General features: G+C 48.8%; 2 protein-coding genes across 2 annotated transcripts; both read right to left on the bottom strand.

The window, feature by feature from the left end:
- Window positions 1-2854: 2854 nt before the first annotated feature.
- PAQR4 (progestin and adipoQ receptor family member 4) lies at window positions 2855-23597 on the bottom strand. The gene is given in 4 exon segments (XM_035135692.2): window positions 2855-5184; window positions 6106-6324; window positions 23289-23373; window positions 23375-23597. Coding segments are annotated over 4 exon segments (819 nt in total). The 5' UTR covers window positions 23456-23597; the 3' UTR covers window positions 2855-4750.
- A 3460-nt stretch (window positions 23598-27057) lies between these two features.
- Window positions 27058-54836, bottom strand: KREMEN2 (kringle containing transmembrane protein 2). Its single transcript, XM_035135658.2, has 8 exons — window positions 53514-54836; window positions 39369-39635; window positions 38298-38422; window positions 36610-36763; window positions 33766-34098; window positions 31738-31866; window positions 28992-29064; window positions 27058-28491 (listed from the first exon to the last, which is right to left on the bottom strand). The coding sequence occupies exons 1-8, from the start codon at window positions 53578-53580 to the stop codon at window positions 28197-28199; spliced, it is 1443 nt and encodes a 480-aa protein (XP_034991549.1). The 5' UTR covers window positions 53581-54836; the 3' UTR covers window positions 27058-28196.
- Window positions 54837-71401: the final 16565 nt, after the last annotated feature.

Consider the following 71401-nt stretch of genomic DNA (forward strand, 5'->3'; position numbering starts at 1 on the left):
TTTTGGGACTGCAGGGGCATTTGGAATGAGACTGCTGCAGACACTACCCCCCACCAAAGTCATCTGTGAAAGTTGGATCCAATAATAATAAAACAGATCCCTGCAAAAACCAATATTGAATTAGAGGAGTAAAAACACACAGATCCAGTGCCTGCCAGCACCATAAGAACATTGATCCAAGGCAGGAATCCTCAAATTGCTTTTGTAAATAGGATGACAACAAAACCAACCAAGCACTCAAACACACTTAGAGGAGACCTGTGATTTGATCATGGTTTTGAGGGAATTGTTCCTTGTTAAATGGTATGTTTGCCTCAACTCCCATGTTTTTGTGCCAGGGTACCACTGGAAAGCACTTGATTTGGTGGTGGATCTGTGTAAAAATTAAGAGTTTCAAGAAGATTTGCTGGATACAACTTGTGTATGTGTGCCTTCTCCTTCTGGCAGTCTGTTATTTTCAGCTCTGTGTACTTTTTTGAGGGGGGGGGCGGGCAAGATAATGTAATCTACCTTGTTGCCACATTATGGAGGCAGTGAGGGGCCTTACAGAGGCTTAACACATGCCAAGGGAAGTTCTCAAGGCTGCCCTGCCATGTTGGCAACCCTGGAGCTGCATCGCAATTGCCTTCCATATTTTGCAGTGTAACGTAATATTGCAGTAGCTTCAGCGGGGTGGGGGTGGTGAGAGAATTTTTAAAATAAGGAAAGGAGCTTGTCTTTAAGATAGTCAATTTAGATTTAAAAAATAAACATGTCTGGAAGCTTGTGTAACTTATTCTACTTGTCCTTTAGATTGAAGTGAAAAACTGCAGCCCTGTCTTCCTGGGAGTGAAACTGACTGAACTCAGTGAGGCAATGCTTAGGTAGAAGCATGCATAGATTGGGCTGTATGTATTCCCCACTCCTTTTTCTTAAAGGCTAGAGTAGCAAGCAATTCTGTTTAATTTTAAAATTTGTGTGTGCTAAAAACACACATAATGACTTGCTTATGTGGCTTACTTCCTTGCTGTATTTGAATTCATGTAGGCAAAGAGGTTCAACCTTCTTGAATAATATGGTTTACCTCAGAATAGATGGTCCTACCTCCATTCCACAGTCCAGAAGATGAGAACGACCTTCAAGCACCATAGTTAATTCAGTCCTTACTGTTTTGGTTCCTGTGCTATAGCAGAAAATAAAATAAATATAATAGCAGGGAAGGGAGTGTTAAATTTCAACCCAGGCCTAAGTGTCTGGATGTTGAATAATGGCTCAAGGCACTTTCAACCTTATTAAAGAAGTGTGATCTCTGTATGTCAAGTGGCAGGCAAGTGGTCTAGGCAGAATAAAGAAATCAAACCATTTGCTACCATCCAGCAAATGCAGGGAACAATCAAACACTAGTTAGTCATACTAAAGTTCCATTGAAAGTGATTTAAAATATTGAAGGGTACAGTTAGATGATTGACTGTATACAATTTTGTTGCTTTTGATATATTTAATCACTTGATGTCGAACTGTAATTTCATTTTTCTGCACTAGGAGATGAAAGCTCTTCTAAAGTCACGTGAAAAATACACCTGACATATCAGCAGGAGAGCCATATTCCAGGACCTACATGAGCATCTGTGTAGCATCTCTAAGATAACTGGAGGGTGCTTCTGGATTGAAACCTGGATGAGTTATCTCTTCCTACATGGAAAACTCATCCTAGAGGAAGAGGTTGCAACCATCAGGAACCTTTTGCAACACTTTGAAAGAATAAGTACCACTTATGACAGGCCAGGAAAAATATGAGTCTTCCTTAGACAGCTCTCTTTATTAGAAGCCCAGACCTGCCATCTGCCCAATGAGGTTCTGGACCATAAAGCACCTACAGTTCCCTTCTCTCCCTCCCTGCTGCATGGAGTGCATTTTTTAAAAATTTGGTGCCTTGCTCTTATATTTTAAGATGATATGTAGCTTCAGCCCAAAGAAGCTGCGAACATTAACCATGTCCGTCTACCCTGAGATAGCAAGAGACAAGACTAGGCCGCTGGCAGCAAGTGAAACCCCAGCCCATAACAGTTGAGAGCAGAAAAACACAAGACACTTCCCGCCCTACTGTGGAAGGCTTAATTCAGCCATAATGAAGACCGGGTCACACTACTGATACATCTTTCTGCATTTGCAGACGACAACATGTGACACACAACAAACAGAAGGCTCAAACTCACTGCCCCTCCCTGAGCACTCACACACACACATGTGCACACACACGCCCCGTAAGATCTGCCCTACTTGTGATCATTTCAGATCCTCAAATCAGTTGTACCTGACCTCCAGCAGCTGAGTTATCTTCTAAAGTTGACTGAGTTTCAAACCAATATGACACATATTTATCTTTCCCTGACATAACAAAAAAAGCAAAAAAAAATCTGCCTCAGGCACCTGCAAGTTTAAACAGAAGAGGTAGGGGGGCATGCTGATCCCTTTACAATCTGTCTCTTGGTTGTTTTTCTGCTCAAAGTCACAGGGCCTCCCCTCCAAAATGGGGAACGTTCCAGAGTTAACGCTTTCATTTCTCTACCCACTCACATTCACAGAAAGACACATCAACATACCTTGTTTGGCCCTAAATCAGAATGAAATCCAGACGAACTTGCGTCCTCCACTGAAAAACTAGCTATCCATCTGGATCACCAGAATAGGTTTGAACTATTTGCAGACATGCTCCACTATTCAGCCCCTTATACAGTACAGATTTCAGATTAAGGTGGTGCTGCTGCATAGAAAATATAGAAACCCCATCTTCTGTTAATATGTGACTTTTTAAAAAGCGGCACAATTATAACCTAGGTAAATACATTTGATAAATGTATAATTAAAATATTTCTTTATTCATAAGGGCTACCCAACATGGATTGGGATGCTGATTTCCGTGAACTAGTTTGGGTGTGTTCCATTGAGGCCAAACAAAAGACATGGGGACTTAAAAACTTCTGCCATAAAAATTAGAATGAACTCTAGCTGAAGAACCATTCACCTTATCATTTAGAGCCCAAATGTGAAAGTGTGTTTTATGGGCCCAGTACATCAAGAAACAAGTTTAAAAACTGCTGTGGGTTGAGTTATTTTCCCCACTTGCAATGGCTGAGTACCTATATCAGCCTTCCCCAGCCTGTTGCCCTCTATATATCTTGGAGTACAAATCTTATCAGCTGCAGCCAGCACACAGTTGCACTTGCGTTGCAGACTAAAACCTCTGGAGGGTAGCTAGCTGGAAAAGGGTGGCCTAAATTATGGCTCAGGTCCCTGGGCCAAACAGACGGCCACAGCGTTGCTAGAAGGCCACGGGGGTGCAGCCTTTTGTCCCCATGCTTGCAAAATGGACCACTCAGAAATCTAGTTGCTGACCACAGCCCTAAGTTAAAAATGTAGCTATTTCTTCTCATAACTGACCAGGTAGGCCAGCTGGACTAATTCTGCAGCCTGTGAAGGAAGTGAACTGGAATTTGGAAATATGGGTAGGTGGCCTTCTGTCCAACCGTGAATAGGAAGACAGAGGAAGAAGACAGCAGCAACTGACTTTAGGTTAACAGCAGCTGCAGTCATCTCTATCTAGAAATGGAGAAATCCCTTTTCCCATTTTATGCTGAACTAAGCGCTGGAAAGTACCCACTCTGGCTAATAGGTATAGCTGTGAAAGCAGTAGGTGGGGTTCAACAGGAAAACAGACATTGCAAGGTGATTCCCAAATCCCCCCCCCCAGAGAAAGGGGAAGCTGAAGCATGTTGCAAGTCAGCCATAGACCCAGATTTGATGAGAAGAACCAGAAGTGGAAATCTGGACTAGACCTTCCTTCCACCCAATCTAGTATCAAGGCCGCTAATTACCCCTCCGGAGGAGTGAGGGGGGGAGCTGGTTCAGTGCTTCAAGTTATTTCAGAGCAAATGAATGTATACAGAGCATCTTCCATAACAGACTAGCTGTATCCCACCCATTCCTTTCCTCAAGGTCCTTACCAACACTCAGTGCAGCAGACCTCAATACCCAGGCATCTAACCAGCCCTTAAAAAAATAAAATAAAAGTATTGCATGGTGTCTGAAAGATACCTGGATAAAAAGTCTATTTAAATAACTGGTCTCTATAAAGCAGAGAGGCTGTACTCAGAACAAGTGTATTCCATTGAATTCCTATTCGCCCAGTGCATATGTCACCCTCAAAACAGGTGAAAAAGATGTCCAAAACAATGGTGTTCTTCCTTGACCACCACCAAAGCTAAGGAAGTCTAGCTCTGATGCAGAAAAGCCTGCAGCCAGCAAGAATTGATGCAAGTGGCTTCAGGTACGGATAACTTTTGCTAGCGCCATCAATAGCTTCTCACAAGTTACAAGGCTACAGGTCAGCAATTTAGAATTCTTCTTAACCCAAGAATGCTTACAAGGCCACCCACCCTGGATGGCATTTTGGAAGAACAGCTGAACACCACAATCTAGAAGCACCTCAACCAATGGAAATCCATTGCTGTAGACCCCAAGGTTTCCAAATCCTATATATGGTATGTTTATCCACAGATACTCAAAGCAATGGGAAACCATAACCCCAAGAACGAAAAAACAACACCACCCTGTTCTAAGTGAGTTGTATAAAAAAGAAAAGAAAAAGTCCTTCCTTGTCTGTCAGCCCTTGTCAAAGACTTTGATTGACGGGAACTTGTGGCCTACCCCACATCTTAAATCTGTGGGGCTCTTCAATGGGAAGGGTGGGACCCGGACATGATGCAGTCATTCATTCCATGGGGCAGGCGTGGTTGCCAATCCACTGCAGATCAGCCACTACTCCCCAGTGGAGATAAAGGATGCTGACCACCACCAGCACGTGCATTATCTGATGGCTGTTGAACCAGTAGTCAAAGCGGCCCGGCTTCCAGCGCTCAGGCACCCGCGAGATGTTGATGACGCCCCCGAGAAAGGCCAAGCCGTCCATTATGAGGTATGAGCGCAGAGAGGAAGGGTGGCCGGTGCCCAGTCCCACCCATCGCAGGTAGAAGAAGAAGAAGCGGAAGAGGGCTTGCCAGGCAAAAGCCCGCAGGCGGCGGACGCTGGAGCTGGCAGTCACCGCGCAGAAGATGCCGTAGCTCGACAAGCCCGTGTAGGCCAGCAGGGCAGCCGTGCGGGGAATCGGGGTGCAGGCCAGCGTGCAATAGATGATGGGGAGAGCACCTGCAGGGAAGAGAGAAACACAGTCCGCCCATCAGGAAGTTAAGGACAGGGTAGGGTGAGAGGGAAGCTGGTAATTATAATTGTCATTTGGTCATGCTGCTGTCCCCACACTGCACATTATTATTATTATTAATTGAATCTACATACCCGATTCAGTTTGGGTCACACATCCCACACACTAGCTCGATTCTGCCTTCCAGGCACTTGTCTTGTTGCTCTGCACTTTGTTCAGGCCTTCAGGAAGTGCTCTCCCTTCTCTGCCACTCCCCTTTTGCTGTGTCTCTTGTCTTTTTCGTTTGTAAGCTTGGATTCCGCTTCCCCCTCCCCACCCCACCCCAACTTCTTAAACATTATTGATGTGAGCCACTTTGAGAGGCAATAGATTTTCTGGCTATTTGGGGGTAAGTAAGGCTTCCCAAGTTCTATTCCTGGTATCTACAGTTAAAAAGGTCAGGTAGGCTCTGGGATGGGCCTCTACCCGAGACCTGCTGCCAGTCAGCCTGGGCAGGACTGGGCTAAACTGGACCAATCGTCTGATCTGGTATATAAGCTTCCTAAACATCATCCACCAGGAACATTTTGGGCTCTTATCAGGGTCTGCCTCGCTGGCCAATTTTGACAGGCAAGCAGAACAGGTACACAGTTCACACAGGATTTGGCCAACCCTCCCACCCACCAGGTGACAGGTGGGAGGTTATGGTTTGGGAAAAAGAGCCTCATGGGCAAAGAGGGTCGCCATGCCTGCACCATCAAATTTTGTCTCATTCTAGGATTCGCCCTCTATGATGCCTGTCAATACCTATGTGCTGTTGTCCCCATCAACAGTAGGCATTATATGGCTCTCCAGCTTCTCACATCTCTGTGCCAGAGTTTGGTCACTACCCGCATCCTAATAAACCGGGGAGAGCACTCTTAACTCACCCAAGGTGTTGACCATGCATACCCCGCACATATCAAGGGTGAGCAAGGTATGGTAGACAGCGGGGCCTCCCTCGTGGTTCATGAAGAGGTGGTAGAGCACACTGCCAAGCTGTGGGAAGACGCAAGCCAGGTAGTGCGCTATTCCTAACCATGAGACTGAGAGTCGGGTCCACGGAATGGTCAAGGGCAACACAAAGAGACACCCCAGCAGAGGGATACCTGAGAGAGAGAGAAGAAGAGAGCTGGCTTAGTATCCCATCTCCAACCAGGGACAGCCCTGGGACCCCACAACACTTCCCACAGAGTGTACACTCTAAATGTTAGCACCAGGTGTATCTCCTCCAGTTTTCAGGCCCTTGGCGTCTCTCTCCCCCTCCCCACCCACACCCTCTGCTCCTGCCATCCCATTTGTCATGTCAGAACACTGTTGGAAGAAAAATCGTGGAGCATCAAAGCAGCATTGGGGAAGCCACCATTAAAGCATTTTTGGACAGGGGAAGCCTGCTCATCTCAAGCAATGGACACCCTTTGACACGGTTTATCCATGCTACTCTTGCAAAGCATCTTTGATAAGAGCCTCAAGGCCACCTGGTCTAGTCCTCTACCAGGTACAGAAGCATGGATTGAGCTCGCTCACTCTCGCTCTGTGTGTAAACATTAAAGCAACAGCCCTTTCCCACTCCCCCTGAAATTTTGTTTCTGACAGTGAAAAAAGTCTGACTCAAATGGTGTGTGCTTGTAATTTCCCCAGCATCACCTGTTCATTGTGTACTATGGAAACTTTTGCAGCATCGAAAAACATTTTTCAGCATCGAAAAACATTTTAATGAGCTAAAGCTTCCTCAATAATTACAACCGGGGAGGGGGGTGGGGGTGGAGCAGACCAATGCCATGTTCCTCCCAATTCGGCAGGGACTGGATTTCTTTTCTCTCCACCACCAAAATGCAGTAGCCTGGTAGATTCTTGACCTGTGTATCCAACCTGCCCTACCCTCACTCTTCCTTATCCCCGCTGAGCCTCAACTCTCCCCTCTCTCACCCTCCATTTCCTCCAGAGGCTGCAGCTTTACACAAACAGATTAGGTCTCCCTGAACCCAATTACTGTGCTAATTGAGGCTGCCCAAAGCCAGATCTCAATTAGGAACATGATAAACATTCATTAAGAGGCCAGAAATACTCCTTTAGAGAGATGCAGGGGAGAAACCGAAGAGAATCTCTCAGGGAGACTGAGTCAGCCCCCAGCCCCAAGGGGCCTGTCACCTAGCCCACAGCTCGGGAGAGAAGAGTTGCGGCTACTAACTTTTTTTCTTCCCTTCTAGCAGGTCAGTGCCCTTTGTTTCCCCATTACGGCAATCTCACTTGCCAGGAAAAGCTGCACCTCTTCTCAGTTTATGCCTGAAAAAACAGTCGCTTCAGTCGGGAATCGGGATACACACACTGAAGCGGAGGGGGGAGTCTTAGGCTGAATATACACCATACATTTTGAACATATGACTTCCCCCAGAGAATCCTGGGAAGTGTAGTTTACCCCTCACAGACCCACAATTCTCAACACCCTCCTTTCCCAGGATTCTTTGGGTTAGAACCATCCCAAGTGGTCACTCCCCCGCCATGCGAAATTATCTGCTTCTCTAACACATACAAGGGACAGAGAAATGCAACAGATGCCTCTTATTTGCACAATGAAGCTCCAAAATACAAAACACATGCAACCCTACTCTTTTATGCAAATGGCGAACATGCAAGCTTGGGCCATGGCAAGGGAACCTGTGTGTTCCCCTTGCCCAGGTGTTGCTGCTGGACTTCAACTTCCATCATGGGCATAGCCAAGGGGGGGGCGGAGGGGCAGCTGTCCCCCCCCTCCAACAAAAGTCCTGGCTACACCCAAGACTCCCATCACCCCCAGCCAATTTGACCAATGACCAGGGATGATGGGAAGCGGAGTTCCAAAGGTATCAAAGACCATGAGTTCCCAAGCCTTAGAATCCCTTTTGCCAGCCTGCCGCTGGACACAGAATCTGAGTTTTTCAGCACTCACATGAGCAGTGGTGAGGCGGAAGTGGGACATAATGAAGCTGCCTTATCTAGTCTAGTATTGCCTGCTCTCACTGATATCGGGTCTCAAAGTTCTCAAGCACAGCCCTTTTGCAGACTTTACCCTTTCCTTTTAAACAAATAATAAGTATACCGTAATTATTATTTTTTAATCCAGTGGAGATGCAACAGATGGTATCAGGAGCAAGTGCCAGGTGAGCCATAAATCACACGGCATCTGTGAAGTTAATTGTTTATTCAAGAAAACAAGGTTGACATGTTAGGCCAGGCCTAGTGACAAGAGCAACTCACCTTGCCCCTATGAGGCAGTTCCCTAAGTCTCCTACACTCCCAAGTCCTTCTCAAGCAATCTGAGACTCAGTCTGTGCCTGTCTTTGCTCTGCTCTCTTCATACCTCTTCTGGTTCTGTGAGACCAGGGGGAGGGGAGCTTGCCAGAGCAGGAGAGGGAGATCCCCTGGCTTCTTCACCAGCCTGACTCACCTCTGCCTCTTGGCCCCTTCCTGTCCAGCCTCTACTTCTGATTCTGATTCTAGACTGCACTCTGCCACTGCCCCTTCCTACTCACTAAACCCTGTTACTGCTTCAGCTTCTGGCACCTCCTCCTCCCAGCCTGCTCTCTCTTCTCCCTCTGACCACTCATTGTCATCCCACCACCAATCCCCTGGCTCTGAACCTTCTTCCCCTGGGGGTTCCCCAGCTGGGGCCTCCCACCACTCCTCTGCACTCAGACATCTGGGGCCTAGGCTCGGGGGGCAGCGGCGCTCTCCTACTCCTCCTGCCACAACTACCCTGGAGAGTATGTGACTGGGCCCAAGGTCACCCAGCAAATGTCATGGCTGGGGAGGGCAGGGAGCATTTGAAGTCAGGTCTCCCCAGTCCGAGTCAGATTCCCTTGAATGGTATATGAACAGCAGCTGTTTCCCCAAACTATGGCAAGAGGGTGGTCCATGGCAACACAATGAGTAAACCCATTGCTCCCCATGTTGTTGGTAGTGCAGTAGTTAGGGTGATTGACTAGGACCCAGGAGCCCAGGGTTCAAATCCCCCCTCGGCCATGAAGCTCCCTGAGTGACCTTGCATCAGTGCCTCTCAGTTTAACTAACTTGCAGGGTTGTTGTGAAGATAAAAATGGAGGGCAGGGAAGAATTATATGTGCTACCTTGAGAAAGATAAACATTCTAAATAAAATTGGCAAACGGGTTAGGCAGCTGGGGGCAGGGTTATAACCTCAGTAACATAGGAAGCTTCCTTATACAGAGTCAGGCCATTAGTCTGTCTAAGTCAGTATCACCCACCCTGACTGGCAATGCCTCTCTAGGCTCTGGGCATCCTTACCTGGAGATGTGGCGATTGCATTGCTCTACGGCTGTGAGCCAAAGTCAAGATGAGCTAGGATGACTTTCATCTCTTGCACAGCAGGGACTACGAGGATTTAATCTAAGCTTTTGGGCTACAGAGCAGGAAGCAATGGCCGCCACAGGGCATAAGCCGAGCGCACCTGCCCCGCACCACCCCAAAGCCAAAGTTTTGGTAAAAAGCCAGGCTGTTTTCTACACCCACCCCCGATGGCTCCCAGCATCCCCACCTGATGGGACGACAGTCCCAAGGACAGCGAGGAGGGCTGTGTCAGCAAATAACTTGCAAGCCTGCATTTTGCTGATGGCGGGGATTGTGGTACCCACGCGCCAGCTGCACAACCGCAAAATGCCTCCAAAATGCAGCCAGGCCATTTAAAGAAGCCACGCAGCAGCAACTTGGCACCCAGGGGCTGGGAAGGTACATTTTAACTCACAGTGCCACCTGAAGAGGGAGAGGCTGTTCTGCCGCACACATCCCAAGACGCAAGATGGCAGAGGAGAACCACTCTCTCCAAGCCCCAAGGAAGGGAACGGCCTTGGGAACAAAACGGGAAACACAATCCTCTCTTTATTTGCCAATCAGATGTTTTCTACGCAAAAAAGGGGTGGCAAACAGAGGTATGAAAAGGAGTAGGGGAATAATTGTCAAGGTCAGGTGGCTCCACTACCACACGGGGTTGGATACAGAATTCAGCAAGCTAAGAACTCCCAGTTGCTTTTTTTTAAAAAAAATAGTTTCTACCCCTCAAGACTGAAAGTGTAATGCTGTGACTACTAAGAACCTGAAAGGTTTCTTGATTGGCCACAAAGCACAGAAAGAAATATTGGATAAGCCCTCTCTATCACCTATGCCTACCTCATAAGGTTATTGTGATCTTTTATTCTGATTCTGTTTATTTATTGTGCAGATTTGTTATTTTATTTCTATCGTAAAAGTTATTGTTGTTAGCAGTCTTGGACATTTTAATGGAAGGATTAGGGTATAAATCTAATGAACAGCAATGAGAAAAAATGAATACATATTCTGCCCCCGAATTCCTTCCAGCGGGGCGACAGGGAAGGAAATATGATAAGTACATACCGACCTGAGGGTCTACATAGAAATGATAGCAAGATCTCAGAAGCCAGGGTTTGGAGAAGCGGGGCAGGACTTGTGTGCCTCCTCATGATTGGCAGGAGGAAAAGGGTTTGCAAGATTCACACAAATTCACTTAACACCGTTTGCAGAATTCAGCCATCCTTGGCACAACATTTAGTGTTCTGTTCCCCCCCCCCCAGCGCACACATACACAAAATCCTTACAGCTGTCCCCTGCAGTGTTATCAAGGCTCGGCCATTGAACTCTGCCACTGAAGTGGCAGGAGCCTTGCAGTAAGATCTGGCATACTTCCCAGAGGATATCTTGCTTCAGGGCAGATGCTTGTATTGGTTGCCCAAAAGCAGACTTCAGGCCACACTTCAAAAAATAAAAATCGGGACACGGTGGAGGGGAGGGGGGCAGCGTTGTTGTTTTCCCACATGAATAAAGCAAATTACACCTGAAATATTCTTACTCTCTGTCCTTGTCTCCAGGCCCTAGCACCAGCATCAGGGACATCCAAGTTTATTCTCATTTTCCCACCCCTGCACACCCAACTCTGCCTTTCCTGTTCTCAGTTTCTGCAACCGCTGCTACAGACCTGTCACAGAAGCACAATCCCGGCCTTGCTCTCCTCCCCAGGGACATGTTAGGGATCGGATAACAGCCGGAAGCGTCAGGACTGTGTAACATTAAACAGTCATGATTTCACGGTCTGAGCCAAAGACTCGGGGCAGGGGAATATACACCGTGAAGCACTGACGTGTGATTCTGGCTCTACACACACAAACCCATTCTCAGAGCCAGGGATGCTCCCTTCTCACTCTCTCTCCTTTTATTACATTTCACTGTCATTTCCAGAGGCTTAATCAAGGGTAACCTCATTTTTCGGAGAGCTGAACCAATCCGCCCTGTTACAGCTATAATTCATAAAGCCCAATCAATGCAGCTTTCACACACACACACACACACACACCTTTTTTTTATTACAAGAGTCCCAGACCCAGGTACCCTGTTTCTCATATTTTAAGACATACCCATAAAATAAGCCATAGCAGGATTTTTAAGCATTCAAGGAATATAAGCCATACCCCGAAAATAAGACATAGTGATAGGCACAGCAGCAATGCCAGCCGCGGCAGGAGGAGGAGGAAAAAAATAAGACATCCCTTGAAAATAAGCCATAGTGTTTTTTTTTGAGGAAAAAATAAATATAAGACATGTCTTATGAGAAACACGGTAGATGCCAATCCAGACCTTAATGGAGGGGTGGGCAAGAGGAGGAGGAAAGGGGCACAGATCAGGAGGAAGGATTCGTGTGTACTGTATGCAGAAATGCGGGTGCATATGAGTCTCTCACGCTTTTGTGTTAAACCTCAAAGGCCCACCTACTGCCAGAGTTCAGTCCGGGCTCCGCTTGCCACCTCTGAGGTCAGCTGCTCAAGTGTAAGCCACTTATCCCAGGAACTGCTATTTCAGCATCTGGGACAGGATACCTCCTGGCACTTGTATGTGGGGGGGAGGATGCATGACGTCGGACCCCCTGGGCAGGATGGAAGGGGCGGAGAAGAGAACAAACACTGAGCCTATAATTGGATCATCATTAACTACCTGGAAGGAGCTATATAAATACAGTTCCTGAAGACGGATAGAAAGTGGGAGGCTGCAAGGCTGTCTCTGTAGGAAAAGAGGGGCAAATGGTATCAGGAAGTGGCACTATCTCCTCTTAGTGCCAGGGTTGGTCCTTGGCCATAGCAGTGAAGAGTTGAAGGGCGAGGATGTGTGCCCCCCCCCAGGGCCAGAAGGTGCAAACAAGGTGAATTTCCTCCTCATGCACAATTTCCACAAAATGCAGCAAAGTCCACTCATTTACCAGCAGTTGGTTTTTTTTAATGGATTTGAGCCAACAAATCCATAGCAGATTTGCCCATCAATGGTGTTTGAACCCAACCAGCAGGCCCTGCAACAAAATGTTGCAGCGTGGAGTGCTCCTGTTCACTGAGCCAGCCTTGCCCTCTGTGAAGCTCCATTTTATTCCCTCTTCCTTCCCACCCAATTTTTCCATTTGCTCTCCCACAAGACGGTCAGTCAGCATTCAGTGGCCAGTGAGCATGCTCAGTTCTCACTGGGCTATTTGGGGGGGGGATCTTCCCTCACTTTTCTCTCATGAAGGCTTTTTGGGGGGTATTTCTGTAAACCTTGGGGTATCCTTGAACTTGTCAATCCCTCTCTCTTATATGTATGTGGTGCCATTTTGGCTATACAGTGGTACCTCGGGTTAAGAAGTTAATTCGTTCTGGAGGTCCGTTCTTAACCTGAAACTGTTCTTAACCTGAGGTACCACTTTAGCTAATGGGGCCTCCCGCTGCCGCCGTGCAATTTCTTAACCTGAGGTACTATTTCTGGGTTAGCGGAGTCTGTAACCTGAAGCGTTTGTAACCCGAGGTACCACTGTATAAGCACTCACTCCTGAACACAAGAAATAGACGGAATTTGTTTTAAAAAAAATCCTCCATGTTCAGGAGGAGTATACCACCCATTAACAGATACTGGGGCCAAACAACAAAGGATGCCCATCTCCATGACCTACTTTGAGATCTTTCTAGTAACATCTGGGCTGGCCACTGTTGCACAGGTAAGCCAGATAAGGTGAATTTTGGCTTGAGCCAGAAAGGCAGTTGCAAGGTGCTTCTATGGGTGTCTTCACCTTCAGAGATTAGGCTGTACCTGATATACAACACACACACACACACACACACACACACACACACACACACACACACACCCAACCAACCAACCACATTTGCCTGGCACCATCATCTTTCAGACAAGAAACCAGGCTAAATCAGTCCTGTTTTTCATGAGCCTCCAACAGCAATTAATATTCTCCAAGCCACCGTCTACCTCTTTATTCGTTTTAGACTCTAAAATTTAATTTGTCAGGTTGCTTATTCAATTTGTTTTACTGCCGACACTTGATACCATTTAAATTGTAAATTATCTCAAGGATGCAAACAACGGAAAGTGGGGACAAAAACACTTCTCTTAAAAAAAATGAAATCAATCTGCCTTGTGTGGTGCTGGCTGAAGCAGCAGCCTCAGTTCCCCCATCTGTGAAAAGGGAAGGGAAAGCTTCGCTCAACTCACTAAGTGACACAAGCTGAAGAAGAAAACCGGGATCACTTTATAAAAAGGATTAGTAGCCGGAGCAGGATGCTGCAATGGTATTGAATCTCTCACGCTATTTGAATGACATCCTGCGAGCCAAAAGGGGTGTGTGTTAAGTCCAGTCTTACTTTCGGCCAAATGCAGGGGGTAGCATTTAGGGGTGGGCGAAATTCGGCCCAGTGTCCTCATCCTACCTCTTGGCTGCACAATGTCACTGAGGTCAAGAGAATCCGGAACATCTCACATTACCCACACAGCTGCCTCCCTCCCAGAAGAGTATGGGTATTGCCCGCCACATCCTCTCAGCAATACAAAAACCTCCCAGATTCCCAGCCCGCTGCAACACCTCCTTTCCTGCTGGATCCACTACGATATCTCCAGGGCCCTTGCGGTCCCCTCACTCTCTGCACAGCATCAATGCCCACCAGCCAGTAGAGCTAACCTGAAATCCCACTCATCCATTTATCAAACGCCTACCTGTATTTCTGCACCACCATCCGCCCCAGATAAACTGCCGTTCCTATCCAGGTTTCTGTTTCCCATGCACCTGTCAAGAGCCAGCAAGGTGTAGGTAGAGTCATAGAATTGTAGCGCTGGGAGGGACACCCCAAGGGTCATCTAGTCCAACCCCCTGCAATGCAGGAAGCTCAACACATGGTCTCCTCCATCCTATCTGAAAACATACCAGCCCCTGATTAATTTGCAAACCTGCTAGCAGGTAGGTAGTTATCAGGTGTTGAAATAGGACGGGGAAGATCCAGGTTCAAATCCCGACTTATCCAGGAAGCTTATTGTGGGCAAAGAGAAGGCCATGTATGGCATATTGAGTATTGTACACACATACACAAACAATGCGGTTTTGTGTGTGGCAGTATTGACTGGTACAGAGTACAAGGGCCTGTTTTTCTCTGCCAATGGCGGACGGCACTCTCCTCAGAGGCCGGATCTGTCACTTGAGGCGACTACCTCGCCTCATGGATAGGCCAGCCACGCCAAGATTCCTGGATTTTATCCCTCACCACTCTCTTCTTCTCGCCTGTGGACCATTCTAACGTCTTTTGTCCTTCAGAGTAGGAGGGTGTTGAATATATAGATCTATTTTTTTATAAAAAATATTATTTCCAGGGCAGCTGAAAAGCAGGCCCTTCTAATCCCCTGGGAACCGTGACTCCATAGCTGCTCCCTGCCTCCAGGTCTTAAATGTTGGGCCAGGAGAGCAGAGCGGACTCAATCTCTCTGTTGCCTGGATTAGCCAGGATCAACGGCTGCTTAGCCCCCAGAGGGCTGGAAAGGTAATTCCCAGCAGGGCTCCTGGGTTCCGTGAGGGGAGAAAATGAGCAAGAATTAACCAGAGAAAGGTGCTCTCCCCAGGGCCCGTGCAAGATATTGGGCTGCCTGAGGCAAAGGACACAATGGGGCATCCCTTCCACAATAGACAGAAGCCGATATGAGCAGCAGTCACCTCTGGGGATGGGATAGAATGGGATAACAATCTCTACTGCACCTGAGAGTACCAGGCTTTTTTAAAGAGTGAACGAAAGGCCATGTAGAATATGCAGCTCTTTTCCCCGAAAGGAGGAGGCCACATCTGCACTAGAAATTTAAAGCACCAACATGCCACAGTCATGGCTTCCCCCAAGCAATTCTGAGAACTGTAGTTTATTAAGGGTGCCAAGAGTTGTTGGAGACCCCCCCCCGAATCCCCTCACAGTGCTCCCAGTTCCCAGAGTGGTTTGACAGTCCATCCTTCTTCTTGAGGAACTCCGGGAATTGTACCTCTGTGAAAGGAATAGGGGTATCTTAACAGCTCTCAGGCTGTCTCAAGTGGGATGATAGTGCTTTAAATGTCTGGGGCAGATGTGGTGTGAATGGCCAGGGGGCTTGGGAGAATCAGCCACCACTGCCCCATAAGTATCTGCCACCTGAGGCTATAGTCACGCTATGCCTAATGACAGGGTGGGCCTTGAGCCTCTCACAGGCATATGAGGCTGGATTACACCAAGTCAGGCTACTGGTTTATCTAGATCAGGCATCCCCAAACTTCGGCCCTCCAGATGTTCTGGACTACAATTCCCATCATCCCTGACCACTGGCCCTCTTAGCTAGGGATCATGGGAGTTGTAGGCCAAAACATCTGGAGGGCCGCAGTTTGGGGATGCCTGATCTAGATTCTAGAACGACATGGTTTTACTCTTAACAGGCAGTGGCTTTCCAAAAACTTGAGTTCTTTCATAGAACCCTAGAGCTGGAAGAGACCACAAGAGTCATCTAGTCCAAACCTCCGCAATGCGGAAATCATTTGCCCAAAGTGGGACTCGAACCCATGCCTTTGAAATTAAGAGTCTCACGCTCTACTGACTGAGCTATGCTTCAGCTATCCTTTCACTAGGCATTGAACCAGGGACATTTTGAACAGAAGACTCTGCCCTCAAACTGTGGACCCAACAAATCAATAGAAACCGAGCTGAACCTCCATATGCAGGTACAGTATACCCCTCCCAAAAAACCCAGATCAATCATGGCTGCCATCATTTTCATGCACAGTTTTTGAGTCTCCCCAAGGCTATTGATAACACAATGTTGGACGAGTTCAACCTTTGGCCTCTTCTAGTGAAGATGTACTTATGTTCCGACTCCTGCCTGATTTGTTCCCTGTGATTTATTGGAAGCTGGCCATGGGCACCGATGCTGCCAAGCAGTTCCCAGGTGCCGGTACATGCCGCTCCCTGGAGATTCCCCACCCTGACGATGCTGCCAAACTGACAGCATGGTATCCGCGAGGCAATTCCCCTGGGAAGCTGGTATAAGCAAGTTTACACATATACAAAAGTTCCACTTGCCTCAGCGGAACAGAAACAAAACAACTTTTCTGGCCCTGCTGGCTTCTTCTAAGAAAACGCCTACAACCGTTTTGGGCAAAATAGCCCTGGCTCATATGCACACAACGCACGGAAATCCCTTTTAAAACCAGGGCAGCTTCCCCAAACTATTTCCCATAATTCCTTGAGGAGAAGGATGGGAAATAATGGACAAGATGTTCAAAAGACCACCTGCCCACCATTTGGTCCCATTCAGAGAAACAGCCACAGGAGAGGGTTGGATATGTACAAGTATGCTCAGTCTATTTGGGACAGCAACTCAGCTTAAAATAGACCTGGCCTCACACAAAAACAGGCCTTGCACATCCCAGAATCCTTTGCAGCACGCAAAGATTCCATGGCAGGCAAAGAGGGATTGCCTTGAGAGAGAAAGCAACAATTCCTTTAGAGTAGGAATTTGAAACCTCATGCTCTTAGCCAGGACCCACTCCCTTCTAACACCAATACAAGGAAAGAAACCGCAAATTCAGTCTTTCTTTAGGATATTGATCCATTAAACACCCACACCCCATCAGGTGCATCAAATCTCAAGATGACGTGGCTCAGGCTACTTTATTATAACCTTTGAAGCCTGTTAGCTATCTGTCGAAGCTGGCAAACAGCTTTACTGGTCCCCTAGAAGTGCCCTTCAACGCTTCAGCACACCCATAATTGCTCCACATTGCTCTTTGCCCTCATTTGACACCGGCAGTTGGAGAACAATTCCCTTCCTCAAGTCAGGCTCTTGCCACAACATGTGTGTAGGAGCAAAGACTTAAAAAGTCAGATATTTGAGCAGGAAATCACCGGGGGATGGGGGGGGGCTACGTGTGTATTGTACCACAATTCTGCAGGAATGCAGGGGGGAAGGTGCAGAATGCAACATGAGGACTATTCTGAGAATCTCGGCCTTCACAAAAAAAAAAGAAAAGGGGTGGGGAGGAAAGAGGAGCAATCCAGCCCATATGGTTGCAAATAAACACTGGAGAGCATGTGGGCAAAATAGTGCTTACTGTAGCACAATGAGATTTGCCCGCTTTAAAAAAAAAACAGATCTTCACCAGAAGACACAACACACAAACACACAGTAAGGGGTAAGCAGTGAGGTGGTGAAATTTGCTGATAGTACTGTTCAGGGTCATTAAAAGAAAAAGAGATTGTGAAGTGTTCCAAAAGAACCTCTCCAAACTGAGTGAAATAAGTAGTTAAAAAGCAAATGCAACTCAATGTAAACAAGTGTAAAGTGATGCATGTTGAGGCAAAAAAATATTAATTTCACATATTTGCTTATGGGGTCTGAACTTGGGGTGACTGACCAGGAGCGTGACCTTGGGATCACAGTGGATAGCTTGCTGAAGACGTTGATCCAGTGTGCGGCAGCAGTGAAAAAAGCAAATTTCATGTTAAGGATCGTTAGGAAAGGAATTGAAAATAAAACTGCTGATACCATAATGCTGTGATACAGGTCTATGGTGTGACAGCATTTGGAATACAGTGTGTTAGGTCTGGCCACTTTGGCTCAAAAAGGACATTGTAGAGTTGGGAAAGTTTCAGAAAATGGCAAGTGTAATGATCAAAGGGATGGAGCAACATTCCTATGCAGCAAAGGTTGCAGCACTGGGGACTTTTTAGTTTAGAGAAATAGTGAGGAAGAGGTGACGTGACAGAAATTATGCACAGAATGGAGAGAGTGGATGGAGAGAAGTTTTTCTCCTTCTCATATAACACTAGATCTTGTGGACATTCAATGAAGCTGAATGCTGAAAGATTCAGAACAGACAAAAGAAAGTACTTCCTACAGCGCATAGTTAAAACTATGGAAGGCAGTGACGTGCCGATGCCCCAACATGGAGGACTTTAAAAAGAGGATTGGACCATTTCGTGGACAACAAGGCTATCAATAGAACCAGCCACAACGGCTACGTTCTACCTCCACTGTTGGAGGCAGTGAATACTTCTGAAAACCATTTGCAGGGAATTACAAGACAGGAGAGTGCTGTTATCCTCATGTCTCGCTTGCAAGCTTCCCTGGGGCACTTGGTTGGCCACTGTGAGAACAGGATGCTGGACTAGATGGGCCATTGGCAGGCTCTTCTCATGTTCCCAATAATGGACTACAGAGAAAGCACGGCAGCTTTGGGTGTCCTTGAAGTAATGTGAACACTCAGAAAGCTCTGCCCGAGACAAGGAAGAGGAAGCTTCGGCCCTGCAGAGCTCACAGGACTACATCTCTCCATTCCTGACCCCTGGCCACATTGGCTAGGCCAGATAGGAGTTGGAGGCAGAGAGTTGGACTCTCTGCTTCTATGTTAGATATTCAATAAGGGAAGACAAGTGTTCAGGTGAGACACGTCAACAGCCACAGAAGCCAAGCAAACGCCTTTCCTTCGCTGCAGTTCTCAGGGAATCCATTTCAAGAATATCCCGCTTGTTAACTGACCCCACCCTACTCCACCCAGTGAGCTGGGGCAGGCTGAAGCCATTCCCCCAAAGATGCTTTCGTTTGGGCTTGCTGCTGCCCGCTCCCTCCCTCATCCATGGTGAGTAACAGCACACAGCTTGTACAATATGCTGAGCCTCTGCTTGTAACACATGAAAGGGGTCCTGTGGGCAGGAGAGCTCATAAAAGGGCAGTTTGCCCTTACAGGGGAGACTGGATTATTTCATGAGCTCACGAGAACAGTGAGGAGGAGGAAATCCTGCAACCTCAACTCTGCGGCTCGCTCAATTGCCCAACTGGTCCTGCTCTCCGCTCTCATTACCCAGGCAAGTTCATTTCTCTGGCTGTGTGAGCATTTTCCTTCCTTATTCCCCCAACACAGGGCAGTGGGAGAGCAGAGTGATTCGCTTCTTAAGAGGCGCTGGGAAACTGTACCCCAGTTATTCATCACTGGGATGGGGGGAATGGCTGCAGCAGCTCAGTGCCAGGGGTGGGGAGGGAACACTCTCTGCATGTGGTCAAAAGCTACTTGCTCTTATTTATTATTTCATATTCACATCCCGCCTTTCATTCACAAAAGACGATGTACATGGGATTCCCAGGAAGTCACCTATCCACCCAGGCACTATTCATTCAGTGCTCTGAATGCTCAAAGACTATCTGTAGCCAAGGGGGCTGCAATAGATGCCCACAGATCATACCTGGGATGGTGTGTTGTTAGGAGGAGGTCAGGGGTCCAGGCCCAAGGTCTTTTTGTACCAGACCCAATATCTTCTAGCCCTCCCCTTCTTCCTTACTTTCTGTAAACTTAAAGCACTTATTTAAAAAAATGATTACAAGGCACATTTCCTCTAGAGGCTATGGGACCATGATGTTCATCGACTCCAACTACTTGCAGTGCAGGAATTTTTCACCTAACACCCACGACCCTGAGATTAAGTGTCTCATAAATGGCATGCAAATTTCTGTCACAGGGCTGTGCTCCAAGCCCTTTAAGGTTCTAGCAACACACCTGGCCTGGGACATAACATGTTTATTACTTTCCCAAGTTTCACAGGTGGCATAAAAACAGGTTCTGGGTGAGAAAATTTGCAATAAGGAGGCCTAAGGGGTAGGAAAGAATTGCAGAACCACCAACATACTTGCACAATAGGTTTACGCATTACTTTCAGTGAGCACAAGGATATGATCCTGCCTGCATGGTTTTTGTTATAGCTCTACAAGTTAAAGGGTTAGAAGCCTTTTCCAAAATTAATCTTTTTATATAAATAAAGCACACACATGCTGTTCAGGAATGGGGAGCAGAATATTTCAAAGGTTTCAAAGGCTGTTTGTGGTTACAGCTCTGGACTGAACTCTGACAACAATGATCTTCTTCATACTTTTATCACAGCCTCTCCCAACCTGGTGCCCTCTAGATGTTTTGGAGCACAATGTCCACTCCACTTGGGGCCAATATGAGCAAAACATATGCAGGGCAACAGATTAGAGCAGGCATCCCCAAACTTCGGCCCTCCAGATGTTTTGGACTACAATTCCCATCTTCCCCGACCACTGGTCCTGTTAGTGTTAGCTAGGGATCATGGGAGTTGTAGGCCAAAACATCTGGAGGGCCGCAGTTTGGGGATGCCTGGATTAGAGGAAAGCTGATTTATGACATCCCTTCCAATAGGAGAGCTAGGGAAGGGCAGTCACTAGGAAGCCTAGAGATGATGCTGGCTATTGAACCACAGGCCTATTGCATGCAATCTGAGCAACTAGGAAGTGTTCTGAATGCTACCGGTATATATCGGGCATGTCTAACAGGTAGATCACTGGATGTCTGCGGCAGATCACTGGTAGACCATTGCCCCCCCCCAAGAAGCTGAACAACTGTGGCTCCCCTAAAAAAAGCTCAACGTTTTACCTCCTCCCTGAAAAAAACTCAACTTTGACCTGAACCCCAAAAGGGGGGGGTAGATCACTGCCACTTTTTAAACTCTGAGTAGATCAGTCTCTTGGGAGTTGGCCACCCCTGCTATATATTCATGCTTACTGTTTCTCTTTCATCTGGATAAAGCAGGCTGGCTCAATGTAAGAACTTAAGAAGAGTCCTGCTAGATCAGGCCAATGGCTCATCTATCCTGCTCTCACAGTCTCCAACCAGATGCCTATAGGAAACTAGAAGGAGAAACTGAGCACAACAGTACTCTCCCCCCCCCCTTGTCATTCTCAGCAAGCCCTCATGGCTTGTAGCCTAGGATAGCCTGACCCTCCATGAATTAGTCTAATCCTATTTTGATGCCATCCAGGTTGGAGGCCATCGCTACAACTTGTCACCACCACCCCAAGCCAAACACAGCCCACCAGCCAGATGGTGTGGTCTGCCAGGTGTTGAGTAACATCCTCATTTTTTGTATTCCCAGGTGGGCGGCAAAGGCGTAACAAACCAGTGGGTTCCAAGGCCTTACGAGCAAGCTACTTTTTCAGATACAGTACAGAATTTATCTTTCCTGATCTGTTGTTGCTGCTGTTGTACCTCTTTTTGTGTTACATTCCTATTTTCTACAGAGTTCCTAGGCAACCTCCCATCCAGGCACTGACTAGACTCAGGTCCGCCTAGGTTCAGCAGGTTTGCAGCAGTAGCAGACTTCAAACCATCCCCTAAGTACTAAAGGTGCAACCAATTGATCGTGTTGCTATGTTAAGTGGAGGAATGGGCTCGTGAAACAATGAGGTGAGAGTCGCTTTTGTGGATGTGGTTTGCACAACTGTACTCTTGCAATAAGAAGCTTCCAGAAGAGAAGTCTTGACAGGCCGCATTGCCTCCCCTTACTCTCCCCATACAGAAAGGTTTCTGGCTGTGTGAATATGAGCCTATAATTTCTGCCCAAACCCCGCAGAATGGAGCTTTTCAGCTCAACCTCCTCTAGCATAGCTACAGGTGCTTGTGTCCAGAACAATCCTCATTGAAACCAATGACAAAAGCACATTGTGTGTTTTGCCCAAACTCAGCTTTGCAATGAATGGGAAGCGGGAGGAGAATTCTAAAACATTCCATCCCCCATTGCCATAAATCAGACAACAACAAAATAAAGCTGAACAAGTGAAGGGGTGACAGGGAGTCATAGCTGGGACCTTGATGCTCCAGCCTAACATGCCTCATAACAACAAGGTGCTTGAAATTCCTCTTTGATTTTCACAAACCTTTGGGTCCATCTAACCCAGACTCCTCCTGCTCCACCACCTGAGAGGATTCTTTCAATCTGGAGGCATCCAAGACTGAACTTGGCTTTCGGCATGCAAAACATGCCCTCAGCGGCTAAGCCTCTCTTTCACAGGAAGTCAGCTGCTCTCCCACAAACCCACACAGGGTAATACAAAGTTAAGGCTGCCATAGAAACCCTACCAGGAAACAGGGCACACAGCTAATAAATGAAACTCCCATGGCCAATGTTAGCTCAGCAACTTTGCTCCGACTCCGGCAAACAGTCACCTAAGCCCAGAAAAATAAACTTTTAATTATTCACCATTTGAAGGGGTGGCTCGTTGGAAACGGAAAAGGAAAGCAGAATGAATGAGCACTGGCATCCGAGGGGGCACGAAAGCCAGGGTTGGGGGAGGAGGGGGAGAAAAAATATGCAGGGCGTGGGGACAGGCATCTAAGTTGCCCACGGAGAGCTAGCTAGGTTGCAGCGGGGCTGTCGCGTGCGTGACACTGAGGTTGTCCATGAACCCTCCCGCGGCCAGGATGCTGCCAGTCTGTCTGGGGATCAGTGCGCAATGGAACTGGAGGACAGAGATTGGCGGCTTGGGGAGAGGGATGAGAAGGGGCGCGCGGCTCTCAAAGCCCGTCGGGTGGGGTGGGGGAGAGCCAGGCCCTGTGAAAAGGGTCCACGCCGACGCTCTGGGACCCGGGCAAGAAAAACGGAAGCAGCAGCAGAGGGATGCCGAAATGCACCAGGAACAGACCAGAGCAAGGTACAAGAGCTGTGGTCAGCCGGGCGGAGGTAGGGGTGTCACCATGTCTCCGGATGCCCGCTGTACGCCTAGGGCTGGAGGGCTGGCGGCCGGTGCAGTCGCGGGGAGGGCCCTGCAGGAGAGCAAGCACGGAGATCGGAGGGCATCGGAGCCCGGCGGGAGAAAGGGCGGCCGACGGCGACGGCGACGGGGTTGGGGTGGTGGAGAGGCCAGTGTTAGACACGGGCTGCGGGGAGCAAGGAAGGAAAGGCTGCGGGGACTCACCATGGGTGTAGATGTTGCCCAATTCGTTGTGCAGGTAGAAGAGGCTGCGGAGGCAGCCGGATCCGGTGCTGATCGGTCGGTAGCCCCGTCAGCACGAAGCGGTTGAATTGCAGGTGAGGGGGGGAGCTGGCCCAGTCCAGGAGCCGGGGCCCCCCCAGGAAGGCCATGGCCGGGCTCCCCCCCCGGGGTCAGCTGCTGGCCGGGCTCTGCATCCTTTTCCCTCCTCCTCCTCCTCCTCCTTCCTCCTGCTGCTGCTGCCGCCGCTGCAACGAGCAGCTCCTCCCTTGGGCTTCCCCCTCGCTTCGCTCCCCTCCTCGGGCTGAGCTCACAATCCGGCCCCGCCCACCGCCCTCATTAACATAATACATGCGGGTACCACTGCTCCCCTCCTCCTCCTCCCCTGCCGCCTTTTCTCACGCGGGCCGATCCCCTGTACAGTATCTGCAAGGCTGCCGCGCAAGCCCCGCCCACGATCCCGCCGCTCATTTGCATAATCTCTGCACCGCAGTCGCTCTGACTCGCACATGGCTGCCCGGAACAGGGTTCTGCACTCTGCATAAAAATGACAATATATGCAAGCCACGCCCTTCCTCTCCGGGGCCTACCAACCGCCCGAGCTTGACTAAGAACTGTCGTTCCATTATTAGCATAACGGACGCCCCGCCCTCCCCTGCGGTGGGTGATAATAGGGCGTTCCGAGTCCTTGAAATTCGATTATTTGCATAACCCACTGAACCACGCCCCCAGCAGCTTGTCAGCGATGTCCGTGATTGGACGCGCGGAAGATTGGCCCAATTGTAAACCCCAGAGCAGACAAAAGACGCCCCCGAAAGGCAGGAGGGTGTATAGGTTTGACGCGGTTATGAAATTAATTCCTAAATCCTAGAAAGTCACGCCCCTGGCTAAACTGCGTGGTGGCCCGTCACATAATAGGACACCTCTTGATTTTTTTTTTAAGTAATCCCCAAAGCGCTATTGCAATAACGTTGTTTGTGCAAGGAGATCTCATATTATTATTAGTATTTGCATGTGTTTCATAATGCAGTGATTTCCTACGCATTTATAGCGCCTTGTGAGTTTCAGCTTTCAGACACATAACGTGATCATCCTTGTATGGAAGGCCAGCCTTATCCCCATATTGCAGAAGCGGGACAGGCTGAGAGAGCGGTTTGCCTATAACCGCGAGGTGGGTGTCTCGCAGGAGGAGTGAGGTTTGATTGAGAGACTGCAGGTTCCTAGTTCAGTCTGCGGGTTGGCAGCCACTAAGCTACACAGCAGTTTTATTAATAGAAATATAACTCACGCGGGTGATCCTCCTCTTTATTAAAGCAATAAGTAACTGGGAGGAAGGCTGACGGAGGGGTGGGAACGCTGTAACAATATTTGCACAATGTAGGATACAGCTTTCCTTTTACCTCTTGATTACCGTAGTAATAATTTGGGTTCGTTATTGTCATGTTCATCTCAGACTACTTGCACATTCCAGATTACTGCATTAAACTCGTCCTGCCCAGGCAGAACATAAGGAAAGCTAGTGGAACAGACACGAATTACAATAATTAATTACTCTCTCAGCATTGCCTCATTAATCCAACTGCTTTGGGTGTCTCCCTTTCCTCAGGTGCTCCTGGCAGGTGGAGGGTAACAAAGTTTTCCCCTCCAAAATGGAAGACAATTAACATTATACATGTACAATATGAAAAAAATATGAGGCGAGGGGAGTTACAGCACAACCCTATGCATGCTTAATCAATGGTTCAGTGGGACTTCTTTTATTTATTTTTACATTTTTATCCCACCTTTCCTCCAAGGATCTCAAGCACGCACTTTCCTCCATTTTATCTTCACAACAACCCTGTGAGGTAGGTTTGGCTGAGAGACAGTTCCTTCCAAGGCAGTGTGTATAAGATTGCAGCTGCAATTCCTTTTGTTTTGTTTTGAAATGCAAAACTCAACATAACATTTGAATGTGTATTTAATTAAATATGTAAACTCACAACCTTGGCCCACATCTAAATTTGACTTCCCTCAAATTTGCATGCAAATTAAACATGAATCTTCTGCTTGCTGCATTTCCATTTGTTTCCATTTGGAATTATTATTTAATATGAATGGGAATAATTCATATTAAATGAGTTTGGGTGCTCACTGTGATTGGATGTTCATTACTGTATATTTACGGCTGTTTAAATTTTTGTGGTCAGGTATGGCATGCTGTAAATCCAAAACAACCGCTGGATTACAGTCAAGATTTTGAACTCATACCTGATTTGGGCCTGTTCATTAAAACTTCAGAACAAACATGAGGGAAAACACATTTTTAAATGTAGGTTAGGTTGTGGACATTGCTAAAATAAGGTACTGTTCCTCTGGTGTCTCAATCTAGAAATTACACCTGTGTTCTTGGAAACCCTTACTTGTGAAAGCACAAAATCTGTGTGGCCGGTGACAGCTAGTTAGGCCCAGCACCGGCACCCAGTACCTTTGGGCAGTTGCTGGTGTTGCGCTCATGCCTCATGTAGGGTGGCTGGGCCTTCAAGCTGTCATTAAAAAATATCCCAAAATGCAAAGTATTTTGGGAGTTACTGTGGGAAATTCACACATGCTCAGAGCACCCTCTTTGTATTGTTTCACATATGGGCCCAAGAGCTGAAAAGAAACTATAAAAGTTATTGCCCCATAATTTAGTTTAGCGCTGGCAAAAGAAATATGTGAGGGGATTTGGAGGGGGCAGGTTGGAGGGGGAGGGTTCACTTCGGGGCGGTGGGAGTGGAAACTTTTGGGCTCCACAGACTTGATCCTTACCAGGATTGGCTTTGCAAGTAAAACCATCTAACTAGCAATCGCCTAACATCACAATGAGGCAGCGGTCAGTAAGGCGCTGCTGCTAAAATGGAGAAAACAAACATCATTTTAGCAGGGGCTTCAGTAAAGGGGTTTGCATTGAATTCTGTCAAGATGAGCAGGATTTAATGCCCCCTCCCATCAACAGCTGGTGAGCTGGAGGGTCAAATTCTGCCACAATGGCTGCAGGCACAGGCAGAACAGAATTGAACCCTGCCCATCAGCTGGTATCACCCACCTATTGGAGTGGTGTCAGGTGGTTGATAGGCATGTGTGGTTTGGGGGGGGTGGCTTGATGGGCCAGGTTGGCCGACGGGTCGGAGGTGCCCCATCCTTGCTTCAAGGCATGGAAAATTTAAATGGTAGCTCCCCTACTGATCCAAACTTCCCCAGGGCTGATCAAAACTTTGGGAGATAATTAACATTGTGTCCAGGGCAGGTCAGTGGTAAGCTTTGTCAGGGCCCAAGATCTTCAGCAGCTGCTCAAGGATAATAGAATCATATATACCGGTAGTCGTACCTTGGATCCCGAACGCCTTGGTACTCGGACATTTTGGCTCCCGGACGCCGCAAACCCAGAAGTGGGGGTTCCAGTTTGCGAACTTTCTTTGGAACCTGAATGTCTGACAGGGCTTCCGCGGCTTCCTGCAGCCAATCGGAAGCCGTGCTTTGGTTTCCAAACGTTTTGGAAGTCAAACGGACTTTCAGAACAGATTCCGTTCGACTTCCAAGGTATGACTGTAACTGTAGAGATGGAAGGAACCATGAGGGTCATCTAATCCAATCCCCTGCAGTGTAGTAATCTTCTGCCCACCATGGGGGATTGAACCCACAACCCTGAGATTAAGAGTCTCGTGCTCTGACTGAGCTATCCCAGTTTTTGACGCCAGGAGGCCCGCAGACAGAAACACAACCAGCAGCCTCCTTTGGACTCACAGGAGCCTTTAATGAATTATTGCTTTTTCACGACAAGATAGGGATCATCTCATGTTCTGTGTCCTGTCACAAATTTGGGAATTGTTGCTGTTACCGAAGGAAATCTGATCAAAACCTCTAGGTACGTGTGTTAGAATTATTCCCTGCTCTTGTGCCTTCAACAGCCACCCCTGTATATCCAAACCAGGAACAGTAAGAAACATTCAGACTTTCAGTTCCCCGCTTTCAGCCCCAGCCCAACATTGCTGATCAGCACAGTGAAGAACATAGAAGCATTGTTACCGATATGAAAATAATTTAATGAAGGTTTTATGTTCCAAAATCCATCGTGCGGCTCTGGGACGCAATAGGCAAGGGGGCTGGTTTTAATCTCCCCTCTTCTTTTTTGGTGTGTCTTTGCACCCCCATGCAGTCAAGTGAGAAGTCTTTCAAGTGCCTCATGGCCTCTGTGTGTACCCAAATGTCCCCAAAGTGACACCAGTAATGGGATCTGCACACAAATACCACCATTCCCTGCCCCCCGCCCCAATTCAGCATCCACGGATGAACTGCCCTCCCTGTGAAACTGAAGCTTTTCCCCGCTCCAACCACTTTGAGGATGCAGCCAGGATCTCACCATTCCCAGGCCTTGGCGACTCACAAAATGTGAACCTGCGAGATGCCTGAACTTCCATGTGTTATAGAGAACGCACCTCTCCTGTCACACAGTCCTAAATTCCATGCAGGTATGAATCCAGCCATGATGGGAGACTTCCACCAAAACTCTTTGTCCCACAGGCAAGATTTATAAAACCCCAGCTTCAAAGAAGGCACAAATGTCTCCCCCAAAGGGACGTGGCAATAGGAGTCTCGCCACCTCAGTACTCTCCTGACCCAGAAAAGGTTGTTTAGGCAATGTTGCTACACAAGTTCCTGCTGTCAAAACAACTTTCAGTTTTCCCGGAATCTTCTTATCTCTGCCAAACGGTGCATTGGCTTCCATTAAATTCCGGCTCCCCACCCAGAGAGCATATGCTTATAAGGTTGGTCTCTTGGTTCCTAGCAAACTGAGGAAGTTCTGCTTCAGGGGTCTGGCAGTAGAAAGGGAGCTGGTCCTGACAGGGGTGAAGTTATAAGGTTTGCATGGCCTCAGATGGTGGAGATGAGGGATTTGAGAGAGGACTGGTTGGTGGACGAAAGGTTCTCGTAACTGTGGCACAGGCATGAGCAGTCTGAGGAGGCCTCGTCGTCCCCGGCAACCCCGCCCCCGTTGCGCAAGGGGCGGTGGTGCGGGGCTCCGCGCGTGGTGCAGATCACGACTCGGGTGTGGCGGTAGGCCACGGCCCACGCCTCGCCCCCAAGGCATTGGCAGCGACTTCGTGGGCCTTTGGAGGAGAAAGGGCCCAGAGAGCTGCCAGTCTTCTTCTGCACAAAAAGGCAGGTCCTGGAGATAAGAAAACCAAACAAACAGTGCAATCAGGTGAGTCAAAGATTGACGCCACCCCTAGCAATGGCCCAGCATCCAGAGCACGTATCTAATGTTCAACACGTACAAGACTCTCTAGATCAGGCACCCCCAAACTTCGGCCCTCCACATGTTTTGGACTACAATTCCCATCTTCCCCGACCACTGGTCCTGCTAGCTAGGGATCATGGGAGTTGTAGGCCAAAACAAATGGAGGGCCGCAGTTTGGGGGTGCCTGCTCTAGATTAAGGGTAGTCACTGTGGGGATCTCTGTAGGTTTTTGGACTACAGTTCCCAGCATCCTCTGCCAACATGGCCAAAGTGACTCACTTCCTCTTATCTCCTTGTAAATCCACAAAAAGGGGGCAGAATCTAGGACTCTTTGCTCCCTACAATACACACACACACACATCAAAAGATGGGAATGAAATGCAAGACCTCTGACTCACTCCCATCATCCAGTTGAAACCCCAGCCTACCTCTTGCGTAGATGGTACGAGATGATGAGGATGGCTAAGATGAAGGTCCCTGTGGCTGTGTACATCACCCAAGCTGTGTTAACAAAAGAACAGAAGACACTATTTATGTCCAACCTTTCACCGAGATCTAGAAAGCTACAGGGCAGGGTTGATTAATCACCATGCTGAGTCCCCTACAGAATTAAGTCTCTTTCTAGCTCTCACAACGAAAAGGAAATTACTTTCAGACATTGCAAATATGATAAGAGGATGCTATACTGGTCAGCTTACATTTCTGTGTAAAAAGCTGGCCAATACCTGCTCGGTAAAGAGAGACATCCTGTGCCTTTCATATAAATTTATAATGTCTGCTGCGTCACGCAGATCCAAAAAGCCAAAAGGTCAGCCATTTCCAATCTGTTTATTGAGCCAAGGTAGGAAGCTGGTTGAGATCTGTGATCAGACCTACCATCTATTTTTTAAAAGCAGTTCTTTTTAAAGACAGCAGCTTTGATCACAGAGCTGCAAGTCTGGTTTATGTTTGTCAAGAGTGGTGATTTAAAACAGGGACATGGAATCGGTGGCCTTCCAAATGTTATTGGACAAGAAGTCCCGTTCTCCCTGACCACTGGCCATGCTGGCTGGGGCTGATGGGATCCAGCACCACTTGGAGAGCTTTGAGCTCCCCTACCCTGGTTTAAAGCACCTTCTAGTCCCTCTGACATTGCACAGCCTCCTTACTACCAGGCCTTTGGCAGATTGACATCTGATGTAAGCGGGGATTATTGGGTTGTATTTGTTTTTGTTTTTATTATGTATTTCGTGTGTGTGTTTTTTATTGTGGTTTTATGTTGTGAACTGTCCTGAGATCTACAAGTTTGGATGGCGTACATGTTTAATAAATAAATAAAAAACAAAATTGGCACCAGGTTGTGCCAAATGTTCTATATAACCCTCAACACAACAAAACAGAGGTTGGGAGGTGGGTGTTGTACATCAAAATACACCTAGACTACGGTCTTGTGAGCCACTTTAGGAACAAAAGGGGCACACAGATTAAAATAATGGTAGTAATAGTATCAATAACAATAATAAGACTATTTGGAGAAGAGAGAAGACCCATGAGAAAGCAGAAGTTGGCTCCCATCCACATTTTTGTTTGTCCCATGATTTCAAGTCATGGGTCCGAGAGGAGGTTTTTTTTGGGGGGGGGGGTGGTCCTGCTGCTTTCCCTGGGAAAACCGTCTGTTTACTGCAGAAATGGAACAAACAAAAAAATCCTCTTGGACAAGGAGCTGTTTATTTTCGGGGGGGAAAGTTATAACATGGTGCAAATCCATGTAAAGGTGTTCTCTGTATAACTCTCTCTCTCTCTCTCTCTCTCTCTCTCTGTGTGTGTGTGTGTGTGTGTGTGTGAGAGAGAGAGAGAGAGAGAGAGCATGTTGGCATACAGAGACTTGGGGGGGGGGTGTTTTTTCATGCTCCTAGTCCCCTGTAGATATACAGATGTGAAAGTGCATGGGCAATGCTGCAGAAACCAGGTGGGGTGACAGCCAAGCAGGGTTTTTGGCAAAAGCAAAATAGGGATGAGGCTGCCCTGCCCAGCTCTCTTCCATTCCCCATGGCTAGTAAGGGTTGTGCAAAATAAGATATGAAATAATTGTGCTTAATAAAACTTAGGTCACAGAATCCAGTTTTTACTGCATGCTGAGTTCTGATTTTTCTTTCATTCATTCTATTTAAGTGCAAGGTGTGCAAAGCTTTGTCCAGAATAAGAGAGAGTTCAGGATAACCCACCGCTGTGCATTACGTTGCAATGGTAAAGACTATGACCCCTGGTGGCTGGATTGCACCACAGCAAATTTTACACAGTGTGGGAACCAAAGGTCAACTAGCTGCACTTTGGAGATGGGCAAATCAGTTTACTTCAAATCTGTGCCCTTTTTGCTTGTGGTCACCCATAAATTCATTCTGTGCCATTTCCACATGAATCTACATTTTTTTTTAAAGCAGATTAATTTCTATCAAAACATGCATTTCCAAACCTATCTTTCTATCAAAATATGCATTTCAAAGTATTTTGATACGTTTTTTGAGCCGAGATTTGCATCGGAACATTCAGAGAGCCTGGACATTTGTGGGTGACAAAATCCCAATTCACACATTAGTACAGGAAGAGCAGATCAGTTCATATTGGAATATGCAAAGATCCAATTCTTCAAGCATCCCTATTAAATTATATGTGAATGTGTATTATTAGGGAATGTTAGTATTTTGGGGTTGTTGTTGATTTTTTAAGAAGCTGCTTTAAGAGAGGGAGATGTAGACTGTAGAATGGAGAGAGTTCTTTACCCCTTCCCTCCCCATTTCTCAGCTCCAAATGGCACCCACAGTGAGTGCCCCCCCCCGCACTGCTCTGATACCACTTACATGCTTATCCTTGAAAACATGCAACTGTTACCTGTGCTTGGGATTTGGAAGCTGTTATAGGAAGGGGTTTAGAATTGTGAAATGGTGGGTAGAGAAAGGACTAAGCACATATAGGTTGCCTTTCTCTAATCTGTACTCTCCTTTGCAAAAGTTACCTTCTCGTTTTCTAAAAAAAAGGGGGTCATCTGGCAGGCACATGTGTACAATGAGTTGTTAGCCCCACATTTCCTGCAGGGAATGTCCTCATCAGAGACTGTTTTGATTGAGCCAGCCAATCGGGTTATAGCACAAGCTGCAGCATCGAGGGCCAATCCCTGCCACAAGTCTAGTTCTTTACCTCCTACCCCAATGGCAGAGTCATTGGCGCTGTAGTTCCAGGTGGAGTTCAACCAATCGGAGGAGGTTGGGATGAGACGGGATCCGTCACCCGGTAGGGTTTGTAAATCAGACCGGGCTCCTTTCACTCCTGCAGGGAAATCAAAACAGTTTATTTGACTTCACAGTGGATTTTTAGCCCACCCTGTTTCCAAAGTCTGGAATCCAAGCCTTATGAGGAACGGTTGAGGGAGGTGGGTATGTTTAGCCTGCGAAAGAGGAGACTGAGAAAAGATATGATAGCCATCTTCAAATATCTTAAGAGCTGTCACATGGAAGATCTCAAACCAATGGCTTCAAATTGCAAGAAAGGAGATTCTGACTAAACCTTTCTAACAGTAAGAGCTGTTCAACAGTGGAGCGGTCTCCCCTTGGGAGGTGGTGGACTTTCCTTCGTTGGAGGTTTTTAAGCAGAGGTTGGATGGTCATCTGTCATGGATGGCTTAGCTGAGTTTCCTGCATTGCAGGGGGTTGGAGTAGATGACCCTCGGCTTACTGTGTCACAATTGTGAGGCAAGAGCCCCAGGGCACTTCAAGACTGTCACAAGTGATGCCGATTTGGAGCTCTTGCAAAACAAACCTGCTTCCCAGAAAGATAGGTGACCCAGAAATGAACTGCAAAGTGTGGGGTGGTGATGTAAATTATGAAATTTATAGCTGTGAGGGTGTGCAATTGCTCTTAAATGGTTTTTAAAATTCTAAGTGTTTTAAAGTTCTCAGCTTTTGACGTTCTCTGCTTTTAAAAAGCTTTTTAGGTGGTTTTTGATTGTGTTTAAATAGGTTTTCACTTGCATTTTAAATCCTGCTTTTCTAACATGTTGACCTTTTCTGCCCTGAGCAATTCTGGCAGGATTTGGCAGGATCCAAATTTAACAAGCAAAGTCCACCAGCAGGTATTTTGCCTGACGATCAATAAGATGGTACCTTTCCTGTTTCCTGGCCAATGGACACAGAGGCCCAGGGACAAGCAAGACAGCCATTGTATTAATTGTTGTTGTTTAGTCATTAGTCGTGTCTGACTCTTCGTGACCCCATGGACCAGAGCACGCCAGGCACTCCTGTCTTCCACTGTCTCCTGCAGTTTGGTCAAACTCATGTTCGTAGCTTCGAGGACACTGTCCAACCATCTCATCCTCTGTCGTCCCCTTCTCCTTGTGCCCTCCATCTTTCCCAACATCAGGGTCTTTTCCAGGGAGTCTTCTCTTCTCATGAGGTGGCCATAGTATTGGAGCCTCAGCTTCACGATCTGTCCTTCCAGTGAGCAATCAGGGCTGATTTCCTTCAGAATGGATAGGTTTGATCTTCTTGCAGTCCATGGGACTCTCAAGAGTCTCCTCCAATGCATCAGGCCACTTGTATTTAGGCTCTTCCTGTTCTACATTCATTCTCTCTCCCCTCCCCCAAATCCCCCAGCCAGGTGCCCTACCCACCTTTAGTTCACAATGATTTTTGGCTTCAGGCTGCACAGGAAATTCAAAGGGACACACCGGGAGAAACTTGCCCGTAGTTAACCCATTGGGTGACTATTTCAAAGGTGCTGTCGCCAGCAGGAGGGCGAGCGAGTGCGAGGAACCCACATGCAGGGCTTCCCAAGCGCTGTCAAAAGAAACCCTCCCCATTCCCAGGGCCCCAGTTCAAAGGGCCGGTCACCCTCCTCCCTTTGCAGGTGTGGAAGCAAGAGCTTCTAATTAGAGACTCTGACACACCGAGCCCCAGGGAAGAGTTGGCAGGCGCTGGAGTAAGTCCGGGAGTTCAAAGACAGCCTCGCTCCGCCTCAGCCGCATACCACACCACCTCGAAGTCTTCTGGTGTGGGAGCAGGGGTTCTTACTTTTGGCCCTCCAGACCCACTTGGGAAGAGGCTTCTTTCCCCTGATCCACCTCCTCTGCTGGTGATCGCTGCAGCGTTACTCAACCCAGGTGGAACAGGTTTATCCCGCTGATTCTACCCCCGGGGCAGATGCATCGCAGAGTCAGGCCTTGGCGCATACCTCTGTACAAGATGGCAAAGCCCTGGGCTTGCAGGAGCTGATCTGACTGGAAGGAGAGGAGCAGGTGGTCTGTGGGGAACAGCAGGGGAGCCCCCGGCCTCCGGCGCCCGTCAAACTGAGCCAGCAAGAGGTTGCTGTGTCCATCCCACAGCTCCAGGCGGTCGTTGGGGTCATGCACGTCAAAGATCCGGAAGGTGACCTCCACGGACTCGCAGCCCAGGGGGTGCAGGGACCAGCTGCAGTTGCTGTCGGCTTCGTAGTCGTCCGGGAACTGCGGAGAGTAAATCACTCCAGAGAGATCACTGAAGTTTCCCTGGCAGGCACCCATGGATACTGTGGGGTGGAGAGACAAGCAGGGTGGGGGGGGGTAGGGGGGAAGGATCAGAATAAAAATGTAATCAATAGAGGGATGCAACTTTTAGTGTCCCCAGTTTTTTTGTGTACCTCCATTGTTTGCAATCATGGCAAGAGAGACAAACTCACCCTTAAAAAAAAAAGCCGATAAAAGAGGTAAGCAGTGTAGTGGCAAGACTATAATCCTCACTCATTCACAAAACGTATTGAGTGACCTGGGTCACCTTAGACCAGGGGTAGGCAACCTAAGGCCTGTGGGCCGGATGCGGCCCAATCACCTTCTCAATCCGGCCCACGGACGGTCTGGGAATCAGCGTGTTTTTACATGAGTAGAATGTGTGCTTTTATTTAAAATGCATCTCTGGGTTATTTGTGGGGCATAGGAATTTGTTCATTTTTTTTCTTCAAAATATAATCCGGCCCCCCACAAGGTCTGAGGGACAGTGGACCGGCCCCCTGCTGAAAAAGTTTGCTGACCCCTGGTTTAGAGTGTTGTGGAAGGATTGGGGAGAGACCTCAATCTGGCCCACCACATGGTCTGAGGGACGGTGGACCATCCCACGACTGAAAAAAGTTGCTGACCCCTGCCTTAGACCATTCCTGATCTCTCAGGAGGTTGTCGTGAAGATAAAGGAAGAGATTTTTAAAACATAATGAATAAACACAAAAATGAACTATTATCATTTGTTTGAGATGGTAAATGGGATGACCCAAGTGTACCAAACAATTACAGTATACTATAACATTCTACAATAACAGTACAGGCATCTCCCCACGTGTACATGATCAGCACACACGCTCCTGCTAACATGTGTGCCATTTTCGGCACTGAAAAGGGGCGGAGTGGGGGTTGGGGCACAGTGGGGCAGGCTAATCCCCACTCGCATGTGTCGCAGTAACACGTAAAGCAGCCAGGAATGGAACCCCATGTGTAAGTGAGGATTCCCCTGTATTCAATATACCTTAAGAACCCCTTGATCCTTTATACCTGTGCCTGATCCCTGAGGTCTACAGGGGAATCACCACGGTTCCCCACAGCTCAGGCGCAGGGCTTGTGTCCACAAGGAGCCATGCAGTCAGGATTGTGGGCATCATTTTGTGGAAGCCACTTCCAAATGAGATCAGAGATGCCCCCTCCCTGTTGAAAATCTGGGGCCTACTGAAGGATTTCTATTTCAGCAGTCATCAAAAGTCATTTTTGATCTTAGAGTTAGCTTTTTATCTCTGTTGTATTTGCTCAGCTTGCTGTAGTGGTAGATAAACTGTATAAATAATAATAATAATAAATGGTTTACATGCTGTAATAATATCATTCACGCATCATACATTATTAGAGGGCTGTTGTAAAAAATACTGAGACAATGTGGGTGGAACCCAAAAAGCATTATATAGGTTGTGAAAAAAACATTTTTTTAAATAAAAAAGTCAACTGTTAAGCATATACACCGCACTTTGACATCCCTGAGAGTCAAAACTGGGGAAAGAAAACAACTCAACCGTGTCTGGAAAACAGGAAAATGAAAAATTTCTCAAAAACCAACGTTGGTTAAAAATAAATAAATAAATGCAATCCAGATGTGGAAAGAACGTGAGACTGGAAGGATGGGAGCAAAACGATATCCGCTTTGGAGGAGGCCCGGGAAAGATTCCCTTTTCTAAACCGAAATACTCTCCCAGCCCTACCTGGAGATGCTGGGGACTGGACCTGCGACCTTCTGCATACAAACCACGTGCTCTGCCCATGTAGCTTGGGGCCATCAATCACCACTCTTCATGGCAATGAATTCCTTAGGATGCGTTGCAATCCAACATGTGTCCACATGGAAGTATGAGTTCAACAGGACTTGCTCCCAAGGGCAGGCAACACCCAATTTATGCAGGGCTTAAGTTCCGAGGTGAAATTATACGTAATTTTGAAACACAATTTGAAAAAGCCTGCAAACACCCTCTAAACCTCTGGAAACCCTTGAAAAACCCTTTAAAAAACCAGCAGCAACTTACCAGATGATGAACTCTAGCACAATCGCTCCCTCCAAATCCCCTTGCCCAAACTCCAACTCTGCACAGGTCTCAACAGCCAGTGCAAGGGCTCCTGGGATTGCACTTGCAAAGGCTTGTGGGATTGCTAGGCACTGCTTTTTCGCCCTTTCTGGGCTTTCTTAGGGTCATTTTAAAAGTCATTTCTGGGTTTGGCACACTGCATGTATGCGCGGTCATACATCAATTGGACCCGCACCGATTGGTCATTGCCTGTACAGTAAGTGTATGCAGGACTGCAGCCTTAATTTTGTGCTGGGTGGAGGTGTACCTCCTTTACCTTCCCATGGATTTCACTGGGTGTCCTCTGAATTCTCCCTCAATGGGAAAACACTTCTCTCTACCTCTGTGCATAAAAACCTTTTTCATCAGGCATGCACAGCAGATGCACGTACATCTTTTTGATTAAAAAACCTTTGATCTGCGATAAGCCTTCTGCGTCCTCACGCTTACCATTGTATATGCCAATCCGGCCGTCTCCTCCGCACAACTCACTGGACTTGCCAAAGCAGACTTGGTCGCATTCCACGGCGCTCACTGGCTGGCTACGTCGGACATCCCCTTCATGGCCACAGAAACAGGCATAACCAGCCTCCACGCCAGCAAACTGCGGAGGAGAAAGGTGATTCAGAAAGCATGTACATGGGAGGGGCAGCAGGGTGTAGATCTGTTCCCATAACCTGCCGATGGTGTTTGTTTGTCGCATGGCTAACAGCACAATCCTATACATATGCACTCATAAGCAATCCCTACTGGGGTCAGTGGGACGTACACCCAGAAAAATATAATAAGAGTTGCAACCTCAATGACACCAGTAAATGGCTCCAGTACAGAGAAAGTGAAGCTGAGGTGGACCTTTTTAATACATACAGTGGTGCCTCGACTTACGAATTTAATCCGTTCCGAAGGCACCTTTGTAGGTCGAAAAATTCTAGGGCTCTAGGGCTGGAGTAGCACAGCAGGAAAGTACGCTCAGCCTCGTGCAGTGCTGAAAAATGCATCACAGCTGAAATTAAATTTTATAAAGAAAAGTCACACAATGACTTGAACATGTGGCAGCTTCATCACCATCTCCATCACAGGCAATGGCCAATAGGTGCTTGCAGGCCTATATCTGAATTTTTTGAGATTGGGTAACTAAAAGAACAAATGCAATAGCAAAAAACAAAACAAAAACGAAAACCAACCTGTGTCCTCGTACTGGTCAGTCATCCCAACTGCCTTTGCACTCATTTTTTTGTTTCTATGTTCCTGAAGGAGCGTCTCCACCCCCATCATTCAGACACTGAGATCCAGCACCGAGGGCCTTCTGGCGGTTCCCTCATTGTGAGAAGTGAGGTTTCAGGGAACCGGACAGAGGGCCTTCTCAGTAGTGGCACCCGTCCTGTGGAACGCCCTCCCAGCAGATGTCAAGGCAATAAGCAACTATTTTACTTTTAGAAGACAACTGAAGGCGGCCCTGTTTAGGGAAGTTTTTAATGTTTGATGCTGTACTGCAGGCATCCCCAAACTTCGGCCCTCCAGATGTTTTGGACTACAATTCCCATCTTCCCTGACCACTGATCCTGTTAGCTAGGGATCATGGGAGTTGTAGGCCAAAACATCTGGAGGGCCACAGTTTGGGGATGCCTGCTGTACTGTTTTTAATATTCGGTTGGAAGCCACCCAGAGTGGCTGGGGAAACCCAGCCAGATGGGCAGGGTATAAATAAATTATTATTATTATTATTATTATTATTATTATTATTATTATTATTACGGGTCTGTAATGAGTAAGACTTAGTTGAACACAACCCTAAGCCTTTTTCTGTAGGGTTGATGCCTATTTGGGGTTGTACCCAGTATTTGCCCTACTCAGAATATACCCACTGAAATGAATAGGCTTGATTAATTTTGGCTCATTAGTTTTAAAGGGTATACTCTGAATACAACTTACTTCATGAAACCCCATAATTTCTATCCCAGGCTTTCTACCATGGAACTCCAAGTTGGATTCACTCCTGGTCTCCAAGACACACATTGACTAGGCTGAGATCCGCTTAACTCCAGCAGAGTTGCGACATCAGATCAGGCCATAAGCCTGAAGATGCTATTAGGCAGGCCAGGTGAGATGAGATGGCCATGGTTGACAAAGAGCTTTACCTTATAGCCCCGCTTGCGGCAGAAGCTGAGGCAAACTTGCACTGTAAGCTTGGTGGACGTGCCGCTGCTCCCACTCAGGGCTGGAGGGGTCCCGGAATCTAAGAAGCAACCGACGTAACCTGGCACTGGAGAGGAGGACAAAGTGATTGTGTTTTTGTTGTCTGGAAGTGCAAGAGAGCAAAAACCCCAACACACACACACACACACACACCCTGGAACACTTGTATAAAAAGTTACAGAATTTCACCATGAAGTTACGGGGCATGCACTGATTGGAAACAAAGCTGTCTGTCTGCCTTAAGGCTTTTGCAAGTGCTGCGACAGACCAGTTCCATCAGGCCTCCTGCCCCTCAGCTGTCACCTGGAGAGTCAGCCCAGGCTTGTGCAAGTTGGGGGGGGGGCAGCAGGATACACTTGCCCCGAGCCTCAGAGGGCTAAGCTAACTGGGGTTTATAACTTTATTCTAACAAGACAAGATCTGTACAGGCCAGGGTCAGCCTTCGCCTTGTCTCTCCACTCTCTTCATTTATCTCTGTGTTTTAGGAGACCAGGGATGGGGAGCTGGTTTCAGCAGGAGGGGGAGACCCCCTGGCTTCTTCACCAGCCTGCCTAATCTCTGCAATCTGAGACTCAGTCATGTGCCTGTCTTTCCTCTGCTCTCTTCATACCTCTTCTGGTTCTGCGAGACCAGGGGGAAGGGAGCTTGCCAAAGCAGGAGAGGGTGACCCCCTGGCTTCTTCACCTGCCTGACTCATCTCTGCCTCTTGGCCCCCCTCCTCTCCAGCCTCCGCTTCTGCCTCTGATTCTGGACTGCAATCTGCCACTGCCTCTTCCTGCTCACTAAACCCTGTTACCTCTTCGGTTTCCGACACCACCACCTCCCAGCCTGCTCCCTCTTCTCCCTCATCGCCATCCCATCACCAATCCCTTGGCTCGGAGCCTTCTTTTCCTAGGGGTTCCCTTGGGGGTTCCCCAACTTGTGGCTCCCACCACTCCTCTGTGCGTGCGTGCGTGCGTGCACGCACACACACACACACACACACACTGTCTACCCAGGCCTCCTGTACTCACTGTGGCAGGTCGGGATGTCACAATACTTCCAGTAGATGCCTTCCTCGTTCTCCGAGATGTAGCACCAGGGCTGTACATCCCCATCCGGGTTGCGGCAATAGTTGTGGCTGCCCAGGCCCCATTCACCATTGGGGTACTTGGCCGTGTTGTAGGCATGCTCTCGTGTCTGGTTCCAGTAGAGGCAGGGTCGCCCCGTGCTCCCAGGCGAGGTCCTGTTCTGCGTCCCCCGGTAATCGGCCCCATTCACCATAAAACACTCAGACAGCTCTGCAGGCAAGGAGGGAGGGAGGGCTGGTCAACGAGACAAATCTTCTAGTTGCACACTCTCACTTTCTCTCTGGCATCCCAAAGAGGTGACATATCAATATACAGTATATATCTACATATTGCATTTCTTAAAATCCCACTCTTCTCCCGAGTCGCTCAGTTGCACATGCATACACTTTATCCTTACAACAACCCTGTGAAGTAGGGAACCTGCTTAAAATAAGCCTGTCTAGACCAGGCATCCCCAAACTGCGGCCCTCCAGATGTTTTGGCCTACAACTCCCATAACCCCTAGCTAACAGGAGCAGTGGTCAGGGATGATGGGAACTGTAGTCCAAAACATCTGGAGGGCCGAAGTTTGGGGATGCCTGGTCTAGACAAACAGACGTTGAAGTGTTTTAAAATTTATTTTACCATTAATTTTAATTATCTTTAAATGCTTTTGACAGTTTTTAGCCGCTTAGAGGTTTTACTACAATCAAGCGACATCTAAATTTTTTAAAAATCAATATAAAATAAAGCACGAGTAAGCTGCCTTAGCCACCATATTAGTCTAAACATGACATGAGAAAAATAAATATCCTTATAATCCATATTGTCCTGTAATGTAGCTCAGTTTCGCTATGCCCACATTCCAGAATCAGGGAAACTGGAAATAGCTTGCCAAAAGCCGCCTAGTGGATTTGTGCTTGACAGGTTTGAATCATGGCATGCCTTGATGAAAACTCACACTCTCACAATCCATGCATACTGAAGCAGAAGAAAGGCTCGTTGAAATCAGCGGGCATCATTCCCTAAGAATTCTGCTGTTAGCCATTGCCGTGCCCCAGGTCCTTTAGACCTCACACGTCTGACTTTTAGCGCTTAATTTCTAACAGCAAAAGAGAGAGGGAGAGGTTCCTGGATCTCAGAGGATCCAAGCCCATGCTCTAAAGTTGGAAGGCATGACTCGTAATTGGCAAAGGCTGGATTTGACAGGTGAATTGTGAGGGAAGGGTGCTCTGTGCCCACTCAGAGACGTTTGTTTGTTTGTTTTGTACCTGTCCTTCACCCTAAGGTCCCAGGGCAATAATAAAAAAACACTAATTGCATACACCCCGTGCATTTAAAGCTTCCTGCTGAAATCCTGTAATTTGTTATACCACAAATGTTCCAATTTTTTATTTTTTGGGTCCTGCAAGGCGCGAAATTAACTTTTGCTTCTTTAATCACCATTCCTGTGGAGTTTTTTTAAAAAATGGAAACGAGCTAATAGTATGCGTAGCAATCACAGCCTGAATCACAGCGAGGGGGGGGGGGGTCAGAGCCACAGGAGCTTGTACTTCCACGTACTTCCTGTTGATGCCACATACAGTGGCACTTCTGCGGTTTCCTCCCCCTGCTGCAAACTAACACGGTTTCACGCAGGAATTCATAGCTGAAACATACAGTCTTTGAAAGCAGACCAAAGGAAGTATGGTGGCACAGCGCAACTTACTTGCGCTGTCCGGGAGCGGAAGGGGGAGTGGAGATGGGGATGGGCAAAATGCCAAGCATGCAATGGGTAGAGTTAAAATCTGGATGCACTAACGTGGGCACATTGGGGAAGCATCAAAGGACAACTGAGAAAGAGGGATGATGTGTGGATGGTCCAGTATAAATCCACTTCAACACATTACTAATACATCAACGGCATGTTGCTGCATACACCCACAATAAAAACAGCCTTAATATTGCAGCCTTTAAAGCCCTTTCGAGCCTCTACTATTTGTAAGTGAATGTTGAAATGCTATTTTAAATACACCTGTATCTGATTTTGGGATTGCTGGTGTATTTCCACACCGACTTCAACCTCCTTGTTGGTTTCATGGCACCTCTCAAAGGATGCAGTTGATCAGAAGTACATTTCAGTCTCCCGTCCACCACTTCCTCCCTGCCCTCCACACATTGGGGGAATGGCTTTTCTTGTCTTTTAACCTGTCCTCCCTCATTGGGAGGTGTCTCTTGGTTGACTGATATAAAGAATCCGGGAGCTTCTTCAGGCAATCTATCCTCCCTTTCTGCTGCTCCCATGCCCCTGCAGAACCGATAAGGCTGGGAAGGAAACCTTGCCAGTTTCACCAGCTTTGAAAAAAGTCGTGCACTCTGGTGAACTCAACCAGGGGCCGGGGTAGCGTTGTGCAGAGCAAAGCTGCTATTTCTGCCCCCTCTGAAGGAAACGACCTGACCCACATTTAGAACACACTCAGTGCATATTTAAAACACATTACTTCCCTCCCCCCCAATCCTGAGAATTGTAGTTTCCTTCTTCACAGAGCTACGATTTCCAGCACCCTTAATAAGCTACAGTTCCCAGAACTCTTTTGGGGGAGGGGGCAGCTGTGTGCTTCAAATGTGTGTTGGATGTGCTCTAAATGTACATTGTCAATCTTGTCTGACGATTCAAGACTAATGGGGAGGAGCAGATGATAGTTTTCATACTACTGGATACCAACAAATCTCAGTTGGTACAATGTAATACTCTCAGTCACAGGATTGTGAGTTCGAGCCCCACATTGGGCAAAAGATTCCTGCATTGCAGGGGTTGGACTATATGACCCTCATGGTCCCTTCCAACTTTACGATTCTGATTCTGGTATCTGGTGGCTGTGAATTCGACACTGGGAAACACGGTTGTTAGCAGGGTGGGAAAACACAGTTTATTGCGCCTAATGTTTAGAGAAGTTCTAATAACCTGAACAACTCAGTGGTCAAATTACTTGCGGGAGGGAGAGAAGGAAGGGCTTCCAGCCCCCTTACCTTTTATGACACATACCATTTAGGTACTGTTTTTTAGAAATGTACAGGGCGACACAATACAAATAAAATTCAGGCGAGTCAGAGATCGAAGCTTGTGGATTTCATACACACCCACCCGTACCCAGAGTGGGAGTTAGGTAATTTTAGACTCTGGGCATGAGGTGGAGGGGGAACTACCGGTAAGTGAGATGGCAATGAATATTCCGTATTCCTTTGCTTGTTTCAAAATACGGCAGGTGAACCTTGCTGCGTTTGGAGACCCCCCTCGGCCACCCTACCTCTCCTCCTACAATTTGAGGGCTGCTTGGGCCCAAGGGTGCAGGGCGACCAGAGGATCTGAGGGGCTCTTGTCTTCCCTGGGAGTTCACCAGAGACCTCCAGCTGCCCCTCCTTTCCACCCCCACCCCCAAATCTCTGAAATGTGGAGCTGGAGGAACATCAGAGCAAGCGTGACAAGACAAGCTTGAAAGAAGAGGGACATGTCCCAAGGCTGCCTCCAGGGTGGGGGCCAAGAGGAGATTAGAGATGCTAAATGTGTAATCAGTTAAAGCATGCAGAGGCTTTGAAGATTCAAAGGGAATCGGTGTGGAGGGTGTCGTGTGAGCCTTGGCTGCAGGCAAAAGAAACACAGGAGACCCTTTTAGATCTTATATTGGGGGGGGGGGAGGGAATGGAAGAAGATCAAAGAGTTCAAAGGCGCATTTAATCTGCCATGCCAAGACAGTCAAGTGCAGGCAAAGCACAAGGGGGGGGGGGGAGATGGACAGGACTCCGCCCTCCAATCCAGCTCTTTGACCTCTAGCAAGGTCAGCAGTGGGTCCTTCTGGACTTTAGTCTGGGGGGGAATGGGTTCCAGCTCTGCCCTCAAATCACCAGCAACTGGCCCTCAGAGAACGTGTTTCCATAGCCAGGCCAGCTCCAGAGCAAGCAATGCATACCGGGTAGTAACAATGAGGGCCAGGGTGCTACTGAGCATGGGCAAAGTTCTTCCCCTGCATTGTCATGACTAACTGCAACCTATCATCAGGGATAAAAGACTTAGTCTGTCCTGCGTCACTGAATGTTCCTGCAAAAAAACAAACAAACCATGTAACACCTTGCAAGGAAAATCTAGCACATCAAGGAGAAAAATTCTGCCATAGCTCAATATCTGCTCTGCTTTTGGTTTGTTTATCGCTGTGTGCAGGAACATCCCAAAGTTTGATTCTCCACCTGCAGCCCCTTATTTGACCACCTCAGGTTTCTGCCGCCTCCTTCCACTGCAGACATAGACCAGTCCGAGGAAGGCACAGATACTGGATCAGGAAGCAGAAAGGTGGGGCCATGTGAAAATTCAGGCGTGCCTTTCTTGCTGTGGGAATTGGGGCCTGTTATTTGCCTGTGTTGGGAATGCAGAGAATCCAGAGGAGCTTAATCTGGAGGATAAGAGCATGACATTTCCAGGAATCAACAGGGGAGACTTGCCTACCTGCTTGCTCCTCCCCGTGAAGAGCAGAAGCAAATCTCAGCAGGCAATCCAGGTTGCGGAATGCACGTTTTCTTGACGCAGAATCCTGATTACACTACACACACATGCACCATTTCAAAAAGGACAATAGGCACAGATGCGGCCGACCTTCTTGCCAACGAAATAACGCCGAGTGCCAGGCTGCCTTCTTCGGGTGCCGCACGCAAGGAAGCCTGTAATCCGAACTGGCGAAGAGAACCGGCCACTCTGGGCCCTGTCCCTCCCTGGGAACCCAGGAGTCCTGGCTCCTAGCCGGCCTTGTTCTATCCCAGACATATTAATGTCCTTCCACAGCTGGGAATAGGCCCAGGAGTCTTGCTTCGCCTTCCCTGCCACTGCCTCCCCCGCCTCCCAGCCCGAAGCCTCTCCGTGGTGTAACCAGACGCCTTTCCAGCCCAGCAGACAGAAGCCCCGGGGGACAGGCCCCACCTGTTGCCGGGGATGGAAATAGTTGAGAACATAATAAACAGGTGGTTGATATAAAGCAAAAGAGGGTAGGCAGGGAGGGGGGCATAGGGATTGCGTGGTAGGGGGAGATGTCTTGGTGGGGACGGACGGACGTAGAAGCCCACAGAGGCCCGGAGCCTGTATGTCTAACAGGTGGTGCGTGTTGGCAGCTGGGCCCTTCGACGCTGCAGGCTGCTTGGGCCTAGTGGCGGGGGTGGGGTGGGGGGGAGTGTTGAATTGGGGACCGGTGCGGGTTGGGGGGGCATGAATGTGAGGTGGCCTTGGAGATCAGGAGGGGGACGGGACATCAGAGGGACAAATGGCTCAGGGCTCTCTGTTCTCTTGAGCCCTGGGATTGCGGAAGAAACGCAATGGAACGCACACCGGGGGGTTGCGGGTGGGAGAGAAATAGCCCTATTCCGACAAACGTGGGATTAGCTATTTCGGTACCATTGTGGAGAGAACTTCCTCCTGTTGGGGAGCTGCTGCAGCTGTCCAAAGGCCAACAGCCTGTCGCGGCGAAGCAATAGGGAATGGGGCAGAGGAGAATTCCCAGAGTACTTGCGATGCCTTTCTTTAAATAAATATATAAATAAGTAGATGCCGGGGCGCTTTCACACCTCTAGGAACTGGCGCGTGAGGATGAGAGGGAGCGCATGTGGGCACGCACATGCTCTCTCCTCCCCACTCCAGGGATCCTGGAGCTCCTTGGACATTTGCCCTCGTGTGAGAAAACCAGTGAGGTTTCTTCGGAAGGCAGCTTACATTTCCCTTACCAATCTTCCTCCACAAGGTGCAAGGTGCGGGGGGAGGCCCTTGGGGATGTTTCAGACTAGGCCAGCTGTGAGGGAGCCATCATGCACATCGATGTACAGCTCACACGTGAAAAGAAGGAAAGGTCAGGCTGTGTGCACGCCATGTTTATAAAGCGCACCGCTTCCTTCGGAGAACCCTGGGAACTGTAGTTTACCCCTCGCGGTGCTACAGTTCCCAGCACCCTCAACTATCTGCATTTCTCTGGATGCTTTGGGGTAAGTCGTGTGCTTTCTACGTATGGTGTGTGCTCCGCCGCACACATGGGAGAGAGGCAACGATGAGCTGCTATGCTCAGCTTACTGCTACTTCAGCCAGGTTCTCCAAATACATTTCTGTCTTCTTAGCTGCAACACTGGAAGCAAGCTGGGAAATGGGGATAGAACGGCTGCGGCAACCAAGTGCGAGAGGAAAAGCATGACGGGGCCGGTCCAAGACATTTTGCTTCCCGAGGCAAAGAAGGTGCCCCTCCCTCCCCACCCCAGAATCCAACAAGGCTGACAGTTTTGACAGCAGAATTTTACTTCAGGTCTCACAACTGGGAAGCTCTCTCCCTTGCACCTGAGGGCAGCCGTTAGCAAGCTTAGGGGAGCTGCCATCACCGTTTGACACCCCTCCACATCTACCGCCTGAGGCAGCCACCTCCTTCTGCCAGCTGCCCTCCTGCTGTCACATCTAGCTGGGCCCTCAGGAGAAATAAGTCTATCACTGCCTAGTAACCATGATGGCTACATGGAACTTCCATGAGCAGAGGCAGTATACCACCGAATACCACTAGCTGGAAGACGACAACGAGGGAGAGGGCTTTTGCACTCCCGTGCCCTGCTTTTGGGCTTCCCAGAGGCATGACTGACCACTGAGGGAAGATGGACCTTGGATCTGATCCAGCAGGACTTGTTTAATGCCCTTTTGAGTGTCCCAACGATGAGGTAACTCAGTGACATGGATGTGCAGCAGATTGTCAATAAAAGCTCCAAAGAAAGACAGCTGCCGCCTCCCAAATGTCACTCTTTTTCAGGACGGATTCAGTCACATACCAGAAACTAAGATTGGCACAACTGAAGAGTTCTCAATAAAGAGGTCGTCTGGGGGATCTCGGTGCAGCAGAACGGCCAGAGCACCGGATATGCCCCTGAAATGCGAATCCCACCTCCGCTTTTGGGATGCATGGAAATGTGGAGGTGTCAGCTGAGGGTGTGTAGGAGGGGAAGGAAACTGGAGATAGGGATGGGGTCCACAGCGGGTCATTTCACACTCCGGACTTAATGGTCTTGTGGGGGTGGGAGAGTTCTCTAGATGCTCATGCGTTTTATTTCGTTTATTTAAAACGATCTCATCCCCCTCTCCCTTTAGATGTGTATTACCAATAACTGCCAAAATTGCAGGGCAGAGACAAAAAGCTGTGCTGTCAACATTGCTGTCCCTGTGGCTTACCTAGGCAGCACTGGGGCAGGACAGGGCGGTCCTCACAGCCCCCACTTTGCCCTGCCCTGCTCCAGTGCCAGTCAGGTACAAGTTGTGATGTCAGTTTTGGGGTGGCAGATCTGCCACATCAGCCACAGCTGTGGAACATAAGAAGCTGCCTTATACTGAGTCTGACCATTGGCCCATCTAGCTCCATAGTGCCAACACTGACTGGCAGCAGCTTTCTAGGGTTGAACGTGTCCAGAGGAGGGCAACCAAAATGGTCAAAGGCCTGGAAACGATGCCTAATGAGGAACGGCTTAGGGAGCTGGGTATGTTTAGCCTGGAGAAGAGAAGGTTAAGGGGTGATATGATAGCCATGTTCAAATATATGAAGGGATGTCATATGGAGGAGGGAGAAAGATTGTTTTCTGCTGCTCCAGAGAAGCGGACATGGAGCAATGGATTCAAACTTCAAGAAAGAAGATTCCACCTAAACATTAGGAAGAACTTCCTGACAGTAAGAGCTGTTCGGCAGTGGAATTTGCTACCAAGGAGTGTAGTGGAGTCTCCTTCTTTGGAGGTCTTTAAGCAGAGGCTTGACAGGCATATGTCAAGAATGCTTTGATGGTGTTTCCTGCTTGGCAGGGGGTTGGACTGGATGGCCCTTGTGGTCTCTTCCAACTCTATGATTCTATGATTCTAAGGTGTGGGTCTGTGCCAGCCCTACCTGGAGATGCCGCAAGCGAACCTGGGACCTTCCTCATGAAAATCTGATGCTCTGCCGCTGAGTTACGGCTTTTCCCCTTGTTTCGAAATTCAGCAAGCCCCACCCCTGCTGCACTTGGGGGGGGGGGTCCTGCTCCTTCTACTGAGTGTGGCCCTGGACCTCTGCCCCACAGTCCTGCCCCGATGGCACCACACACCTGCCACATATTGGGTCAACATTTTCATGGAGCTATGCACTATGAATCCAAGGTCTCGTTCCTGGACAGTTAATAAATGGATGCAATAGACGGAATACTCTCTAACATCTCACAGATGAGAACAGGAATATGATCATTTGGTGCAGTGGTTAGACTGGCAACTTAGGACTGGGGAGAGACCAACTTCAAATCCCCCCTCAGCTATGAAGTTCCCAGGGCTCATCAATCTCTCTCAGCCAGTAGCCTGCTTCATAAGCCTGCTGTGAAGATAAAATAGGACAAGGGGAGAGAGTTCCTTGGCGGAATGGCGAGTTATAAATAAAAGCCAATTCTCCAACCAAGGCCTGTTGCCTGAATGCATCTGTTACATTGCTGAAATTCCTGTTCTGCATGCTACGTTAATTTACTTTTGCAATAGGTTGTCCTCTAGTGATCTAAATGGGAGGTGTTTGCTGTTATGGTTAAAAATAACTCTTAAAAGCATAATACAAAATATGCCTTTGTGTAGGATAGGGATGGGCGAATCTGCCCGTTTTGGCTTTTCTCAGTTTCTCATTTTCCTTAACTTATATTCAGTTCTCCATATTTCCACATCAGTTCACAATTACGTTTTTGTTTTTTTTAAGTCCTCGTGAACATTCATGCAACTTGTTTATATGCCATTTTGCCTAGTATGTACAGTACGTACATTGTTGCAAAGCAATTCTCCCTGATGTAATGCATCTTTTGTATTTCCCTAATATGTGCACACTTATGTACCCTTTATGCTACCATGCGCATTTTTGTACACAGCACTTGGCTGGAAAGCTGCACTGCCAATTTTGGAAAAGCGCAATTTTTGGGAGGGTTGCTTCCTTCAGTTCGCACATTGTTTTGGATCGTGCAAATGATTGCCTTGAGATGCAAACTGAATCGACTTTCTCCCTTGTCCCAGCGTAGGAATGGGGAAACTGTGATCCCCCAGATGTTGCTTCCCTTATCCTTGACCGATGGTCCTGCAGACTGGAGCCTTTTTCCCTTGCTGCCTGGAACTGCCACCCAATACATCTTTGGGATGCTACCCCTGTTCCTTCAAATCCTTCTTCAAAACCCACCTTTTCTTTGATGGAAGACCATTAAGCCAACCTCTTTTGATGGTAATGTGCATTGCTTCACTTGCTCCAAAATAGGGGCATTCCAGATGGCCAAAGGTGCCCAAGCCATGGGTCTTTAGCACTAGGCCCAAGATCTCCTGCCGTATGCAAACGCATGCCAATGGGCCTGCAGTCCTGGCTCCACCTACTGTCAAGTTGCCTTCTGACCCACCAGTTCCAATGGGCACAGCCACCACTGGCAACACCCCGCTTCAAATGACGGTAAGCCAGCTCTGCTGTGTTTGGGGGTACTCCTGCTCACCTTGCCCCCAAAGTCCTGCCCCGACAATCCTCACTGCCCCTTAGTTCCTATCCCTTCCCGCAACTAAGCCCAAGTACATGTAACCATACAGAGCAGATATACTTCCCCTGTTTACTTTTGCCTCCTTTTTTTACCCTTCCTACTATCGCCTCCTCTATGACAAATTTTGGATTGTTTGCTCCTCAGGGCAGAGACCCGTCTCCTTCATTTTTCTCTGCAACACATGTTGATGGCACTTTACAAGCAAATATAATAATAATGATAATAATAATAATAATAATAATAATAATTGTGCGCACACAATGGAATGAGCTTTTTTCTAACCTAGGATACAAAATAAAGAGTTTTAGTCGTGCGGTAATCATCCTGCTGCTCCACCCCGCTGGAAATTGATCGGCAATGTATCTCTTCCACCATGATGTGGGTCAGCTACCGACAGGACCAAGGGATGCTGAGGTCAGAGTAAACAGAGAACCTCTATGGCACTCTGCAAACTGCAAGAGGTGGGGAAGCCCACAAGATGCAGCTCATCTCTGAAGCCATGGGAGACAGAAAAGTAGCAACGGTAGACTCCTTTATACAGGGTGGGTGAAACTAAAACTGGATTTGAAAGGATTTGAAAGGATTTCAACAAGCCTGATCAATTTGGATCTGAGAAGTTGCTTCCCCACCCCCCTTTTCCTTTCCCCACCTCTTTCCCCCAACTTAATGACAGGCAGCAGATCAGCTTAGTTTGCATACACGGGAATTATCCAAAGGACTGAAGTACGTAGCTGGTTGATAAACGCTTATGGCAAATGTATGTAACGGAACAAATCCTTCACAACTATCCTTCCTTCACACCTGGGGTTCCCTGTTCAAAACCACACAATAGGATCACAAATCCTAGCTCACCCAACAATAAACATGTGAGCATAATTAACTAGTGCAGGATGTGGTGATGGCAATCAGTTTATATGTCTTCTTCTTTAAAAAAAGAAGAAGACTATATTCTTAATGATTCTATACTCCTGCATAAATTAACCCCAGTTCTGTATTCACAATTACAAAAGCATCAGCATTCTACCAAGGCAGAAAGTAATCTACCTTTCTTATACCACTCTTTATGAATCTCCTCCTTTTGCAACAATATGTTAAGAAAAAAACATCAGGGGGTATAGATTGATTCTGTATGCGATGCACATACAGAGAGAAACACGCTTGGTTTAAGGAGAGTGGTCAGTGACAGTTGTACGAAGCTTTCCTGGTGATGAGAGAGCCCCCTCCCTATTTTTTAAAAGCACCCTCACAAGAAAAGGAAAGGCTTAAAACCACCGTTATGAAGGGGGAATGGGGAACAGAGCAGAAATGAACAGGCTCAACTGCCTCCTGAGCCAGAGCACCTCCTAATGGCAGTCTGCTACACTGCAGCTGGCCTTTTCTGTGCTCAGCGTCTCAAACGTGGGAAAACACACACAAAAAGTGAATTTGAAAGGGACTGTCCAGCATTTCCTGTTGAAAAGGAAATGGGAGAGAAACTGTGGTTTTGATCCTAGTAAAAGAACAAAGAGACAACAAGCTGGGCTTTGTGCTCTGTAGCCACAGGGGGTTGCCAACATTTTGTCCTGCCTTTTCCAAGTGCACAAAATAAAGGCAGAAGTTCAACCGGCAAAGACCCGTGGTGTAGCTTATGCTGAGATAGAGAATGACTTAGCCTCAGGTCACTCATTGAGCTTCTTGGCTGAGTGGGGAAATTTGAACCCAGGTCTCTCTGCTCTAAGCCTGACACTCAGGATTGCCAACCTTTGAGGGACCGTGGGAACGTCTGCAAAGCAGAGAAGCCGCCACAGCAACCAAGCACATGACACACACAGCCTAGGGTATTGGCTACAACAGAGTGCCTTGTCCAATTGGTGATCCTTGCCCTACAGCAGCCTTTGCCAACCTGGCGCCCTCCGTGCGGCTTTGGACTGCAGCTCCTACCAAGCCCATCCAGGTAAGGGCATTGCTGCACTATGCCCTCAGCACCTGGCAAGAGGCACAGCAACTCCAGAGCTGCGCCAGGGAAGAGCTTTGTTCTGCTGACGGACACCTACGTGTGATTGTGTTGGGGCAGCAGGTGGGGCAGGTCCAGGATGTCCTCTTCCAGCGACACAGAGTATCCCTCCCCACAGATACTTGCATGAGGCTGTACACAACTCTGCCTCAGAGTCCCTATATAGGTTTACCTTTGAAACTGGTGCCTAGATTGGGGGGGGGGGGGGAGTTTAAAAATTCATTTGTTAAAAGGTGCCAAAGAGAAAAAGATGCCAGACATGGTCGCCATCTGATCTTTGATTACTGCCCAGATTCAGCATCTAGATCCCTGCTGGGTGGGTAGAAAGTAGCCAGCCCACTTTTTCCCTGTACCACCACCATCCCTGCCAGGAGGGGCATCTGTACCTCTGGTGTCAGCTTCATTAACTACAACCCCTGAAGTCCGGGATCCCAAATTTCAGGGTTCGTAGTTAGTGAACCCCCCTGGGTCCTCAACCCAGAACATCCCCATATTAGCTGGGCTTCTCTGATAGACCTTATCCTGTGAAGTTGCCTACTGGTAATTTTACAGACTCAAACACAGGCTGGTTTCACACCACACACTGAAAGCACACGGCTTCCCCCCAAAAACCCAGGGAACTGTAGTTTGTGAAGGGTGCTGGGACATAGTCCTATGCAGGGTAAACTACTGTTCTCATGATTCTTTGGGGAAAGCCATGCAATTTAAATGCATGATGTGGGTGCAGACTCAAGCCCAGTATTGTCTACTCTGACAGGCAGCAGCTCCCCAGGGTCTCAGCCGGGAGCCTTTCCCATCAACCACTGCTGCCTGATTATTATTATTTTTTTACTGAAAATGCCAAGGCTTGTGCTCTGTCGCTGAGCCACATTTGGGGTGATTATTATTTGGTGTCAAAAGATGAATCTCCAAATCAAAGGGCATGGTTTTATTTTTGGGGGTGGGGCAATTAAAACATAACCTGTACCTGCATTACTATTGATAAAATCACTTGGGGAAAACGAGCAGAACTTACTGTTCCATCAAGCCTTTGGCATTATCTCTTGGTCCAAGTACTCTGCCTACTGCAGCTAAAGTTAAGTATACGTCACGGAAATAATCACATTTTCTTCCCCGCTTGTCCCTTGCATCCAATTACCCCTCCTCCCTTCTGTTGCCACACTTGCATCTGTTCTTTTATACTGTATGATTGTTGGGGCAGAGACCTGCCATTTCATTCTTTGTAAAGTGCCATGGACATTGAAGAAACAACAATATCCAGCTTACAGCCTCCCCACAAACATGTTCTGTTATGAAGAAGAGAGAAGAGAGAGAGAGAGAGAGAGAGAGAGCTCAGTCAGTAAAGCATGAGACTCTTAATCTCCGAGTTTTGGGGTTCGAGACTCACACTGGGCAAAATATTGCTGCATTGCAGGGGGCTGGAGACTCGATGACCCTCACGGTCCCTTCCGACTCTGTGATTCTATGACCCAGTCCTACCCAATTGCTTAAATCTTGCTTAAATAGCTTGTCAAGGTGATGAATATATTTGAAAGCAATTGGGTTAGGGGAAGGATGAAGAAAGGAAAGCATACCTTGCTCTGGGGGGAGGCGGAGCCCAAGCCCTTCATACACCCCCCACCCCACCCCAGCAGATCCCTAGCATCAGCAGCATTGCAGACTGCAGCCTACCTCCCCAATTATAACCCAGCCCAACCCTGTTGAGCCAGTTCCTGCCGCTTGGGATTCCCATCTGACAGGTATCCTGGACGGCAGCCAAAACGCGTCTGGGGAGACAGATGCCGTCTGGGCTAGAAAGTGTGGGTGAAGAAGTGGACCGCAGGGGTGGGGATCTGTCCCAGACACACTCTCTCTCTCTCTCTCCTGCGGCTGGGGTCCAGCAGCTGTCTAGGGGCTGAGTGTGTGAAATCGGCTGGGCTCCGTCTGTCTGCCGTCGGGCCAGGGTGGGACAGGTGGCCGCTGAACTGTGCCTTTGAGGCTGGGGGCTCATCGGGCCAAGCAAGGGAGGCTGGGAGGGGGGAGGGAGAAGGGAGAGGAAGCCAGAAGGGGTCCTGCCAGGCCAAGGGAAGGCTTGATCCTCGCAACCACAACTGCAGCTCCAGCCACCCTCCTCTCTCTCTGGCCATCAGCCCCCTCCCTCCCCCCCCCCGCCAGCCAACCAAAGGACCAGTGCAATGGGACTCTTGCACCAGCCCCCTTCCAGACCACTCACTGCCCTTCCACATGACCCCCATCCTCAAGGGACAGACAATATAGGAGTCAGTAGAAACAGTCTCAAAGAGAACCCAGGAGTCCTGGCCGTCTTGCCTCCCACAACATACATTTCAAGTTTTAACACATTCATCACCTGTCCCAGAGCTGCGAAGGGGGACCCAGGAGTCCTGCCCTGCTCCCTCTGGGTTTTCCTCGCTGTTCCCAGCCCTCCTGCCCCACTCTTGGCCACTCCTTGCTCCCCCAGCCCCCATTCCCAGAGCTGAGAAGAGGACCCTGGCTCTAATCCCCCCTCCCTGTCCCTCACTATTGCACACATATAAATGCACAGACCCTCCTTCCCTTCCGCAGTTCTCACTCACCTGCCCTCTGCAGAGCCCGAGACCCTCGAAGAAGCACCAACAGCAGACCAAAGACCACCCAGGGCATTTCTGGACGGTGTCACCCCTCTGCCCGGGGCACCCAGGCTGTCCCACACCTGGAGGGTGTAGGAACAGCCAGGGTCCCAAGCTAGAGCCCAGCTGGGGGAGGGAAGGGACAAGAGGGGTGTCTCTGGACTGTCAGGGAGCCAGCCAATCGAGGATCTATGCGGGATCTTCCAGGGTCTGCATGGATGGCAGCGAAGGACGCTGGCGATCCAGTCGTTTTTCTAGGATCTGGGCGGGTGGAGCCTGCTAACTAGCCATTGCATCGGAGAGGCTCGGGTACCCCTCAGCTCCTCTTCCTCCTCCGGGGAAGTCGCTGTCAAGCAGTCGGTGGGTCGGAGAGAATCTCGTTGAACTGTCCACAGGATCTAGGGATCACATGTCGCTGGTCCCCAAGGGGCACCGTGTCCTGTCCTGAAAGTGCAGCAGCCCGAGGGCACCTTGGGTCCCAAGCGAGTTTCTCTCGCAGTTCGACGGCGCGCAAGCTTAGCTGGTATCCTTCCGGATCTGCCACGTTCCGAGCCAGCTGTCCCCAAAGGATCTGGAATCCACTAGAGTCCGAGCGCGGTGCCTCATCTCCCCCGGTCTTCCTGGGTGAGGATCCGGCTGTCAGACGGGACAGGGTCCCGCCTCGCCCTTCTTAGCTCTCTTCACCGCTTCAGCCGCCGAGTAAGATCTCGGATCTCTTGCCAGAAGTGATGCTCGTGGATCTCTCTTTCTCTCCTCCCCTCTCCGCCTCTCTCGGCTTCCGACCAATCCCTTCTCGGCCTCCTTCTCCCTCCTTAGGCAAATCTGGAGTGGCTCCGGAGCCCCGAGGGATGGTGTGTGGATCAATTCTTGTCCACGACGGGTTTGCTCACCAGGTGGGTTCCTTCCATCCCGGAGGGGATCTCGGCGCCTGTCAGGCGGCGGCGTTCAGCGTATCCTTTCTCCCCGCCCTCTCCCCGCCACCTCCAGAGCGGATCCGGAGTTCGCAGGCGGACCAAACCCGAGAGGAATAGTCTGTGGCTCTGCTTACGTCCAGGCAGACCTGTGGTAGTCCGGGCTTTTCCTGGGGGGCGAGTAGTCGGAACCTGCCCCAGGCAGCCCCCAGAGGAGCCTGGGCAGCCGCCGCCCTCGTGGTTGAACCACCTGCAGCGGCAGCCCCGCAGCTCCCTCGGCTGGGCGCTTGTTCGACGGGGCCGGTTCCTGGCTCGGCGGCTTCTGCTGTTGCTGCTGCCGCCGCCCTCCGCTCTCTGTTCCCCCCAGCTCGCTCCCCTGGCAGCCGGAGGCAGAAGGGAAGGCGGCTCCCCCGCCATCCCCACCCCACTCCCAGCAGATCTCCCCGCCCCGACCGGCGGCCGCCCCTGGGACGTCCCATCCCGAAGGGGAGGGCCGAGAGGAGAGGAGGAGGCTTCTCTTCTCGGCGCGACTTCTTTGTGGCCGCCTCGCTCTCTTTCCCTCTCATCTCTGCGCGCGGCCTTGAAATCTGAGACGGGGCGGGAAGGGGGGGGGAGGAGAGGGCCAGAGGATGTGCGGTTTGGGGGCGAGCGGGTGGGAGAGGAGGCTGGGCAGCCCAGGGCTTCGCTTGGGACAAAGCTCACAGCCCGGAATCAGTTTTTATTCTGCTGGGCCTCAAGCCCCGGAACACGTGAGGAGAGCGCGTGCCTCTGAGCACGTGCAGAGTTGAGCTCTCTCTCTCTCTCTCTCTCTCTCTCTCACACACACACACACACATTCTCACACTCTTCATGCCATCGTCCTCACGCGTCTGGAATCAGGGGGGAAAGATGGGTGAGGCTGACTGCCAGAACATTTGAGCCCCCGCACCTCTTCTTTTTAAAACGGAGCGCTGGCCCGGGCTCCGGAAGGTTAATGCCTCCTGGAGCCTGTTTTTTAAATGACTGCGGACACACTGTGCATGCAGAGCACATTTCGCCACCCCGCAATAACCCTGGGAAATGGCGTTTGATAAGGGCGCTGGGAATTTTAGCTCAGTGAGGGGCGAACTACGGTTCCCAGCATTCTTTGGCACTCTTTTGATGGGTGGGGTGTGTATGCAGCCAAGGCCAGCAGGCCTCAAGGCTGGTGCGTATCAAGGTGGAACATCTCTGGGTACCAGCAATGTGCCATCTCCTCCTACAGAGCCCTGCATTAAAGGTTAAAGAGAAGAGGAAGTGGAAGAAACAGCATCAGCTACTTACAAAATGAGCACCAAGCAGACCAAATCCCAGGGATCCTGGCTCTGTCAGCCTCACCCCAGTATTGAAGGGAACTAGGAACCAGAGCACTCTGGTTCAGTGATTCTCACTTCATAATTTTTGTAATAAGGAAGACAGTGAATTGCGGATCGAACACACAGGATCGTTCCCTGGTGGCAGACGTGAGCAGAGAGTTTGGAGGGGGCCTTGTAGGATACGCAGCCTGATCCACTGCTGGATGCAAAATATCCAGAGCTTGGAGCATCCTCGGCAGACACTTGCTCAGCCTCTTGAAGACCTCCAGCAAAGGAGACACATGTACACACAACCAGGTAGAAATGGCTAAAGTGCTGTTTCTTCCAATGCCCAACCACAGTCCTGACCTTAAGCCCTATAGATCATCATTTAGCCTGCTCACATCCAGAGGGGTATTCCCTGTGCACAACCTGTGTACACCACCAGCTGGACTGTATGCTTGTAAACTTATGAACATGAAAGGTTCAATGAGACGAGTGCACTGTCTGGGGTACCGGTGAACCCAGTAGCAAGTGTACACCTATTCACAAACACTTGTGCATGCGTACAGACAACTTGCTTCTAAGGTGTCACCGAGCCTCCTTCAAATATTTGAACAATGCTAAAGGATTATAGGTGGCAGTGGAAGGGCAGCTCTCATTACTCACTTAGGAGGAAATGCGTTCTGCACATGTTCAAAGGCAATTTCTTGTGTTACGTATATTACTGTGAGCCAGTCCTGGCAATGAAAACAGGTACTAGGTCCGAGTCCCTGATAGATTTATGACCTGCCTTGGCTCTGTCCTAATGCAATCATTAAAATATAGTTTTAGTCCACCTTTGTGCAGTGATATAATGGTTAGAGTGTTGTGGAAGGATTGGGGAGAGACCTCGGTTCAAAGCTCCACTCAGCCATGATGTTCATCTGGGTGACCTTGGACCTGCTACCACCTTGTAGGGTTGTGGGGATAAAATGAAAGGGCTGAGGAAGAACCATGAAGAACTCTGAGCTCTGGAGGTGGGTGGGGGAAGGCAGGATAGAAATGAAATAAATAAACCTCCCCTAGTTTTACGAAGTGGGTGGAGGTGGGAAGAGAGTGGTTCAAGTCAACCCGCGTGGTGGTTCAGGGAACGTTGACATGGCAAAACTTAAAAACTGGTTTGAGAAACCAGTTTAATTATGGAACCTTTCCTTCAAAGGATCTCGGTGACTGTCATCTTGTGAGGGGTGCTAAAAATGCTGTCTTTCAAGTCCCCTAAAGTAAAATTATTATTATTATTCTAATTTGCAGTCCTTTGGTTTAGGGGCAGGGGCGTTACTCAATTATTTCATTTATTTCTATCATTTATATCCCAGCCTTCTCCCCCCCCCCCAAGGTACGCAGGTGTACTCGGGAGGTCACAGACCCATGGCACCAATTTGCATAAAAAAATTGCATATGCTAATGTGTGTAAAGAGTGCAAATTAAGGAGGTTTTCTCAAAAAGATCCCACAAATTAATGGAAGGTGGGCCTGCCATTGGTTGAATAGAGCCTCCATGATCAGAGGCACTATACCACTGACTCTCTTGACACCAGGAACAATCCACGGAGGAGAGCTCTCAGCTTTCTGCTGTGCTTGTGAGCTTGTGTGGGTGTGAAGTCTAGCTGGCTGCTGTTGGCAACTGATCTGGATGAACGTTGGTCCCACCCAGCAAGAGGATTGTTAGTAACATCAAGCTGTTGTAATGGGTTGCCTAAGCTGATGAGGTCAGGAATACAGGGGGGGGGGAGTCTATGGCCCTCCTGATGCCAAACTCCAGCTCTCACTGGCCCCCAAGCCAGCATAGCCAGTGGAAAGGGCGGGCCACAGATTCTTGGAGTGGTGAGACCCACAATATAAAACTGGATGATTCCCTGTTCATGCTGCAGTGGGAGACAGCCTCTTGAACCCGGAGGACGCCCAGCCAAAGTGTGGGTGAGTTTTAGGCTGTTTGAAGATGGCTATCAGGAGAAAACAAGCTTGCTCCATCTTCCATGTGGCAGCCTTTTAGATATTTGAAGATCGCTATCATATCTCCTCTCATGCCCTTCTTTTCAAGGCTAAACATACCCAGCTCCCTCGACCATTCCTCAACAGGCTTGGTTTCCAGACCCTTGATCATCTTGGTCACCTTCCTCTGCACACGTTTCAGTTTGTCAATGTCCTCCTTAAATTGTGGCACCCAGAGCTGGGCACAGGACTCCAGGTGTGGTCTGACCAGAAGAGAGCAGTACTCTTCCTTCCCTTGACCTGGACACTAGACTTCTGTGGACGCAGCCTAGAATAGAAATCCATAACTAATAGTGGTCATCACTGTTAATGGAGGTGTCAGGATGAGGTCTATACTGGCTGGTGAGGGGGGGGGGGGGTGACACAAGGTGGAACTGAGCTGCCAAAGCAGGGCCAGGTACTGGGATAAGCAAGCTGGGAGTGGGTTGAAGCACTCTGGAGCTTGGGGTCAGAGCACCTGCTGGTTCAATCCCTGGCATCTCCAGGTAGGGCTGGGACAGAAGGTTGTCTGAAATCCTGGAGAGCAGCTGCCAGTCAGTGTAGGCAATGCTAAGCTAGATAGACCAGATGGACCAATGGTAGACCTGACTCAGTACTGTATAAAGCAATCTTCCTAGGAGGCCAAAGAGCAGGAGAGAAAGAGGTTCTTGTGAGTTGGGATTGCAAGGGTATCATCCTCAAAGAATCACACTTTCTTCTCCTTTCATCTGCTCCTTCCCTTTCAGGTTCAAAGCTGTCAGAAAGGGGGGCCTGTGGGCGAAGCAGTTTCTTGGGGATCAAGGGGGGGATTAGGTGTGATGCGGCTTGTTTTTAGTGTCTCTTGGCAGAGATCGAGGCTGGTGGAGGGGCTTTCCACGCAGGGAGAAGAAAACCCAGCTGGGATTTGGGGCCTGCAGGAACCTGCCCCTTTTGAAGGGGCCTTGGAATCTCCCCCAGGCTTGTGGGGGGAGGTGGGGGGGATGGATAGAGGAGTGGCCCCAGGTGGTAGCTGAAATTGGGGAGAGGGATCAGAGAGAGATCATCTTATGCATCAATCAAGCTGATTACAAAAAAGCTGTGAACACTGAAGCATGGAAGAATCTAGACTTTGACACCCAGCCGCCTCTCGCAATGGCTGAGGCAGGCACCACAAACCTCACCCTCACAACCACACGCTCACATTCCTCGGCAGGCAGCATCGTGCACTGCGGAGCATGCATGTGCACGCACACATAGACACACTGGCTCGCGTCTCGAGTCACCACAGTTTGACCTCTCGGGAGTTTGCTGCTTTGAAGGCCTGACAGGAGTGAAAACAGCATAGCAGAGATGAGAGGGTCCCTGTGCATAAACAGAGTGTGCTTCCTTCGCTGCCCACGTTCCGACTCTGGCGCCCACCCCACAATGGCAGGCGGCCCCTGGAATTCTGACCATGAGGGAATGCGGCCCCCAGGCTGAAAAAGGGTCCCCACCCTTGCATTAAAGGGACTGGCAAATTCCACAAGGAGGGGGCCCAGTGCTCAGTGGCTGAATACCACTGCTTTGCACACTCACACAGAAGATGCCAGGTTCTGTCCCCCTGGAATTGCTGGTCCAAGAGGAGCTCAGAAGCCAGGAGAGCAAAATATGGGCCTGATGCATGTCATGAGTTAAAGCAACGTGGCCTGAGTCAGCAGATGTCAACATTGTGCATTCACCAACTGTCCAATATTTAAGTCTTGCTTTTGCTTCTTTCTTGTTTTTAAACAGTGGCCAGGCTGCAGTTTGCATTGCCGGCCTTGAGCGCCCAAATGTTTGCAGCCAACTCCAAACATACCCACGCACAGAACTTCCATGTTCAGGGACAGTATATCGTTAATTGTCAGGTACCCGAGACAATAAACGGAAAGCAGTGGCTGTGTGTCTCCATTGTGGCTTTTCTTCAGAGCTTCCTAGGGGGCAGGTGGTTGTTGGAGACAGAGTACGGAGCTACGTGGGCCTGAGGTCAGATCCAGCAGGAAATGGCAGTGCTTGTACACGAACAGATGCCTGTACAATACCATGGGTATCATAGCTACTCAGAGGGCTACTGGCAAGAGCTGCTGTGTTCAGTGAACATGCAAACATAGAAAGTCCTGGTGGACCAGGCCAATGGTCCAGCATCCTGTTCCGACAGTGACCCATCAGACACCTCTGAGAAGCCCACAATCTCCCCTGTCTCCAACAATAGAGGCAGAGCACAGCCCTTGTGGCTAGTAGCCATTGCTAGCCTCACCCTCCATGCATTGGTCTAATACTCTTTTGAAGCCATGCAAGCTGGCTATCATTACTTCTTGTGGCAGTGAATTTCACAGATAAGCTGTGTGGGGCAGCTGCTTTTACACACAAAGCAAATTCCAGGAGGGCTGTACTCTACTGCTCATTCCACACAGCCCCCCCCCCGGGGGGGGCAGAGAGAGGCCCACGAGGCGGCGGGAGTTTCCCACGGAGCAAACCAGGGCGGGACTGGTCAGGGCCGCTCAGCCAGCTTGGAGGAACCTACACTTAAAGATCTCAAGTCTTTTTAGCTGGGGAGAGTGCAGCAGGGTCAAACAAACCCTCGTCGTGGGGATCGACGGCTCCTAGTTCCATTTTCAGAATGAGAATGTGCAATGTGATAATAATGACAGGGCAAAAGTGCCTCTGAGCACTGTAGTGCATTCCATCTCCTGCACAAAGGAAACGGAGCCAGACATGGCACTCTTTTAGGATCCTATTTCAGGAATTAACTGTGGTGCCCAGGACAGCATCAAACCTTTCCCCACCTCTCTTTACTCCATACCTCCAGCACCGCAGAGTAGGAATGGTTAGGCAACAAACCCCTTCCCTGCCATATGCACCCTGAGAATCTCATAGGAAGTTCTCTTATTGACCAGGCCAGGCCATTGGTCAATCAAGCTTGGTGTTGATTGCAGCTACCATGGCTGTGGCATCAGGCAAGAAGATCCGGCCAGTGGCCCATCAAGTCCAGCATCCAGGTGTCCATGTGAAGCCCACAAGCCGGAGCTGTGAACAACGGCCCTCTCCCCACTTCTGATTCCCAGACACTGGCATTTAGAGGCATACTGCCTCCAACATCGCCATCTTGATTCATAGGCGTTGATGGTCTTTCCGATCATCTGCTTCTCTGGATCCTTAAACCAAAGACGCCAGAGACTGAATCTCAGACCTTCTGCATGCAAGGCATGCTCTCCCCTTGAGCTACGGCTCTGCCCAACATGCATGCGTTGCAGGTTTCTAGCTCTTACGGCGCAGGTTGAAAGTGTGTGGACAATGCATGCAGGAATCTTAGAAGCCCAAGTGCAGCTGGCTAAGCAGGATTTTCAGCTATCGGGACTCTGCTCCCCTTGTCTCTGGCTCCACCCATCATAGGATCTGGCTCCTCCCACCACTAGCGCCCAACTTCTGACCTGCATCCTTTTGTGTCCATCACAGCAATCAGGAACATGGGAGTGGGGTGGAAGGGGAGAGGAGATGGCATTAGTGGTGGTGAGGAGAAGCAGGACATACTATTCTGCACAAGAATCTGAGCAAGGTTTTCCCCTCCCCCTTTCCTTGCCAAACCACCGGAGAGTAAGCCCCGGGGTACTCGGTGATTGTTTTTAATTTTATGAGCAAGGCACCCTGGAGTAAGACTCGCTGCAGACAAGCTTGGCTTCACATCTTTAATGTACAACTTCTGCAAAACAGCTCACGTTCGCCTTGGGACCCAGCGCTCGGGAAATTTCACATTGCCCCCGAGGCACGTACAGCGGTGGTCGGCAATTTGATTTCCCTGGCAGAACAGGGCCGCGGCAGGGAGCCAAACCCCCTTCCCTTCCTCCTCCGACTCGCTTGCTGACTCCAGGACAACGTGGAGCTGGCTGAGGTCTCAGATTGGCACTACTGCAAAAAAATAAAACAGGCAGCCTTTCTGCAGATTGAAGGGATCAAAGAAACTCCTTTTAGCCACTACCGGTAGAATGGCAGAGGCAAGGAGTGTGGGCCAAGTGATGATCCTCTTGTAGGCCTGTTTTTTACCCACAGGCAGTCAGTTCCCGACCAGAAAAGTCTATCTATGACTACTACGGTAGTTGTGGTGCTAAGTGGGGAACCTCCATTTTCAAAAGCAATGCACCTCTGAATACCAGTCGGTGGGGAGATGACAGTAGGGCTATGGTTATTAGGAGGAGAAATGTAACATAATGTCAGAGTGTGTGCTTTGTACACAGAAGGACTCTGGCTCAGTCTCTGGGCGGCCATCTCTATATATGCCAGGAAAAAAAATATGGACTGAAACTCTGGAGACCTGCTGCCCATCAGGATAAATCAGGGGTGGGGATCCTGTGACCCTTGAGATGCTGTTGGGCTCCCAATTCTATTCCTGAACATCAAGGCTGATGGCTGTTGAATCCAACACCATCTCAAGTGCCACAAGTTCCCCATCTCTGGCAGACCCTCCCAAGTGTCCCTATCTTCCAGGGACACAGTCCCAGATTTCCAGAAGCTGTCCTGGTTCCTGATTTGATCCCAGAATGTCCCGCTTTTCCTTAGGACGCCCCTATTTTCATCAGCAAAGTTTTGGAGGGTGTGGTAGGATGTCGCTATGTTCATTGGAGAAATCTTGGAGGGGATGGAGTTATGCAGAGCAGAACAATTTCCAGACAAGGTCCCTTTTCCATCCACCTCTCTGTCCTTGTGGGACAATGCAGGACAATGCCCCAAGGGAAGTTTGCAATGCTTACCCATGCATGTTGAAGCAGGTGGTTGGGGGGTGTGGGTGTGGGATGGAAAGAGCGGGAGGGTTGGAGCGGGTGGCAGTTTCTGCCTCTTCCTGTCCATTAATTAAAGATTAAGGAGGATGCAAATCAAAGGGTGACAGTGCGACAGGCCTTGCCTTCATCTGGCTTCCAGCTGGAGGAACTGGCCTCAAAAACCTCCACTCTCCACCCACCCAATGCCACATCCCCTTCGTTTTAATTTGGCCCTGATGAATTGCAGAACTGACAGAGCAGCAGAGGGCAATCGCTTCCCCAGAGGCCTCCCTGCCTCTCTGTTGTTCTGCAATATGGCTAAGGTGCACCCTGGACACGAACCTCAGCTGAGGTATTCAAGTTAAATTACGTACCAACTTGGTTTTGTTTTGTTTTGTTGGTTTTTTTTTAACTTTTCAGCATGGAATATTTTAAGGATGCTTTCAAAGTGATGACTGAAAAGCCATATATTGGCTTGCTTGCTAAGAGGCGTAATTTGGGGCAGCATGTCCAGCAATGTGGCATCATTGCTGGCTCCTCATAGCCTCTGGGCTGACAGCCTAGCACAGTACAGCATATTAAGGCACTGAATGCCAGAGGAAAAGAGGTCTTCCTTACCCCACATTCTGAGCAGAAGCAGTCTCATCTGAGGGGAGATTTTCAGCAACAGGATCCTTCAAGTTGCGTGGGGGAACTCTTAGCTTGTATCTGTTATCAGTAGAGGCGGCAGAGGCGGTGGACTAGCTAAAAAGCCTGGTTTTGGGGGTTATTTTTTAAAAAATGCTAGCCAAAGTTCCCAAATACGGTCTGGCAGATTCGCTTTGGCAATCTCAATCAGTGGAGCTCTTTGAACCTGCAACCTGAGGAAGACTTCTGTGCTGCTTGGAAGCTAGCAAAAGTTGGGCTTCATTATACACTTTTAGGCACCAGGGCAGGCAAAAACCAGGCCTTTGGCTGATTGACATCCAATGCCCTTTTAAATATGTCATGGGAAGGGAGGATTATTGGTTTGTTGTAGTTCTTATTTTTTACTAATTTTATGTTTTGAACTGCCCTGAGATTTGCAGATGAAGGGCAGTATGCAAGTTTAATTAACTAATAATAATAATATTTTTTATGTCATTTGGTCTGAACAAAAGGTCTCATCTCACCAACTGGCAGGTTTCTGCAAGGACCCATATGGTCTACTAGCCATTATGGCTAAGCTCTGCCTCCACAGTTGAAGGCAGGAATGGTTCTACCTACTGGTTGCTGGAAACCACAGGAGGGGAGAGGGCTCTTGTGCACGGGTCCTGTTTGCGGGTTTCCCATATAGGCATCTGGTTGGCCACCGTGAGAACAGGATGCTGGACAAGTAGCTCAACTGGCAGAGCATGAGGCTCTTAATCTCAGGGTCGTGGGTACAAGCCCCGTGTCAGGCAAAAGGGTCCTGCATTGCTAGGGGTTGCATTAGATGACCCTTGGGGTCCCTTTCAACTATGATTCAATAATAATAGTAATAATAATAATAATAATAATAATAATAATTCATTACTTATATCCAGCCCATCTAGCTGGGTTTCCCAGCCCCTCTGGGCAGCTCCCAACAGAATATTAAAAACAGGATAAAACATATTTGTTTTCCAGCTAAGGCTCTCAAAATTGTGTACAATCAGCTTTGTAAACATTTTTTAAAAAGTTATAAATAGTATAAAACTACATAACCCAACAACAACAACAACCTGCCCATTTGAACAGGTTGCCCCAGCCCCTCTGTGCGGCTTCCAACAAATATAAAAACATAATAAAATATCAAAAATTAAAAACTTCCCTAAACAGGGCTGCCTTCAGATGTCCTTTAAAAATCAGACAACTGTAGTTGTTTCCTTGTCTTCTGATGGGAGGGCGTTCCACAGGGCGGGCGCCACTACCAAGAAGGCCCTCTGCCTGGTTCTCTGTAACCTCACTTCTTGCAGGGAGGGAACTGCCAAAAGGCCCTCAGAGCTGGACCTCAGTGTCCGGGCTGAATGATGGGGTGGAGATGCTCTTTCAGGTATACAGGGCCGAGACCTTTTAAGGCTTTAAAGGTCAGCACCAACACTTTGAATTGTGCTCGGAAAATTACTGGGAGCCAATGTAGGACCGGTGTTATATGGTCTCAGTAGGCACTCCCAGTCACCAGTCTAGCTGCTGCATTCTGGATTAATTGTAGTTTCCAGGTCACCTTCAAAGGTAGCCCCACATAGAGCACATTGCAGTAGTCCAAGCGGGAGATAACTAGATGGGCTATTGGCCTAATCCAGAAGAGCTCTTTACATGTTCTTAGATTTAGCTTGTTTAAAGCCTGCCAAGGCCTGGAAAGTTTCAAAAGCCAAACTGCTGGTCCCTGGCCTCTATGCCCATGAGAGCCTCTGATTCTCCCCCCCCCCCCACACACACACTGCAAATCCCTGGGTAATGCAATCCTCCTCGCAAATCTGGCAGGAATTGCTTTATCTCCTCCGCACCCCCTCCCCGCTCAGATCTGCCTCCAGCTGCACCTGGCAAAGTTTGAGCCTGCCCTGATCCAGCCCCTGTTTGAAGCTGGGTGCCTGAAATTCCAAGCGTGACGCCTTTTGTTCCCGATCATCCTATAGTCTCCCAGGCACAGCTAATTCTGTCCCCTCCTGCTGGCACCCAGGCTAGAAACGGGAATGCCGCCGGGTGCATTCAAAGGGATTGATGGATGCCTTTGGGATGAGGCAGGGTCAGGGTGACCCTACACTGAAGCGGGTGAGGGGACCCAACAGGGGCCCGGCAGGTGTAATGGCCCAACCTTGCCACCCGGGGGGGGGAGCCCAACTGCAAAGAGCACCCGCCCGCCCAGCCGCTTTCTCCCTGTTCCTATCGGAGGGTGCTGTTTCGATGACTCTGCACTGCATCAGCTTCACGCCCGCTTTGCCTTGGTGTTGCGCCCCTACGCACGCCTCTCCTTGCCACCCTGTTTCCATGCGCAGCCTTGCCCTTTGGGGGCATGCGCAGTCCGCGCATGCACACGCACATACGCACGCACAAACCCCAGCACATATCCAGGGGTGGTGGGCGTGGGAACAGTCAGTCCATAGTGTTAGGAATGCGTTACACAACCCTCCAGATGGAGCAACAGTGCTCTCCTGCCAGATGTGTGTGTCAGACAATCGCATGTGTCATTCACTGCGGGGAAGGGGGGGAGGGTATATGGAGTGTGTGTGCAACAGAGAGAGAGAAGGCTCATTCTGTGTCACAACACATGCATCTGCGGCCACTTGGTCCCTTTTCGCAGATGCTTAGGGGGGTGCGTGAATGCAAGAGCCAGCAAACGGACAGGCGGGCATGGAAGAGAATGACACACATGGTTGTGTGCAACTCAGAGAATGCAACATTTTTGTAGAATTGTAGAGTTGGGAAGGACCCCCAAGGGTGATCTAGTCCAACCCGCTGCAATGCAGTAATCTTTTTGCCCAAGGTGGGGCTCGAACGCACAACCTTGAGTTTAACAGTCTCATGCTCTACTGTACTGTACTGTATTATTTTGACTCTGAAAACGCCTTACTGGATGAAGCCAAAGGCATCCACAGTGGGCCTTTGGGAAGCTCAATGGCAGCATAAGAAAGTGACAGCTCCTGCCAGCTGCTTTTCACAGACATACTGCTGCTGAACATGGAGGCTTTGCCTGAAAGCTGTCAAAGCTGACATCTTGTGGCAGCAAAAAGTGTCCATACATGAATTATGGCTTCTGGTGCGTGCGACTCTGAACGTGTGGATGTCTCCCATCCACACCCCAGTGCTATACTGGATGTGTGTGAGAGTCCAGACCTAGGCATGTTAATTCAGATACTGTAGAATAATAGAGATAGAAGGGACCTTTAAGATCCTCTAGTCCAACCCCTCCGCATGCAATAAATTTACTGCTACAGTATTCCTGATAGGTGGCCACCCACCCTTTGCTTAAAAGTCTCTACTGGACAGGGAGACAGAGAGAGCCCACCATCTTCCGAGGTGATCTTTTCCACTATAAAGTGACTCCTACCACTGTAGACCAGGCATCGCTAAACTGCAGCCCTCCAGATGTTTTGACCTACAACTCCCATGATCCCTAGCTAACAGGACCAGTGGTCAGGGATGATGGGAATTGTAGTCCAAAACATCTGGAGGGCCGAAGTTTGGGGATGCCTGCTGTAGACTTTCCACTATAAAGTTCTTCCTCACGCTTTGTTGAAATCCTCTTTCAAAATTTAAACATCTTGATCAACAATGGATTCCATCATCTATGTGACAGCCCTCTGGGTATTTGAAGATGGCTACCCTATTGTCTCTTAAGGGTCTCATAATATCTCCAGGCACAACAGCCTCCTTGGTGGCCAGATTTCTTTTTCTGGCCCTTAAGCGTCGTAAAGTCAAAATTGACAGCATTGACATGGGTCTAAATGTATAGCCTACTTCTTATTGTCGGTTTAAGTTTTAAGTTCCTTTAGATGTTTAGATGTTTTAATTTTTGTATGGATAAATGTTTATTTGTGGCTGACGGTCGAATAAAATCTGATTGATTGATAATATCTCCAGACTAAACATGCCTAACTAACATCACCCTTTCCTCACAGGACTTGGATGCAAGGCCTCTGTTGCTCTCTCTCTCTCTCTCTGCCCCCTGGACACACTGCAGGTCCCTGGTCTCCTCCTTAAGCTGAGTGCCCAGAATTGCAAGCAGGATTCCCAAAGTGGTTTGATCAAAGTGGAATTGAGTGATAGCGTGAACGCTTTGCAAACTGCAGCACCGATACTTCTGTCAATGCCTTTAAAGTGCCACGTAACGCCACTGACTCGTTTTTAGCTTGCTGTCACCGATCCTCTTTTAGAGGTAGTGCATCTAAAAGTTCAGTGGAGTTTACTCATGCATAAGTGCAGACAGAATTGCAGCCTGTGCACGGATAGAGAAATAGATGGCATGCAAAAAGGGTGGATGCTGCTTTGATATTATACGTGTCCACTATTAGAGTGTGCATTTGTGCATGACCACAACAAAATGAATATATGTGTGTTGTTATTATATGTATTTATATCTGACTAGCACTTTCGCTTCCCGACTGCTGTGATTATTATGTGTAAAGTTAGCATTCATGTGTATACTGGCATGTATACACGTATACACGCCTGGAGGTGTATACTGGCATGTATACACGCCTGGAGGATGCGGACCATTTGGATCCCTTCCAATCGGGATTCAGGCCTCATCATGGGACTGAAACTGCCTTGGTCACGCTGGTTGATGATCTCCAGCGGGCTAGGGACAAAGGTGAGAGCTGTTTCCTAGTTCTGCTGGATCTCTCAGCGGCCTTTGATACAATCGACCATAACATCCTTCTGGACCGTCTAGAGGGGTTGGGAGCTGGGGGCACTGTCATACAGTGGTTCCGCTCCTTCCTCCTGGGCTGTGTTCAGAAAGTGGTGGGAGGGGATGAGTGTTCAGACCCCTGGGCTCTCACTTGTGGGGTGCCTCAGGGTCCCGTCCTCTCCCCCATGCTTTTTAACATATATATGAAGCCGCTGGGAGAGATCATCAGGGGGTTTGGGCTGGGTGTTCATCAGTATGCGGATGACACACAACTCTATCTCTCTTTTAAATCAGAACCAGTGAAGGCAGTGAATGTCCTGGGTGAGTGTCTGGAGGCGGTTGGAGGATGGATGGCGGCTAACGGATTGAGGTTGAATCCTGACAAGACAGAAGTACTGTTTGTGGGGGACAAGAGGCGGGCAGGTGTGGAGGACTCCCTGGTCCGGAATGGGATAACTGTGCCCTTGAAGGACCAGGTGCGCAGCCTGGGAGTCATTTTGGACTCACAGCTGTCTATGGAGGCGCAGGTTAATTCTGTGTCCAGGGCGGCTGTCTACCAGCTCCATCTGGTACGCAGGCTGAGACCCTACCTGCCCGCAGACTGTCTCACCAGAGTGGTGCATGCTCTAGTTCTCTCCCGCTTGGACTACTGCAATGCGCTCTACGTGGGGCTACCTTTGAAGGTGACCCGGAAACTGCAATTAATCCAGAATGCAGCAGCTAGACTGGTGACTGGGAGTGGCCGCTGAGACCACATAACACCAGTCCTAAGAGACCTACATTGGCTCCCAGTACGTTTCCGAGCACAATTCAAAGTGTTGGTGCTGACATTTAAAGCCCTAAACGGCATCGGTCCTATATACCTGAAGGAGCGTCTCCACCCCAATTGTTCAGCCCGGACTCTGAGATCCAGCTCTGAGGGCCTTCTGGCGGTTCCCTCACTGCGAGAAGCAAAGCTACAGGGAACCAGGCAGAGGGCCTTCTCAGTAGTGGCACCTGCCCTGTGGAATGCCCTTCCATTGGAGGTCAAGGAGATAAACAACTACCTGACATTTAGAAAACACCTAAAGGCAGCCCTGTTTAGGGAAGCTTTTAATCTGTGATATTTTAATGTATTTTGGTATTTGTTGGAAACCGCCCATAGTGGTGGGGGAAACCCAGCCAGATGGGCGGGTTATAAACAAACAAACAAACAAACAAACAATAATGATGATGTATGATCTTGTATTTCCCCATTGCCTTTGATATAATATTGTGTGCGTGTGCATGTACAGTATGTATTGATGAGGCAAGCAATGGTTATTTTTTCCAAATCAAAAGCAACAGGATTCAAGCCTGCCTATAAAGCCACACCTTCCGATGCCCTGCTTCCTAACCCCATTGTGGGAAGCTTTCCTGTGCTTACTCAATGGCAATGAGAAGGCACTCCGCACACGCTCAGAGGCACCCATCTTTATCATTACACCTCCACATTCGCAATATGCAAGCACTGACAGTGGGTTCTGGAGCCGCGCCAGACTTAAATTAAACACTGGGGCTGTGTGTGTGTGTGTGTGAATGAAATATAATATCTGCACATGCAACATAATCTGTGTGTATGCGAACGAGCAGAAGCTTTTGTGCTGGAGGCAATTCAGGCAGCTGTTGAATTTTTTGGGCGGTGGGGGAAGAATCTGGTTTGGGAGAAGCAATTGGTGTGGTGGGGGCGGTTAATGCTTTGGTGTTGTATTAACCTTTGATGCAAGATGTGTCCATAAATCTTTGTATCAATAGGTTCCATCTTGCATGCTGCAGGATACACTTTAGTTGCCTCTCTTAAAGAGAGTGCTAAACTGGGATTGGGGGGGGGGTGGATGAAGGGGAAGGGGCGTGCAATGCTCACAATTTTGCCTGAAGTGGAAGTTTGTCTGCAGCAGCTGCGCGCGCGTGTATTTGATATGTGCCTACCTATCTGTCAGTAGGTGTGCTTGACTCTGTGTGACATGTGGGTGTGCCGATGCCTCTCAAGTGAGCCACAGAGGAGGTCTGTATATGCCTCCTGTCACCGAGGTTTGTGAGTCACCGTGTGGCTTAACAGGTAGGTGCAATGTATGGCGTGTGGCATTGGTGTTTGTGGTGCACAAACGCACCTTCTGGATTACGTTTTGGCATCAAAACCAGGTCCTGCGCTAAGTGAGCCCTGTCTGAACCACTCTGGTCTTTAAAAGGCATCAATCAGGGGCATGTATCCATTTTTAGATGCAAAAGTCATCATGTACAAGGTAGGTTGAATTTGTGCTTGTGTCTCAAGGAGAGCTACCACCTTTCTTAAAAAAAGAAAAAGAAAAGAAAAGCAGTTATAAGAAAAGGGCCATGAGACATATCTATAAAAAACTGAGGATCAAAAACCCTTGTCTTGTTCTCCTGCCTGATGCAGACTGGGTGCAGAGGGAAAGGGGGAAATATATGAGCAGTGGGAACAGTGCAAAGAAGGACCCGCTCAGGAAGGGAGAAAGCACTAAGAACATTTGTCCCAAGTGCCCCACACCCCAAAATTCTTTGGCTGCATATGCACTGTACATTTAAAGCACATGACACATACACACAAAGAAAATTGGGGACTGTAGTTTGCTAAGGGTGCTGGGAATTGTAGCTCCGGGAACTACGGTTCCCAGTATTATTTGGGAGAAGTAATGCACTTTAATGTATACATTTAAATGTATAGTGTGCATGCAGCCTGAAACTATATTCCACTCCCCAATTTCATTCTCTTGTGCTCCATACACACTAAGCATTTAAAGCATATTTAAAGCGCAATACTGTACAGCAGGCGTAGGCAACTCCGAAGAGACTGTGATCTACTCGCAGAGTTAAAAACTAGCAGTGATCTACCCCCTTTTGGGGTGTTCAGGTCAAAGTTGTTTAGGGAGGAGGAAAGCCCTGTTTTTTAGGGGTTCAGGTCAGAGTTGTTGAACGGGAAGAAAGCCCTGTTTTGGGGGGTGAAGGGCTAAAATGTTGAGCATTTTTAGGGGAGCCAAAGTTGTTGAGCTTCTTTGGGGGAAGCCAGTGATATACCAGTGATCTACCACAGACGTCCAGTGATCTACCAGTAGATCACGATCTACTTGTTGGACGTGCTTGCTGTACAGTACATCCTCTCCAAAGAATACTGGAAACTGTAGTTTAAGGATGCTGGGAATAGTAGCTCTGTGAACACGGGCTTCTTGCAGAGTGCATCCATCTGTCCTGCAGAAGGTGCCCCTCCAGCAGGAACACAGTGTCACCACTGACAGGGACCCTGTGAAGAGATGAAGGCTGCGAATATACAGTACTACAGTATACTTTTAAAGTGCATTCAAAGCACATTTCCTCCCTCAGAGAATTCTGGGCTCTGTTGTTTGTAAAGCATTGCTGAGAATTCTAACTCTATGAACTACAGTGCCCATAATTCTTTGAGGGAAAGAATGTGCCAAGGACCTGCTTTAACATATCTCAATGTTCCTCCCAGGAAGGCCAGTGAGAGAGGGAGAAGAAGGCCCTTGGTGCCACAGCAGCCATCT

Source organism: Zootoca vivipara, chromosome 13 (genome assembly GCF_963506605.1).
Source record: "Zootoca vivipara chromosome 13, rZooViv1.1, whole genome shotgun sequence".
NCBI lineage: Eukaryota > Metazoa > Chordata > Lepidosauria > Squamata > Lacertidae > Zootoca > Zootoca vivipara.

What these genes read in the sequence shown, in the direction of transcription:
- KREMEN2 (XM_035135658.2), bottom strand. Translation starts at nt 53,580, where the DNA reads ATGCCCTGGGTGGTCTTTGGTCTGCTGTTGGTGCTTCTTCGAGGGTCT. An exon ending in TCGGGCTCTGCAGAGGGCAG is followed by an intron (nt 39,636 to 53,513) that starts GTGAGTGAGAAC and finishes CCTTGCCTGCAG; the next exon opens with AGCTGTCTGAGTGTTTTATG. An exon ending in TGACATCCCGACCTGCCACA is followed by an intron (nt 38,423 to 39,368) that starts GTGAGTACAGGA and finishes CCTCCTCTCCAG; the next exon opens with TGCCAGGTTACGTCGGTTGC.